The sequence below is a fragment of the Glycine max genome, chromosome 9, assembly GCF_000004515.6.
Source record: "Glycine max cultivar Williams 82 chromosome 9, Glycine_max_v4.0, whole genome shotgun sequence".
Classification (NCBI taxonomy): Eukaryota; Viridiplantae; Streptophyta; class Magnoliopsida; order Fabales; family Fabaceae; genus Glycine; species Glycine max.
Genome location: NC_038245.2, coordinates 20107390 through 20179478, shown reverse-complemented (window position 1 = coordinate 20179478; position 72089 = coordinate 20107390). Strand labels below are relative to the sequence as shown.

The 72089-nt window shown below is 38.3% G+C and overlaps 2 pseudogenes; one reads left to right on the top strand and one right to left on the bottom strand.

The window, feature by feature from the left end:
• LOC100817805 (lysine-specific demethylase JMJ25-like) lies at window positions 36589-38267 on the top strand (annotated as a pseudogene).
• On the bottom strand, window positions 40454-40822 carry LOC102669773 (ribosomal protein L4 pseudogene; annotated as a pseudogene).

The window sequence follows — 72089 nt, the reverse complement described above, 5'->3', positions numbered from 1 at the left end:
TAGTGTGAGGTGAACAAGTCACCGACGCACAGGATTTTGGTTGGCAATCAAAGGGAGAGGACCACTTTAGGTCGTGGTTTCCTTTATTTTCATGTTTACTTGGTGACAATTCTGTATTGTTTAGATGTTGTCTGGTCTAAAGACCTTTCTGCATATTTCTTCTGTTTTCTTTCGATCCTTGATCGGGAATTTTCTTTCCTCTTTTTTTTGCTTTCTCCCACTCTTTGATTGGGAATTTTCTCTTTTTTCTTTCTTCCGATTCTTTGATCAGGAACCTTCTTTTCTTTGTTTTCTTCCGAGGGCAAGATTGACATTCTCACCCTGGGTCTAGGTTTATGGTAAGTTGGGATTTCGGCTCAAAGCTTGTAGAACGGCTGGGCATGACATATGTCAGGGTTTGGCCAGCGGTTTGGGGATAAAGGGGATGTCCCACATTATTTCCATGATACACATGCAACAATGATGATTAGGAAATTTTATGCATAACTGGTCCCACATTATTTCCATGATACTCAAGCATCACATTTTTATGGTCATGTGATACTAGGGCTCAGGATTCATTTTCTTTATTTTAGTCAACCCATTGTTTCCAAAACATGTTCCTTTATCAATTCATGCATTCATCCGAGTCCATTTTGGGCGTTCGGGAAAATTTTCACAGCATTACACACATTTTCTTTCAAAAACTGGTTATGATTAGTGAATTTTTTTTCAAAGAAAAGCTAGAAGTTATCTCTTTTCAAAAGCATGTTGGTTTTTTAGCTAGACAACTTATTATTATTTTTTTTCTTTTTTCTCTCTTTTTCTTTTTCCATGAGGTATTTTGCTACCTAAACATATGTGTATTTTTGTGAGGTATTTTGCTATATACATGCGTGTCCAAGGTATCTTGCTACCTAAACATACATACATACATACATATATATATATATATATATTGTGAGGTATGACTACCTTCCGAGCTTGTGCTTGTTTTATTTAAATTCCTAGGATCATGAGCAACTAGGTGTGTCCTACTATGACTTGAGAAACAAAAGTGATCAAATAACAAGCAGAGATTTAAAAGGTACTAGGTTGCCTCCTAGTAGCACTTCTTTAACGTCTTGAGCTAGACGCGTGATGACTTGTCGGTCACGAACCTAGTACGTTGCTTACCTTTGGCTTTGGACTTGGTCGCCTATTGGTCGGCCATGTGTCATAGGCAACACTCTAACCTTTTTGTGGATGAGCTAAGGTGAACTCTAGAGGTGGTGGCGGTGCGTCTGTTGCCTGCTGCCGGCCATCCCCAGACTGCTGTGGTGTTTCGCCGTGCGCCTGCCTGAGGGCGAAGTACTTCTTGATGAAAGCTCGATTAGTCGGGGGCCTGATGACCTTGCTGGGGGCGACAGGCACTCCGTAGAACTGACAGAGGCCCGTAATTAGAGCTGGCAACTCCAAGACCCTGTTGGACTTCTTCGGGTCCACTGGGTGTCTTGCGGGCGCGATCCCTGCAAACAATAGATGACATCAGAAATCAGTTGAGCGATGTGCATACTTACCTATGTCATGATGGCATGACCTTGCTGGGGGGAACGGGCACCCTGTAGGACTAACAGAGGCCCATAACCAGAGCTGGAAACCCCAAGGCCCTATTGGACTTCACCGGGTCCACTGGGTGTCTTTGTGGGTGCGATCCCTGCAAACAATAGATGATATCGGAAATTAGTTGAACCATATGCATACTTACCTATGTCGAGACGACACAGACCAACTAATACTTCCCAAGGGGGAGATCAGCATTGTGGTCGTTGGACGGAATGTTGCTAAGTAGCAACGTCATCCATATCTGTGTAAGAGTGGTTATGTTGGTGCGCATGATCCGCACTTGTCTCTTTGCAGTGGCACAGGAGAAATCTTGCCCCGGTATGCACAGTAGCTGCACGATAGCCTCCTCCTCTGGTTGTACTTGCATAGTTGGCCCTCCTCCAGGATCAGAGGGTGGCCCAGGAACTGATAAATGGAAATTACTGGCCCCTTAACCGGGAGTTCAAGTCTCGATTAAGCATTTAAAGGCATAGGACCTTAAATTCTCTTAAGGTGTGGATATGGAGCCCACTGAAAGTGAGGACAGGTAGCCCTCTAAAGGCTAGGACGTGTAACCCTCTGAAGTTCAGGATGTGTCGCCCTTTGAAGGTGAGGGCGTGCAGCCCTCTGAAGGCGAGGACGTGTAGTCCTCTGAAGTGGAGGACGTGTAGTCCTTTGAAGTGGAGGACGTGTAGTCCTCTGAAGGCGAGGACATGCATCCCTCTGAAGGCGAGGACGTGTAGCCTTCTAAAGCCGAGCACGTGCAGTGATCTGAAGGCAAGGACGTGTAGTCCTCTGAAGGCAAGGACGTGTAGCCCTCTGAAAGCGAGGACGTGTAGTCCTCTGAAGGCGATGACATGTAGTCCTCTAAAGGTGAGAGCGTGTAGCCCTACGAAGGTGAAGGCGATGACGTGTTGTCCTCTGAAGGCGAGGACGTGTAGTCCTCTGAAGGTGAGGACATGTAGTCCTCTTAAGGCGAGGGCGTGTAGCCCTCTGAAGGTGAGGACGTGTAGTCCTCTGAAGGCGATGACATGTAGTCCTCTAAAGGTGAGAGCGTGTAGCCCTACGAAGGCGAAGGCGATGACGTGTTGTCCTCTAAAGGCGAGGACGTGTAGTCCTCTGAAGGTGAGGACATGTAGTCCTTGGAAGGTGAGGGGGTGTAGCCCTCTGATGGCGAGGACGTGTAGTCCTCTAATTTCGAGGGCATGCAACCCTCTGATGGTGAGGACGTGTAGTCCTCTGAAGGCGAGGACGTCTAGTCCTCTGAAGGCAAGGATGTGTAGCCCTTTGAAGGCGAGGACGTGTAGTCCTCTAAAGGTGAGGGCGTGTAGCCCTCTGAAGGTGAGGACGTGTAGCCCTCTAAAGGTGAGGACGTGTAGTCCTCTAAAGATGAGGACATGTAGTCCTCTGAAGATGAGGATGTTTGGTCCTCTGAAGGTGAGGACGTGCAGTCCTCTGAAGGCGAGGGCGTCCAGCCCTCTGAAGGTAAGGATGTGTAGTCCTCTGAAGGCGAGGACATGTAGTACTCTAAAGGTGAGGGCGTGTAGCCCTACGAAGGCGAAGGCGAGGACGTGTTGTCCTCTGAAGGCGAGGACGTGTATTCCTCTGAAGGTGAGGACATGTAGTCCTCGGTAGGTGAGGGTGTGTAGCCCTCTGATGGCGAGGACGTGTAGTCCTCTGAAGGTAAGGGCGTGCAGCCCTCTGATGGCGAGGACGTGTAGTCCACTGAAGGTGAAGGCTTGAAGCCCTCTTATGGCAAGGACGTGTACTCCTCTAAAGGTGAAGGCGTGAAGCCCTCTGAAGGTGATAGGTACTAGTACCCAAGGGTTCACCCTTATGAGAAAGCAAGAGATTGACTCATCGAGAGGGTCGGTCATCCCAAATCCTCACGATTGGATATTAGATGTAGGAAATCTATGCAGTTAACATGATATTTAGGGATGCAGATGCATCCAACCTTTGTCTTGAAATGCGGTAAATGCAAACTTCATATGAAACAATGCAATGTAATGGAATGTTGTACAATTTTCATGACATTCTTTCCATATTTTGTGATTTTGATTTTGATTTAATTTTTTTTAAAACACAGATTGACTGTCCTTTTGAAAGAAGTGATAATTCATGCAACCTCATCCTATCTTTTTGCAAATCTCTCCGGGAACTCCCTCAGCGTGTATGTTCTGTTTGACTTAGTCACTTGACCATTTTGGAGTGACGACAATGGAGTCGTTTGATGTTTAACCAATCCATTGAAATTCTCGAGTTTGTCTCCCCCCCCCCTTTTGTTTAAAAACATCGACGGGTGAGAACTTTTGATCTGCCCCTAGGTTTGCTCAAGGCTCATGCACGGTGCCCTTCATTGCCCCAGTGTAAGGCTTTGAGGTATCAATTGTTATCTTTCGTCATGACCTTGTAGTTGGGAACCTATTGGATGAGAACTTCTAATCTGCCCCTAGGTTCACTTGAGGCTCATGCTCGATGCCCCTCACTGCCCCAATATAAGGCTTTGAGGTATCAATCGTTGTCTTTCGTCATGACCTTGTAGCAGGGAACCTATTGGGTGAGGACTTCTAATCTACCCCTAGGTTCACTTAAGCTTTATGCATGGTGCCTTTCATTGCCCCAGTGTAGGGCTTTGAGGTATCAATCGTTGTCTTGTTTTCACAACCTTGTAGCAAGGAAGAATGAAAGAAGCGATTGATTCTCAAAAAGGACTTTCAAGGACAAGAAATAGTTGAAGGATTTTTTCAGTTGATGGATTAAGTCAAATGACTCCTATTCTTGATAACTCACTTCTCTAGGAATGATAAAATGAGGTCACATGAATGTCTACATTTTTACTTGAAAACACAGTCAATCAAATGCTTTTTTTTCTTTTATTTTGAAACTTATTGTTTTGAACTTTACTCGTCATTTTACGGCACCCCCACCAACGTGCAAGACGAGTAATCTCTGATTAAGCGGTCTAGGAAATCAACACTCAGGAGCGTAGGTCACTTGAGCAAGCAGACCAATGGCTTGCACTCACATTCCGGTGGAAGTTGAATAAGCAAAAGATGTGTTTGTGAGAGGATGAGGGACAAAGATGCCAAATTTATCCATTTTATTTAGCATTGTAATTGTGGTTTACAATAATGGCATAAACTTGAAGATCTTGATGAGTCATTAGAGACATCTAATAACAACTTTCAAAATTGTCCCATGCGTGGTGTCGTTTGTCAATGTTAGGATTCACAAGTGATTCTCCTCAAATTTCAGCCAGCCCGCATCAATTAGACTTTGCACCTTACGCTTCAAGGCCCTACAATGCTCAATAGAATGCCCCGGGGCTCCTCCATGATAAGCACATGTTGTGTTCGAGTCGTATCCTCGGAAAAATGGAGGTTGATGAACCTTGCCTGGGGTTATGGCTACCATTGAATTATCAAGTAGATATGGGAGCAAGTCAGCATAGGACACCAGAATTGGGGTGAATTCTACAGGCTTTTTCGCTGCAAAATTCATTTCTGGTTGATGTTTTGGTTTGGGCTAAAGGTGGTGTTCGTGTTGGTGGTGTGGTAGGTGGATTTTGTGGTTGATTTAGGTATGACTTATATGGATAACTGGGTGGTAGGTAAGGAGAAGGGTTGTTATTGGCTAAGTAATGACATTGTTGGGTTGGTGGGAAACTTGGCCGTATAGGAATGGCAGTCACAACATGGGTTTCTCCCTCATCCTCACCCTCTTCATTTGCCCCAGTTTTCTGATTCGTTCAAGCAGGATGATTAAATTTGCCTCTTTTCAGATCCGCTTCGACCCTTTCCCTAGCGAAGACCAAATCCGCAAAGCTTGAAGGTGTGTATCCCACCATTTTTCATAGTAAAACACTGGTAATGTGTCTATTATTATTGTGATAATCTCTTTCCCCCTCATTGGAGGTGCCACTTGAGCTGCTAGGTCTCTCCATCTTTGGGCGTATTCTTTGAAAGATTTGTGCCACTAGAGCTGCCATGTCTCTCCATCTTTGGGCGTATTCTTTGAAAGATTCGTGCCCCTTTTTGCACATGTTCTATAGTTGCATCCTATCCGGAACCATATCAAAATTGTACTGATACTGCCTAACGAAGGCAACCATTAGGTCCTTCCAAGAATGGACTCGGGAAGGCTCCAAGTTAGTGTACCAAGTAGCAGCTACTCCAGTAAGACTTTCTTGGAAGAAATGTATCAACAGTTCCTCATCTTTTGCGAATGCCCCCATCTTTCGACAACACATCTTTAGATGGTTCTTAGGGCAAGTAGTCCCCTTGTACTTGTCAAAGTCTGGCACCTTGAACTTTGGAATGACCATGTTTGGGTACTAGGAACAACTCTTCTAGATTAGCAAAGGCATAATCTTTGCCTCCTTCAATGGCCTTGAGCCTTTCCTCCAGATGATCCAACTTTTCCCTTTCCTTCCATAATAGGAGGGATTTTACCTACTGTGAAATGCAAAGGTTGTGGTTGGGGGCGAAACTGAGGGATTTTACCTGCTGTGAAATGCAAGGGTATACCACCAACTGCTTGCCTTTCAGTGGGATATCCGAGGCAAGGCTTGAAGTCGGCTAGATTGTGGTGGGGAATTTCCTGTGTCTCCCCCACGGTTTGAGAGACATGTACATGATGAGGTTGTCAGCTCTTAATGAGTATGGGAGCGGAGTTATTGACATCCTCATTGGGAGTGTATGCCACATTGGGTGGTGTATAGTTGGGAGGCAAGCCATATGGTGGGAAGGCATGCTTGTTTTGAATTTGCGCATAATGGGGGTCGCCCGTACTTCCCAAATCTTTGCCTACCCTAGCTGAGGTTGGATGATTCATTTGGTTGAGGCCAGATGGGGGCATCCGGTTCACCTTAGCAACAGCGCTGGTAGCGGCAACTGCAACTGCATTGGCTTCCATTATCTTCTTCATGCTCATCATGGCCTCCATCATTGTGGCCATTTGCTCTTTCATGGCCTCCATGTCGGCCTTCCTCTACTCTTGCACTTCCTTTACTTCACTCATTACTCTAGCTCTAGCATGAGTTCAGTAAGGGTGCCGTAAAGTGTGTTCTTTTCTTTTTGATAACAATGATTAAGTTCGTTTTTTTTCAAGGAAAGAATGCAATGAGCAATGCAACCAATCAAAAGCATGGATGTATGCGAATGATGCACAGTTGAAGTATTGCAAATTTTTACGCAGGATATAGGGTTGGATCAATTTAGACTTTCAACATGGTACATGACATCTTTGTCAAGGCGAAACTAGAAGTAACAAGGACATCAACAATCCTAAATGTGTTTGGCAGTAGACGAAGCAGCGATGTAACCCGATCCATCTTTTGCCCCAATTTTTGCAAGATGGTTACTTCCATTCTTGACCTTGACTTGATGAACCTTTTTCGTAAAAGCATGAGCTTGGTTCAACCCCATAATCTAAGGGATGGCCATTTTGACTACCAATACTTCGACAACATTTCATAGAGATGAAAGACTCAGGAATACGTACGCTATGCATGGAAAATGTAATGATGAGATTGAAATGCGCGAAGAAACATCATTTCCTAGTTAACCATGCATTAGGTACCATGCTCAATCATTTTGTTTTGTTGTTGTTTTTGTTTTTTTTGTTTTTTAGAAATGGGTTTATGATCCCAACATGGTTGGCTCATGGTACCTAACACATGCAACTAAGAATGTAGTGTGAATTTTCACGCTTTTTTTTTTTTTGCAGAGGAAAATGCAAGGATGATGCATGAGCGAACATGAAAACAAAAGGTATGCAGTTTGTAGAACAAAAAGTATGTTGAACGCATATGCATGATGATGCAATGACTCATGCAAAATGTGATGTTGGAATATGATAACGGACAAATGCAGGAACGATATGTTCATTATGATGCCATGAAGAGATGCTTATGCGATGCATGATATGAATGCATGCTAGAGATATAATGCAGGAGTGATTTGATTCGCACTGATCTTTGGAGTAAAAACGCGGGATAAACTCATTTTATTCAGAAAGTTTATAACTAGTCAAGATCTGAGTGACAGTATAAACTTCCTAGCGGTTTCTAATTATATTGGCCATTAAGTCTATCATATGCTGACAATAGCTGAGAAGTCCGTGGATCTCCTCGGGGGCGAAGTAGGTGTCCGCCATTGCTTTGGCCTTGGCTAGCAATCGGGGAAGCTCTTGACTCCCGTTTAAGGTAAGAGCAAATCAGTCCATCCACATTGTTGCCTCTTGATGTAACGAGTCGATCACCCTTCCTCTAGCCTCCTTTTCCGCATACACTTGGGCATACTCGCCCTCCACTTTATGCTCGTGGGTTGTGGCTAGATTTAGTTCTTCTTGGTACTTGTTGACGATGGCTAACATGCTGGTCTTTGTCTCGCATAAACGCTGAGACAAGTTTCTTTTGGACCTTGAGCAAGAAGCTAACTCCTCTTTTAAGACCATGCCATGGGCTCGTGATTGGTCTCTCTCTTCCCTTCGAAGCTTGAGCTCACTGTTGCTGCCCCACAAAGCTCCACGGAATTTGTCTCGGCCATGCTCTTCCTTGCGAGCCCTCTTGGTTTCTTGTTCAAGGGCTCTTGCGGTTGCTGCATTTTCTTCTTGTAACCTGACACACTCTTTCCGGACGTCTGTAGCGACCAACTTGAATTTTTCTTTGGCAAGTCTTACTTTTCCTAGTTCGGTTTTCAGAGCCCGAACTTCTTCATCCTCTTCCGGAGCTTCGAAGTTCTCTTCGTCGATAATTTTCAACTTGGAGAGCCAATCTAACCCTCGTGTACGAACTTTCAGCCATTCATGATAACCACCGATGATGCCATTACGAATGCCCCTAAGTTCTTTATCTTTCCTTAACGGGCTTTCCCACGCCTTATGGACTCTTCGTATAATCTTGAAACTTTGCGTGCCGAAATCTCTCACAAGGAAAGGAGAGTGGCTCTCTTCCACCGGTGCTCCCCTCATGGGGTACCCTAACTGTCTTATAGCAAGTGCGGGATTGTAGTTAATACAACCCCTCATCCCTATCAACGGGATGTTTCGGTAGTCCCCACATGAGAAGAGGACTCCCTCCTTTCCTTCCTTCCATCGAGGAAACAAGCTGATTGTTATACCTCCTATCCCAGCCAAGTGTTGGTCCCAATCTACTCTTCTCTTTTCGACACACGAGCGATGGCTTCGGAGCGGACATGGATGCCTTATGTCTTGTTGGAATAGGCGCGAAACCAACCATACACAAAGAGCGGGTAAACAACAGATGATCCGTGCGCTACTCTTCTCGTACCTTCGGTCAAATGTGTCAAATAAGTCTGCCAAGATAGCTACCACCGGGCTTTCTTTGCCATGGTGATATTCAAGGAAAACATCAATTGCGGCTAGGTCCACCAAACCATCCATGTTTGGAAGGAGGACAACCCCAAAGATTAGCAATGCTAATATGTCCATAAACGGGACCCACTCCTCTTGATTCGCCATATCCCTTGCCTTGCCTTCTAAGTACTTCCGTGGTAGGCCCACTACGCCATTTTGAGTTTGCTTTACACGATCCAACTCTCTTGCCGAATCCCTGACCATAACTGCAATCTTGGTCAAGGAGGGAAGAAACCCGGAGAAAAGATATGGTTTCCTTCCCCCAAAAGGACATCCTAGAATCTCCTCAAATTCTTCAACAGTCGGTACTAATTGGAAGTCTCCAAACGTGAAGCATCTCAAAGGCTGGTCATAGTATTGGGTGAGTGATACAACGAATTCCGTGGATATCTCTGCTATGGTCAAATCTAAGATCTTTCCGTAAACCTTGCGGAAGGCTTGCATTTGGAGAGGTCCCATCAACCGCCCCAACTCCTTAATGCTGGTGGTATCTAGGCCCTTAATCTTGACTTGACAAGACCTTTTTCCGATTTAATTTGTTCCCATGTTTTACTAAAGTGAAACAAAACCCAATGCGAATCAAAACTCCAACATCTATCATGGGTGGAATGGATGAATGCATGAAGAAATGCATATGACACAGATGTAATTTATGAATACGGGAGCCCAGGAAATTGTCTCCTTCTTAGATACAACGTCTTGGGGGAGCACGGCGCCTGACATATGTATTTAAGAAGGTGACACGAACCTTCCGTTGGTTTGCTAAAGAGAGGGGATCAAGACGAAACCCGTGCATGATAAGGCACAACATGGGAATGTACATAGTACGACACTATCCACAAACAAATATAATCAAAGGGGTACACGACATTTGACTACATGCATGGCAGTGTGAAAATGGCACGCAGCGTGCTTGCTCCGGGCCCCTATTTTAGGGACCTATATGGGAGGGAGCTAAAAGGGCTTTTAGTGATAATTCCCAAGGTGGTCATATCTCTCTTGATGGTCTCTAGAGGTATCATCCCCTTTGAAGAACATATTGCAGCAGTAGGGACTACTAGCAACAACATGTTGTCAAAGAGAAAAACTCTAGATGAGGGTTCACTGTAATCAAGCAAGTCGGAGACCTAGTGTCATACCCTAATTTCGTCCGGGGATTATTATTTGATGATATACAACCTTTGATTGGCCACTTCGAGATACTTGGCACCCTTTGTTGCACGATATGTGAAGTCTCGAGACGTGCCGAAAATCAAAAGGAAGCAGGCTTACGTGATCCGTGAAAATTCCGTAAGGTGACGGAAATCAAAAGGAGGTGTTTTTTCGCAATCCGTGAGTTTTTGTAACTTCTTCAAAAGCTAAAAAAGAGTAAATACATAATCCGTAAGGATTCGTAACCTTGCGGAAGGAAAATAAGTATCGTTACGAAATTCGTAAAGTTTCGTAACGTTACGGAAAAAGGGATACCAAAAAAGGTAAATGAAGTGCATTTAGTAAAAAGGGGGGTACAAATAGCAATCAGGCCCACTTGGGCCTTCCAATTTCTTCCTCCAAAAGGCTGTTGCTTCTTGAGGAAGCAACCTTGCTCGGCTGGGCGAGCTGGGTGGCAAGCTCCTCCCCTATTTTGCTATAAATAGGGGGAGGAATGAAGGGAGAAGGGGTTCAGCCTTCTTGGCACTTCGTATTCTCTTAAATTTGCTAAGGAAAATTGTTTCCGTGAAGAAAATCCAAGCCGAGGCGCTTCCGTAACGTTTCCGTGAGTAATTACGCGAAGATTTTCAACCGTTCTTCGACATTCATCGTTCGTTCTTCGTTTTCTTCAGTCTTCAACTGGTAAGTACCCCAAACCGAGCTTTTCAATTCATTCTATGTACCCGTGGTGGTCCACATTTTGTTTCATGTATTTTTATTCTCGTTTTCATTCGCTTTCTATACCCCCTTTTGACGTGCTTCAGTCATTTATTTAAGTCATTTCTCGCCTAATCAAAAAATAAAATAAATTTCCACCGATCATTTGAATTGTATCATCCGTTCATTTCTGTTAAAATGAATTCCGACGTTCGGTCGTGCCGTAACCACGTTGGAAATCAAAAAAAGAGGTAAAATAATAATATAATAATAAAAAATATCTTTTAGTAAAATGAAGCAAAAAAATCAATCGGACGTTTTCTCTTTGGGATTTCTCATTCTTAATTGAATTGACTAATAACTAAAGCGAAACTAAGGCTAAAATCAATTCGCCATGTCAAGCTCGTCCACCAAAAAAATCACAAAAAATAGGGTTTGAAAGTTTATCATTTCAGTTTCTTACCAAGTAAAAAAGGATCATTTTTAAGGTCCAACGCCTGAAAAATGATCACAAATTCAAGTAAAAAGAATCGCTTGATTCACTCTTAAGGAAGAACTACGTAGGTCTGATTTCCTCTTTGATGGAGGGTATGTAAGAGCAAGAGCCCCGCTTTTGTCGACCTCAAAAAATAAAAAGAAATAAAGTTAAGGTAACACAATTTCCACAATTCTAAAAAATAGGTTGTTGTCCTTCGAGACAAACGTAAGAGGTGCTAATACCTTCCTCAAACGTAAATACAACTCCCGAACTTAGAATTTTCATTTTGACCGGTTTCCTTCGGTTTTCCTGACGTTTTCCACAAATAAACGTTGGTGGCGACTCCGCGCATCTTTTCCTCCTTTGGAAAGTGCACCCGTGAGCCTCGCCTCACTCGCCTGCAAAAGGGCACGTTGCGACAATTGGCGACTCCATTGGGGACTATTTTTGTGAGTTAGGCCTATTTTAAGGAATTGTAGAATTTTGAAATCTTGTGTGTGCATTTATTGAACTGTGTAAAATGTAATAACTGCTGTCTTTTCCACATTTTTACACTGCATTCTAAGCACCCACGGGTTTGAGTAAAAAAGGGGCCCTATACCCGGGTTCATGGGAATCTAAGAAGTGGAGGTGAATCTATAATCATGCTAGGTCTCCGACTTGCTTGATAATTGTGAAACCTCGTCTAGAGCTTTCTCTCTTTATAATGTGTTGTCGCTGGTATTCCATACTGCCACAATATTATTATCTTGAGTGATGATACCTCTAGAAAACAGTCGTGTGAGCTATGAATCGTTAGGAGTAGTTATTAGAGACCCCTAGATATTATCCCATAGGTCCTCAAATAGGGGCACGGAGCAAACACGCTGCGTGCCATTTTAAACACTGCCATGCATGTAGTCCTAAATGTCATGTACGCCTTTGTTTGTAATTATTTGTGGATATTGTCATACTATGTGCATCCCCGTGTTGTGCTTTTGCACGTCTGCGTCATGTCGTCACGCACGCGTTGTATGTTGATCTCGTCTTTTGTCGTGGGAAGTCGGAAGATCCATATCGTCTTTTTAACTGCACACATGGGGCACTGCGCCCCCAAATGCGCAAGTAAGGAGAGATGATTGTCCGGGCTCTCGTGTTCGTAAATGCATTCATATCATGCATCTCTTCGGCATCATAATGAACATATCGTTCCTGCATTTGTCCATTATCACATTCAAGCCTCACATTTTGCATAAGTCATTGCATCATCATGCATATGCGTTCAACATACTTTTTGTTCTACATGTTTGCTCATACATGATCCTTGTGCTTTCCTCTATAAAACAAAAACAAAAAAAGGGAAGCATGAAAATTCATGATGCATTCTTAGTTGCATGTGTTAGGTACCATGAGCCAACCATGTTGGGATCATAAACCCATTTTTAAAATTAAAAAAAAAACACAAATAACAAAACAAAATGATTGAGCATGATACCTAATGTGTGGTTAGCTAAAGGATGTCTCTTCGGGCATCTCAATCTCATAATTACATTTTTCATACATAGCATGCTTATTCCCAAATCTTTCATCGCTATGAAATGTTGTTGAAGTATTGGCGATCAAAATTGCCATTCCCTGGGTTATGGGGTTGAACCAAGCTCATGCTTTTATGAAAAAGTTCATCAAGTCAAGTTGAAGCATGGAAGTAACCATCTTGCAAAAAATTGGGGCAAAAGATGGATCGGGTTACATCGCTGCTTCGTCTATTGCCAAACACATTTAGGACTGTTAATGTCCTTGTTACTTCTAGTTTCACCTTGATGAAGATGTCATGGACCATGTTGAAAATCTAAATTGATTCAACCCCATATCCTGCGTAAAAATTTGCAATACTTCAACTATGCATCATTCGCATACATCCATGCTTTTCATTGGTTGCATTGTTCATTGCATTCTTCCCTAAAAAAAAAGAGAACTTAATCATTGTTATAAAAAAGAAAAGAACCCGCTTTACGACGCCCTTACCAAACCTGTGCTAGAGCTAGAGTAATGGGTAAAGTAGAGGAGGTGCAAAAGAAGGTGAAGGCTGACATGGAGGCCATGAAGGAGAAAATGGCCACAATGATGGAGGCCATGATGAGCATGAAGAAGATAATGGAAGTCAATGCGGTTACAATTGCCGCTACCAGCACTGTTGCTAAGGTGAACCCGACGTCCCCATTCGACATCAACCAAATGAATCATCCAACCTCAGATATGGTAGGCAAAGATTTGGGAAGTACGGACGGCCCCCATGATGTGCAAATTCAAAAACAAGCACGCTTTCCCACCATATGGCTTGCCTCTCAGCTATACGCCACCCAATGTGGCGTACACTCCCAATGAGAATGTCAATAACGCCACTCCTATACTCGTTGAGAGCTAACAACCTCAATCTGATCATGCACATGTCTCCTGACCCATGAGGAAGGCACATAAATGCCCCGCCACAATCTAGCCGACTTCGAGCCTTGCCTCGGATATGCTACTGAAGGGCAAGCAGTTGGTGATATACCCCTACGAAACACATTGGAGGGCCCTCAGGATCACCCACAAACTACACCTCTTGCATTCCACGACAAGTAAAAACCCTCATGCTATGGCAGAAATGGGAAAGTTGGATCATCTAGAGGAAAGGCTCAGGGCCATTGAAGGAGGTGAAGATTATGCCTTTGCTAACCTAGAAGAGTTGTTCCTAGTACCCAATATCATCACCCCTCCCAAGTTTAAGGCGCTGGACTTTGACGAGTACAAGGGGACTACTTGCCCCAAGAACCATCTAAAGATGTATTGTCGGAGGATGGGGGCATACGCAAAAGATGAGAAATTGCTGATACATTCCTTCCAAGAAAGTCTTACTGGGGTAGCTGTTACCTGGTACACTAACTTGGAACCTTCCCGAGTCCATTCTTGGAAGGACCTAGTGGTTGCCTTCGTTAGGCAGTGTCAGTATAATGTCTTCGGATAGGATGCAACTACAGAACATGTGCAAAAAGGGGGCACGGATCTTTCAAAAGAATACGCCCAAAGGTGGAGAGACCTGGCAGCCCAAGTGGTACCCCCAATGATGGAAATGGAGACGATAATCGTGATGGTAGACACATTATCAGTATTCTACTATGAAAAGATGGTGGGCTACACACCTTCAAAGCTTTGCGGATTCGGTCTTTGCCAGTGAAAGGATCGATGTGGGTCTGAAAAGAGGCAAATTTAGTCATCCTGCTTTGACGAATGAGAAAACTGGGGCAAATGAAGAGGGTGAGGATGAAGGAGAAGCCCATGCTGTGACTGCCATTCCTATACAACCAAGTTTCCCACCAACCCAGCAATGTCATTACTCAACCAATAACAACCCTTATCCTTACCCACCACCCAGTCATCCACAAAGGTCATCCCTAAAATCAACCACAAAGCCTACCTACCGCACTTCCAATGACAAACACCACCTTTAGCATAAACCAAAGCACCAACCAAGAAATGAATTTTGCAGTGAAAAAGCCTGTAGAATTAACCCCAATTCCAGTGTCCTATGCTAACTTGCTCTCATATCTACTTGATAATTCAATGGTAGCCACCCCAGCCAAGGTTCATCAACCTCCATTTCTTCGAGAATACGATTCGAACGCAACGTGTGCTTGTCACAGAGAAGCCCCGGGGCGTTCCATTGAGCATTGTAGGGCTCTGAAGCGTAAGGTGCAAGGTCTAATTGATGTGGGCTGGCTGAAATTTGAGGAGAATCGCGTGTAAATCCTGACATTGACAAGAGATTCCACACATGGGGCAATTTTGAAAGCTGTTGTTAGATGTGTCTGATGACTCATCAGGATTTTCAACTTTCACCGGAATTGGGTGCAAGCCATTGGTCTATTTGCTCAAGCGACCTGTGCTCCTGAGTTTGGACTTCCAAGACCATTCAATCAGAGATTACTCGTCTTGCACATTGGTGGGGGTGCCGTAAAACAACGAGTAAAGTTCAAAACAAATAAGTTTCAAAATAAAAGTAAAAAAAGGAGTTCAAAAAGAAAAGCAAAAAAAAAACATTTGATTGACTGTGTTTTCAAGACGTTCATGTGACCTCATTTTATCATTCCGGAAAGTTTGTCTTTTAGATAGAAGTGAGTTATCAAGAATAAGATGTTGGACAAATGGCCTCAGTTACCTTAAGAAAAAAAAAAGGGTTGAATTAAGATACAAAGGCTATTCCCCAATTAAACTTTCACTCTCTCTTTTTGGATTAACAATGCACCCTTAACATGAATTACTCAAAAGACAATTCAAAATAAACTTCTTTAAAGCAAAAGATAAATAGCAATAAAAAAAAAGTTTAAGGGAAGAGAGGAATGCAAACTTGATATATATTGGTTCGGCCACTTCCCGTGCCTACGTCCAGTCCTCAAGCAACCCACTTGAGATTTTCCACTCTCTTTGTAAAAATTCCTTCTACAAAGTCTGAACCACACAGGGACAACCCTTCCCTTGTGTTCAGGAATCCTCTACAACAAGAGACCCACGGTCTCTTAATCCCTTTTCAGAAATAAGAAGAAGAAAAGAAGAGATCTCTCTTAAAAGAGATAGATTGTACAATGAAGATCAATCAAAATTCCTTATTGAATATGCAAGTGGTTGACCAAGGAATCTTTTTGAGAAGATAAGATAATTCAGTTCAGAAAAACTCTTAATCTTTTGAAAGGATAAAACTTTTTGGGCAGTGAAAACTCCCTTTAAATTCGTGTTTCCAAGTCACCTTTGATGGCCATTCATAAACCATTTGAATAGATGTGACTCTTGGAAATTATTTTCTGAAAAATCCCCTCTGGTAATCGGTTACAAGACTTGTGTAATCGATTAAGGCTTTAAAATTTGAATTAAAACGTTCAATAAATTGTTGGTAATCAATTACCATCCATGCGTAATCAATTACACATTATAAATTTTGAATTCAAATTTCTAGTGACTGTGATAAACATTTTCAGCTGCTGGTAATCGATTACCAGAGAGAAAATCTCAATTTGAAATGATAGAATTCTTTGGTTAAACCTTTTGTTTTTTCAATTTAGAAACTTCTTCCTAAAGATTCTAGAGATCAACTTGATCATATATCTTGATTTTCTTGGATTCTTGTCTTGAATAAAACTTAGAAGCACTTGATCCTTTAGCATCATCAGGACATCAAAACATCTTGCTTCTATGTAGGAGTCATTTGACTTAATCCATCAACTGAAAAATCCTTCAACTATTTCTCGTCCTTGGAAAATTCTTTTTGCAAGAATCAACTGCTTCTTTCATTCTTCCTCACTACGAGGTTGTGAAAACAAGACAACAATTGGTACCTCTAAGCCCTACACTGGGGCAACGAAAGGCACCATGCAAAAACCTCAAGCGAACCTAGGGGCAGATTAGAAGTTTTCGCCCAATAGGTTCCCAGCTACAAGGTCATGACGAAAGATAACAATTGGTACCCCAAAGCCTTACACTGGGGCAATGAGGGGCATCGTGCATGAGCCTCAAGTGAACATAGGGGCAGATCAAAAGTTCTCACCCATCGATGTTTTCAATAGATTGATTAAACGTCAAACGGCTCCATTGTCGTCACTCCAAAATGGACAAGTGACTAAATCAAACAGAACATACACTCTGAGGGAGTTCTCGGAGAGATTTGCAAAAGATAGGATAAGGTTGCATGAATTATCACCTTTTTCAAAAGGACAGTCAATCTGTGTTTTCCAAAAAAAAAATTAAATCAAAATCAAAATCACAAAATAGGGAAAGAATGTCATGAACATTGTACAACTTTCCATTGCATTGCATTTTTTTCAGCATTACCAAATTTCACGACAAAGGTTGCATGCGTCTGCATCCCTAAAAATCATGTTAACTGCATAGATTTCCTACATCTCGTGTCCAATCTTGTTGGATGACCGGCCCTCTCGATGAGTCGATCTCTTGCTTTCTCATAAAGGTGGACCCTTGGGTACTAGTACCTATCACCTTTAGAGGGCTATATGTCCTCGCCATCAGAGGACTGCACGCCCTCGCCTTTAGAGGGCTACGCGTCCTCATTTTCAGTGTGCTCCATATCCACACCTTAAGAGAATATAAGGTCCTTTGCCCTTAGATGCTTAACCGAGACTTGCGCTCCCGGTTAAGGGGCCAGTAGTTTCCTTTTATCGGTTCCTGGACCACCCCTTGATATTGGAGGGCAACCAACTATGCGAGCACATCCAGAGAGGGAGACTATCACGCATCTACTATGCATACCGGGGCAAGATTTCACCCGTGCCGCTGCAAAAAGACGAGTGTGGATCATGCGCACCAGCATGACCAATCTTACGTGGATATGGATGACGTTGCTATTTAGCAACATTCTGCCCAGCGACCACAATGCCAATCTCCGCTTGCAGATGTATTGGTTGGTCTGTGCCGTCATGACATAGGTAAGTATGCACATGGCTCAATTGATTTCTGATGTCATCTATTGTTTGCAGGGATCACGCCCACAAGACGCCCAGTGGACCCGAAGAAGTCCAACAGGGCCCTGGGGTTTCCAGCTCTGGTTACGGGCCTCTATAGTCCTACAGGGTGCCCGTTCCCCCGGCAAGGTCACGTCATCATGGCATAGGTAAGCATGCACATCGCTCAACTAATTTCTGATTTCATCTATTGTTTGCAGGGATCGCGCCTGCAAGACACCCAGTGGACTCGAAGAAGTCCAACAGGGTCTTGGAGTTGTCAAGCTCTAATTACGGGTCTCTGTCAGTTCTACGGAGTGCTTGTCACCTCTGGCAAGGGCATCAGGCCCCCTACTAATCGAGCTTTCATCAAGAAGTACTGCGTCCCCAGGCAGGCGCAGGGCGAAACACCACAACAGCCTGGGGATGGCCGGCAGCGGGCAACAGACGCACCGCCATCACCTCTAGAGTTCACCTCAGCTCATCCACAAAAAGGTTAGAGCGTTGTTTACGACCCATGGCCGACCAATAGGTGACCAAGTCCAAAGCCAAAGGTAAGCAAAGTACTAGGTCCGTGACCGACAAGCCATCACGCGTCCAACTCAAGACGTTAAAGAAGCGCTACTAGGAGGCAACCTAGTACCTTTTAAATCTCTGCTTGTTATTTGATCACTTTTGTTTCTCAAGTCATAGTAGGACACACCTAGTTGCTCATGATCCTAGGAATTTAAATAAAACAAGCACAAGCTCGGAAGGTAGTCATACCTCACAAAATATATATATGTATGTTTAGGTAGAGAAAATACCTAAGATATGCATGTATGTAAACAAAAATACTTCACAAAATATATATATGTATGTTTAGATATGCATGTATGTAGCAAAAAGATATCTCACAAAGTATATATATGTATGTTTAGGTAACAAGATACCTTGGATATGCATGTATATAGCAAAAATATCTCACGAAACATATATATGTATGTTTAGGTAGCAAGATGCCTTGGACACGCATGTATATAGCAAAATGTCTCACAAAAATATACATATGTTTAGGTAGCAAATACCTCATGGAAAACAAACAAGAAAAAGAAATAAACAAATGATAAAAAAAAAGAAAAAAAAGAAAAATAAGTTGTCTAGCTGAAAAACCAACATGCTTTTAAAAAGAGATGACTTCCAACTTTTTCTTTGAAAAAATTCACTGATCATGACTAGTTTTTGAAAAAATGTGTATACACCTTAAGGGTGAATGCTGTGAAAATTTTCCCGGACGCCCAAAATGGACTCGGATGAATGCACAAATTGATAAAAGAACATATTTTTGGAAACGTTGGGTTGACTAAAAATAGAGGAAATGAATCCTGAGCCCTAGCATCACATGACCATAAAAATTTGACACTTGAGCGTCCACGTAGATGCCAGCATGACCAGTTTTGCATAAAATTTCCTAATCATCATTGTTGCATGTATATCATGGAAATAATGTGGGACGTCCCCTTTATCCCCGAACCGCTGGCCAAACCCTGACATATATCGTGACCAACCATTCTACAAACCTTGAGCCAAAATCCCAACTTATCATGAACCTTGACCCAGGGTGAGAATGTCAATCCTTGCCCTCGGAAGAAAACACAAAGAGAAGGAAAATTCCCAATCCAAGAAAGGGAGAAGACACAAGAAAAGAAAGAAAATTCCCAATCAAAGAGTGGGAGTAAGCAAAAAAGAAAGAAAAATTATCAATCAAGAATCGGAAGAAAACAGAAGAAACATGTAGAAAGGTCTTTAGACCAGACAATATCTGAACAATATAGAATTGTCACCAAATAAACAAAAAAGAGAGAGAAAGGAAACCACGACCTAAAGTGGTCCTCTCCCTTTGATTACCAACCAAAATCTTGTGCACTAGCGACTTTCTCGCCCCACACTAAACAAAAAAAGAAAAGGAAAAGGCCCAAAAACACTCAAAGCCAAATTTCCCACCAAAAGAACCCATTCCCAAGGAAAGTCCTATTGATCCATGATCACACATGTAATCTTTGATTTGATAGGAAATGATTTGCAAAATCAAGTCATGAAATATCTATGGTTCGGAATTAGGATAAAACACTTACCTGTGTGAGATTGATACACTTTGAGTGATTTTCTTCTATTTTTGTTGAACCCAGTGCTTCCTCTAAATGGTCATTTAGAAACGAAATGCTAATATCCAAAATCTCATTTACGGTTATGAGAAAATTTCATCAGCATACTCTCCTTCCCCGATAGACACATCATTTTTCATCCAAAAAAAAAACATTTGATGCTCTGATCAGTTGGAAGTTTTTGGTCTCTTTACTAAAGCATGTTCGCATTTTAGTGAAGAAAACACTGAGACTATTTTTAGTCTCATAGTTATCAAGAACTACGTAGGTCTGAGTTCCTCATCACAAATTGAGGATACGTAGGAGCAAAAGCCCTGCTTTTGTCGACCACCCCACTTTTTGTTACCGTGACCCAAGAGTCCGGGGGCATGCGGAGCCACATGACCGTGGGATCCCCAAATTCGTATGTTCCATCATTTATCATTTGTATGCTATCTTTTGTTTTAACTAAGGGACTAACGTTTCTTTCGTTTTGATTGACTTTTGTTTTGTGCATACATGTCGTTTGAACTATTACGTTAGTATTTACTTCGTTGTTGTCAATAGTGTTTTTTGAAATTTCGGAGTCGTGTGGAGTTTTCCATTTAGGAACGTCGTCCTAAAAATAAAATGAACCAAAATCATGATAAAAAAGGAAAGAAGTGTTGTGAATAAAATGTCTACATATATAAAGGAAAAGAAAAAAATGTTTTTATATATATACATGTATGTAAAAGGAAAATGTGTATAGAAGGTTTTTGTGTGTGTAAGTGATGCGTGGAGAGAAATTCTTGTGTGTGTGAGCAACGAATGTATATAAAGAAACTTTTGTATGAACGATAGGTGTGTGTTGGGAAAAACGAAAAAAAAATTTTGAACGTAAATAGGGTTTTGTATATAGACCGGGTGATGTAAAGAGAGAGAGTTCCAATGCGTATACAGAAAAAATTTGTCATGTATAAGAGTGTAGATATACAAAGAAAAATTTCTTCATAGAGGACCATAGGTGTATAATTTTGTGAATATATAAAAATGAAACAAAAAGGAAAACGAAAGAAAGACCGCGAAGGTCGACATGTTATAGTTAAGAAGTATAAATCATTCGTAAAGAGCAAACGTATCTTCTGGAAACAAGGGACTGACGCTAAGAGTTTATTTTCTGGAATAACCGAGATAAGAATGGATGAATTCATTGAACTGATGAAAGAACATAACTTAGAAACGTTGGGTCTGTTTGTGTAAATTCCCAACCGTAGTATCATAATGCCATAAACAGGATGCTTGAGTGCCCACCTAGCTGTTGCCATGACTAATTTTGCACATTGTTTTCAAATCATCATTGTCACGCGTGCCTTATGGAATAATATGGAAGTTTGGCCCGAAATCGACACCTTGACACCCAAATTTGTTTCGCCCCAGATATCAAGATTGGGTTCCCACGATAAAAGACCCCATTGAAACACAACCTTAGACCTTTTAGAACCTTGGCCTATAAAAAAGAATCCTCATTCCTTCCCCGAAGCAAAGGACAGCGGAATCTCCTCAAGGGAGAGCGAATAGAATGCTAAAATCCGATTTCCCAAAGAAAGGGATGGGGAAGGAGAAGTGAAAAGAAAGAAAAGGAAGAAATGAAAAAAAAATGAAAATAAAGAAAAGAAAAAAAGAAAGAAAAGGAAAGATTCCCGATCAAGGATCGAAAGGAAGTAAAAAGGGAAAAGAAGCAATTCTCGATCAATGAAAGAAAGAGAACGGAAGATCTTCAGACCAGATAAATTTTCGGCAAGGTAAGTGACTGCCGGCAAAGGAAAACCCATTTTTGGTGTCTCTTCCTTTCAGATTACCATTCAAGTTCATTCTCAACTGGCGATATCCCACCCCGCATGAACAAAGAGGAAAAGACCGAAACACCCAGCTTCCTCTCCAAAAACACTACCCTCGAGAAAATCCTATTGGTCCGTGATCGTACGTTTGATCTTTGATTCAATAGGAAGTCATGTGCAAAATAGAGTCAAGATTGCAGTTATGGTTTGGAAATAGGATAAAACACTTGCCTGTGTGAGTTTCATACACTATGAGTGATTTATTTTCAGCTTAGCCCGATGTTTCCCCTGCATGTTCATTTAAAAGCTAAAAGTTGATATCCTGCCCTTCATTCTCGGTTACAAGGAAGATTACCCGTGGCACAAGTATATTGTTTCTATATGATATGGTGCACTCGTGAATGATATATTTTTCTTTGCAAAAAGCATGTTTGCCTTTTAGGTGGCAAAACCCGATGGACCGTTCGGTCCTGCCAACAAACTTTTTTTTGGAGCCCCATGAATGTTATTGCCTAGCGTTGTTCATGCATCCTCCACCTTCGAGTCTGGAGCCCTGCGAAGTTATTGCGTAGCGCTGTTCGCCAATTCTCCATTCTCCACTTTTTTTTTTCGGAGCCCCATGAATGTTATTGCCTAGCTCTGTTCATGTGTCCTCCACCTTCGAGTCTAGAGCCCCGCGAAGTTATTGCGTAGCGCTGTTCGCCAATTCTCCATTCTCCACTTTTTTTTCGAAGCCCCATGAATGTTATTGCCTAGCGTTGTTCATGCATTCTCCACCTTCGAGTCTGGAGCCCCGCGAAGTTATTACGTAGCACTGTTCGCCAATTCTCCATTCTCCACTTTTTTATCGGAGCCCCATGAATGTTATTGCCTAGCGCTGTTCATGCATCCTCCACCTTCGAGTCTGGAGCCCCGCGAAGTTATTGCGTAGCGCTGTTCGCCAATTCTCCATTCTCCACTTTTTTTTCGGAGCCCCATGAATGTTATTGCCAAGCGCTGTTCATGCATCGTCCACCTTTGAGTCTGGAGCCCCGCGAAGTTATTGCGTAGCGCTGTTCGCCAATTCTCCATTCTCCACTTTTTTTTTTCGGAGCCCCATGAATGTTATTGCCTAGCGCTGTTCATGCATCCTCCACCTTCGAGTCTGGAGCCCCGCGAAGTTATTGCGTAGCGCTGTTCGCCAATTCTCCATTCTCCACTTTATTCAGAGACCCATGAGTGTTATTGCCTAGCGCTGTTCATGCATTATCCACCTTCGAGTCTGGAGCCCCGCGAAGTTATTGCGTAGCGCTGTTCGCCAATTCTCCATTCTCCACTTTTTTTTTTCGGAGCCCCATGAATGTTATTGCCTAGCGTTGTTCATGTGTCCTCCACCTTCGAGTCTGGAGCCCCGCGAAGTTATTGCGTAGCGTTGTTCGCCAATTCTCCATTCTCCACTTTTTTTTCGGAGCCCCATGAATGTTATTGCGTAGCGCTGTTCATGCATTCTCCACTCTTTTTTTTCGGAGCCCCATGAATGTTATTGCCTAGCGCTGTTCATGCATTCTCCACCTTCGAGTCTGGAGCCCCGCGAAGTTATTGCGTAGCGCTGTTCGCCAATTCTCCTTTCTCCAATTTTTTTTCGGAGCCCCATGAATGTTATTTCCTAGCACTGTTCATGTGTCCTCCACCTTCGAGTTTGGATCCCCGCGAAGTTATTGCGTAGCGCTGTTCGCCAATTCTCCATTCTCCACTTTTTATTCAGATACCCATGAATTCATTGCCTAGCGCTGTTCATGTGTCCTCCGTTATGAAGCGCGGAGCCTCTGGTGATTGGGAAATATGTTTTTCTGTTATTTTCCGGATCGGTTCCTTCGCCAAACATGTGTATATGTGTATATGTATATTATATTCGTTGTTCTTGTTGTTGTTTGTATTTTGTGTTGTGTTGTGCAGAAAAAAAGAAGGAGTAGAGATAAGAGTCATCATCACGGAAAGGGCAGGACGGACGAAATCAGTGTCTTATCTTTGCTTTCCTCTTATCTCCGATGAGAGGTAAGTAAAGAGGGGCAACTGTCATACCCTAATTTCGTCCGGGGATTATTATTTGATGATATACAACCTTTGATTGGCCGCTTCGAGATACTTGGCACCCTTTGTTGCACGATATGTGAAGTCCCGAGACGTGCCGAAAATCAAAAGGAAGTAGGCTCACGCGATTCGTGAAAATTCCGTAAGGTGACGGAAATCGAAAGGAGGTGTTTTTTCGCAATCCGTGAGTTTTCGTAACTTCTTCAAAAGCTCAAAAGAGTAAATACATAATCCGTAAGGATTTGTAACGTTGCGGAAGGAAAATAAGTATCGTTACAAAATTCGTAAAGTTTCGTAACGTTACGGAAAAAGGATTACCAAAAAAGGTAAAAGGGGGGTGCATTTAGTAAAAAAAAGGGGGTACAAATAGCAATCAGGCCCACTTGGGCCTTCCAGTTTCTTCCTCCAGAAGGCTGTTGCTTCTAGAGGAAGCAACCTTGCTCTCCTGGGCGAGCTGGGTGGCAAGCTCCTCCCCTATTTCGCTATAAATAGGGGGAGGAATGAAGGGAGAAGGGGTTCAGCCTTCTTGGCACTTCGTATTCTCTTAAATTTGCTGAGGAAAATTGTTTCCGTGAAGAAAATCCAAGCCGAGGCGCTTCCGTAACGTTTCCGTAACGTTTCCGTGAGTAATTACACGAAGATTTTCAACCGTTCTTCGACATTCATCGTTCGTTCTTCGTTTTCTTCAGTCTTCAACTGGTAAGTACCCCAAACCGAGCTTTTCAATTCATTCTATGTACCCGTGGTGGTCCACATTTTGTTTCATGTATTTTTATTCTCGTTTTCATTCACTTTCTATACCCCCTTTTGATGTGCTTCAGTCATTTATTTAAGTCATTTCTCGCCTAATCAAAAAATAAAATAAATTTCCACCAATCCTTTGAATTGTATCATCCGTTCATTTCTGTTAAAATGAATTCCGACGTTCGGTCGTGCCGTAACCACGTTGGAAATCAAAAAAAGAGGTAAAATAATAATATAATAATAAAAAATATCTTTTAGTAAAATGAAGCAAAAAAATCAATCGGACGTTTTCTCTTTGGGATTTCTCATTCTTAATTGAATTGACTAATAACTAAAGCGAAACTAAGGCTAAAATCAATTCGCCAAGTCAAGCTCGTCCACCAAAAAAATCACAAAAGATAGGGTTTGAAAGTTTATCATTTCAGTTTCTTACCAAGTAAAAAAGGATCATTTTTAAGGTCCAGCGCCTGAAAAATGATCACAAATTCAAGTAAAAAGAATCGCTTGATTCACTCTTAAGGAAGAACTACGTAGGTCTGATTTCCTCTTTGATGGAGGGTACGTAGGAGCAAGAGCCCCGCTTTTGTCGACCTCAAAAAATAAAAAGAAATAAAAGTTAAAGATAACACAATTTCACAATTCTAAAAAATAGGTTGTTGTCCTTTGAGACAAACGTAAGAGGTGCTAATACCTTCCTCAAACGTAAATACAACTCCCGAACTTAGAATTTTCATTTTGACCGGTTTCCTTCGGTTTTCCCGACGTTTTCCACAAATAAACGTTGGTGGCGACTCCGCGCATCTTTTCCTCCTTTGGAAAGCGCACCCATGAGCCTCGCCTCGCTCGCCTGCAAAAGGGCACGTTGCGACACCTAGCATGATCACAGATTCCGCTCCACTCCTTATGTTCCCACGAACCCGGGTATAGGGCCCTTTTTCAACTCACCGTGTGTGCAAATAGTGTTGGTGTTTGTGTGCACCAAATGAATAAATATTTACCTCATGCATACATTTTAAAACACACTAAAAGCATCAAAAGAGTTTATATACACAAGAACATAAGAAAAAAAAGACAAAGAACAAGAACAAAGGGGAAGTCATAGTAAAGAAAAAACACTGATTGATTGGCTTAACTCTCTAACAATAGTCCCCGGTGGAGTCGCCAATTATCGCAACCTACCCTTCGGCGGGAGGGTGACGCGAGACTCACGGGTGCGTCTTCTAAGAAAGGAAAATGCGCGGAGTCGCCACCAATGTTTATTCGAGGAAAACGTCGGAAAAACCGAAAAAGGCATGGTCTACGAACTTTAAGTGTGAAAGGTTCGGGAGTTGTATTTACGCACGGGGAAAGTATTAGCACCCCACGCGTCCGTCCCAAGGGACGACAACCTTTAATCAAGTGTGCAAACATGACTTCAATTTGTTTTATTTTCCCCTTTACATTTTTTGTCTTTTTATTCCTTTTGTATTTTTTTTATCTTTTTGTGGTCGACAAGGGTGTTTCCCTTGCTCTTACATATTCCTCAATTGTGATAAGGAAATCAGACCTATGTAGTTCTTTGAGAACTGAACGTTGGTTAAGTTGTTTTTATCTTTTTTTGCAAGATATATTTTAACTGAATAAAAGGTCATTTCAGGTGTTGGACCATTAAATGATCTTTTGATTTTGAAAGGAGAGAAACGTTAAGGCGTTGGACCATTAACGATCTCTTGGTGTGGTCGACAAAAGCGGGGCTTTTGTTCCTACGTATCCTCATTGCGATGCGGAAATCAGACCTACGTAGTTCTTGCAAAAAGCGGTAAAGTTACATGTTGATTTTATGCTTTTAGAAATCCACGTTTAACCAATAAAAGCATAAAAGACCATTTCAAGGCGTTGGACCTTAAAAATGGCTTTTTAGGTGATGACAAAAGTTTGATTTATGAATTGATTTTAGCCTTAGTTTCACTTTGGTTATTAGTCAATTCGATTAAGAAAGAAAATCCCAAAGAAAAACGTCCGATTGATTTTTTTGATTATTTTACTAAAAGATATTTTTTGATTATTATATTATTATTTTGCCTCTTTTCGGTTTTAAACGTGATTACGGCATGACCGAACGGTCGAATTTCATTTTAACAGAAATTAAAAGATGTTATAATTCAAATGATCGGTGGAAATTTATTTTATTTTTTGATTAGGCGAGAAAATGACTTAAATAAATGACTAAAGCACGTCAAAAGGGGGTACGGAAAATAAATGAAATAAAAATAAAAGCATGCGAAACAAGTGGGGACCACTAAGGGTACATATAATGAATTGAAAAGTTCGATTTCGGGAACTTACCGGTTGAAGACCGAAGAACGACAAAGAATGAACGAAGAACGATGAAGAACGGTGAAAAATCTTCGTGAAATCGCCCACGAAAACGTTTCGGAAGCGTTACGGAAGCGCCTCGGCTTGGATTTTCCTCACGGAAACAATTTTTCTCACTAATTTTAAGTGATAATCAGATATCAGGAGGGTTGAACCTTTTTGTTCTGCCCTCCTTCCCCTATTTATAGGGAAAAAGAGGGAGGAGCTTGCCACCCAGCTCGCCCAGGCGAGCTAGGTTGCTTCCTCTAGAAGGCACCGCTTTCTGGTGGAACTTCCTAGAAGGCCCAAGTGGGCCTGTTGCTATTTGTACCCCCCTATTTACTAAATACACCCCCTGCCTTTTTTGCTGATTCTTTTTCCATAATGTTACGGAACTTTACAAATTACGTAACGTTACTTGTTTTCTTTCCGTAATGTCACGAAACCTTACGGATTAGGTAATCATCCCTTTTTTGGCTTCCGGAATGTTACGGAACTTTCACGGATTGTGCAACAATGCTTCCTTTTGAATTTCGGCATGTCACGAAACTTCACGGATTGTGCAACAATGCTTTCTTTTGACTTCCGGCATGTCACGGAACTTCACGGATTGCCTAACGGTGGGTGCCAAGTACCTCGTAGTGGTCAAACGAGATCGCATCCCAACAAACGGATGGTCCCTGGACGAAATTAGGGTATGACAGCGGGCCTTCACAAAAATGACATTGGGCTTAGCGACACAGGAGTGCCGCTTAGCGGAAATTGCTACGGTCCAGTGTTTTCAAAATTGGCTTAGCTGGCGAGGAGCCCGCTAAGCCTAAGGTTAGCCGCATGGATTTGAGCTTAGCCAATAATAAGTTGTGCTTAGCGGCAGTATACTAAGCAAAAATTTCACTAAGTTATGGGAGCTTAGCGAGTGAAGCTCGCTTAGCTCAGCGGATGCCACAACCAATTGCGCTTGGCTCAGGAATGCTTAACTTAGCGCGCGACTATCACAAAAAAAAATGGTTAAGTTACCTGGGCTTAGCGATTCAGCCTCGCTTAGCCACAGGTAGTTCAGCAAGAGGATGAATGTTCATCCTTAAAGGATGAACTCGTTAGCGCAGTCAGTGCGCTTATATACAATGAGTATTGATGAACTCGGTTAGCGTCGAATGCTCGCTTAGCGAGTTCATTGCATTTTCCAGAAAACACAGCTTGTTTTCTCGCACTTTTCAAGCCTCTAAAAGCCATATTAGACATGCAATGTGTGTGCCATACTCAATTCAGTATACAAGCTTACATAACCCTAATCTTAAACTAATTCTAACAAAACATAAAAAACCTAAAAATCTAAAGCTACAGTTAAAGTCTTCTACACTAAAGTTAAGACAAGAAAAAGAGAAAAAGGATCAAGAAACTTACTTGGACGGTGTATGATTGATGCTTCAAAGTCGAAAAATGCACAAAGAGAGTACAAATGCAAAATGTGCAAATTTTTAAGAGAGAGAATGCAGAGGCGAGGTTTCTGTAATCTGGCAAATGTGAGTGTAACTGCTGTTACACTCACTTAAGCAGTTTCGATACTTTCGCTTAGCGGACCGTTGCGCTAAGCGAGCAAGAGAGATGTTTGGTTTCTAAACTAGGCTCGCTTAGTGAACATGCGCTTAGCCGACATTTCAAATTCATTGTTTTTGTACAGAAACTCGGCTTAGCATGAGAGTAAGTCCGCTTAGCGAGGTCTGCAGATTAGAAAAGTTGTAACTCTTGCTAAGTCTGGCTCTGGCCAGCTTAGCTAAAATGATGCATCTTAAGTACAGAGAAGCATGCGCTTAGCTGAAAGGTTCTCGCTTAGCGCTCATATTGCCGCAATGAATCTCGCTTAGCTGCCATGACTGGCGCTTAGCTTTATCGACCTCAGTTATGGCCGTAACGAATTGCGCTTGGCGACAATAGGTCCTGCTTAGCCACTGATAAGCTATCGCTTAGCAATCAGGCTGAAGCTTAGCTGAATTTAGATCGAATCAAAGTTAGTTTAGCTTAACCTTGGCCAGCTTAGCGGACCAAATCAGCCTCAGATGCAAGGGTTGGGCGCTAAGCGCTCAAGACTCATGGCTTAGCGCATGAATAGAGATACGCTTAGCGCGAGGCTTGCGCTTAGCGAAAGGAATATTTTTTAAAAAGATTTTCTGAGTTATTTTTCAGTCTTTTTCCAAGAAATTGAAACCCTTATGTTACGCATTCAAAGATTGGCTGATATACTCCTATGTACAAATTACATAGCAAGTTCCGAATGATTTAAATGCATAAAAAAAACAAACAAACACAACAAAGATTAAAACTGGGTTGCCTCCTAGGAAGCGCTTTTTTAACGTCATTAGCTTGACGCTTTTACCTCTCTGGGCAATCTCATGTTTTGGTTCTCACCTTCAAAACCTCTTAACCTTCTCCCATTACCTACAAGCAAACATTGTGTTCTGGAGCAAGCTGGTCTTCCACAAACAAGTCGAAATCAATTGTCTGGTCTTCAAAACCTAACTCCAGCTTTCTCTTCCCCATGTCAACTATGCAGCTTGCAGTCAACATGAACGACCTTCCCAAGATTACAGGGATGTCAATATTTTCAGAGATATCCATGACCACAAAGTCTGCTGGGAAGATAAAATGCTTTACCCTGACCAACACGTCTTCAATCACTCCATAGGTCCTGGTAATGGAGCGGTCAGCTAATTGCAAAGTCATTCGAGTGGGCATAATCTCCAACTCTCCCAGTCTTCTGCACATGGAGAGTGGCATCAAATTAATGCTGGCTCCCAGATCAATCATAGCCTTTCCCACATTGACTTCTCCTATTGAACAAGGAATGGTTACACTCCCAGGATCTTTGTGCTTAGGTGGAAGGATCTTTTGGATTACAGCACTACAATTTCCTTCCACTATGATGTTTTCCTGATGAATGTACCTGTGCTTCCTTGTCAACATATCTTTCAAAAATTTAGAGTAGAGTGGCATCTACTACAGAGCTTCGCCAAAGGGCATGGTTATTTCTAGTTTCCTGAAAATATCCAAAAATCTTGCCAAATGACGATCTTTTTCTTTCTTGGATGGCACCACAGGATATAGTACTTCCACAACCTTTCCACTTCTATTCTTCTCTGCAACCTTATTTTTTTCATTTTCATTTTTCTCATTTTCTCTTTCTTTTTCTTTTTCTTGGTCCTCCATCTCTTTATTCTGGACCATTATTTTTTTCCCTTTTTCTTGATTTTCTTTACCCTTCACATCATTTTTCTTAACCTCAGCACCTTCCTTTTCACCCCTTTGCTCCTTGTCTACCACATTTTCTTCATCCTCAGCTTCCACAAACCTTTTACTCCTGGTCATCACTGTCTTGCATTCCTCCTTAGGATTATTTTTCGTATTTGCTCCAAAGTTGTTTGATGACTTGTCAGCTATCTGCTTGGCCAGTTGTTCCATCTGTACTTCAAGGTTCTTTAGTGCTGACTCAGTACTCTTATGATTCAACATCGTTACCTACATAAACTGAGTCAAGGTCTCCTCCAACTTAGTTGTCCTCTGAAAGATGTTAGGCCCTTGTTGAATTGGCTTGTTTGAGGATCCACCTTGGTCTTTATTGAACTGGTTGCCAGGGTGTGTCCTCCATTGTCCTTGCTGATTATAAGGACCTTGCTGGAAGCCTGAAAATCCTCCTTGAGTGTACCCTTGCCTCTGTTGATTCCCCATGAAATGAATTTCTTGAGTGTTATTGTCAGTAGGAATGCATTGGCCTGTCTCATGAGCTTCACCACACATGGTACGACCTGTGATCTACAAAACAGAAGAATGTGTAGGTTGTCCAACCGACAGTTTAGTTGGTAGCTTACCAAGTGTTTCCGTTAGGATTTCAAGTTACTTAGATAGCAACTTGTTCTGTTCCAACAAAGCATCGTGTGATGTTAGCTCTAATAGGCTCTTCTTTGTGGGTTGATGGGTTTTGTCGCTCAGAATGGCATGATCACTGGCCGACATGTTCTCTATGAGCTCAATAGCTTCTTCTGGGGTTTTCAGCTTTATTTTTCCCCCAGCAGAAGCATCTAGTAATTGCTTGGTTTGTGGTCTCAACCCATCTATGAACATATTCAGTTGGATTGGCTCGGAGAATCCATGAGTGGGAGTTCTTCTCAGTAAGTCTCTGAATCTCTCCAATGCCTCACTCAAGGATTCATCAGGGAACTGATGAAATGAAGATATTGTTGTCTTCCCTTCAGCAGTCTTAGATTCTAGAAAGTACTCACCACTTCTTCCTAGGTTTTAAGACTGTTGCCTTTGAATGAGTGGAGCCACCTCTTGGCCTCTCCTGCCAGTGAAAATGGAAAAGGATGAGTCTGATAGCTTCATCTGGTACACCGACAATCTTAACAGTATTGCAAATCTCAATAAATGTTGCCAAGTGTGCATAGGGATCTTCATTAGGTAATCCTTGAAATAAATTCCCTTGTATCAGATGGATCAAAGAATGTGGGTAGGTAATGTTGTGCACTTGCACTTCCGGACGTGCAATGCTAGTGAAAAATTGTGGTATAGAGCCATTTGAATAGTCCTCAAGGGTAGTCCTCTGATCATGCTCATCTGCCATGGTAGCAGTTTCAGAATGTTGATTAGCGGATTCCCTTGATGATGGTGAATCAGGTGATAATGAATCAGAAAAATGAGTCTACTCCTCAAGAATAGATGCAACTGTTCTATCTTGCAACAACTTCCTTCTCCTCTCAGCCCTGTTCCTTCTTAGTGTAGCTTCTATTTCTAAGTCCAAAGGAACTAGAGTACCTGTAGGAGATCTATGCATAAACAGTACTAACAGAGTCGTGGTTACCCAGTTCAATTAGAGAAGATAAATATAAATTAAAGAACAAATATTCACAGAAATAATCAAAGAATAACAAATAAAGAATAGACACCTAAAAATGAGCTAACATCCCAAATAAAAAGAAGTTCCTCGGCAACGGCGCCAAAAACTTGTTCGCGGCCGGCAAGTGCACCAGATCGCACAAGTAGTATAAAACGGTAAGAACCGAGTATCGAACTCTTGGGGAACTTGTGTTATCTGGCAAGCTATTTCGATAAATAGGCATCTAGTATGAAAATATAATTGTAGTTATGGACAGGTATTTAAACTATCTAGGAAAAAAGAAAGAAAATCACGCAAGAGAAATACTGTGTAAAAACAAGTAGAGAAAGTGTTGGTCTTCCTCATAGGTTCCTGATGCTAAAAAGGATGTTCTCTATTTAACAATGCTCATGCGTTCCTATGTTGTCTCCTGGACTGCTAGACCCCGATTCCTCATGATAGCCTAGCCTAGTCCAGATCAAGCCTCGTCCGCAAATCCCTCTTGTAAGACTAAACTCAACCAAGACCGCATTAAGACACACATACACAACTAAGTTCTTGTACCCCGATCCCTCGTGATAGCACAACAACTTAGTCCCGTACTACCAAGGACTTTAGAATCAAACCAGTTCCCACTGTTGAATGACCCTAATAAAGCATGCATCTACGTGATCAAGGTAAAACCATACTGGAATGAAAAGCAGATAGCACAGAGAACACACAAAACATCATTACATAGATAGAAATATATTTACATTAGGTACCTACAGGGAAGATCCAACAGAGGATTTAGCTTTCCATAGTCCGGAAACCTCCTTTACAACAAACAGAAGATCAAAATGAAAGACAGCAAAAACACAAGTGGTGAGGATGTCTCCTTCACCTCTAGGATCTCACAATCACTCACAATCTCATCTCATGTTCTCAGAACGGCTTCCGCTTTGAACTCGCATCTCTGCAGATCTTCACACAGCAAAATCTCTCAGAACTCTTTGGAACTTGGACCGTTCTCTCTCTAGAACTTCCTAAACATGCAAAAGCTTCAAGCCAGGGCCAGAATCTCATGCATGTAGAGGCTTCTTCAAGAAAAACTCCAAACTCTATTTGCAAATCTGATTTCAGGCTTAAATAAGTGGCCTTGTTCGTGCTCGTGCGCTTAGCGCACGTATGGACCGCTTAGCGCATGTTAGTGATTTTTGGCTCAGCGCGCTTATCTCGCTTAGCGGATGAGCTAAAGCGATGCGCTTGATGACCTGGAGCGGTGCACTCAGCAAACCTGACAGGTTATCTTCTTCTGGATTCTTTCTCACGCTTAGCCACTGAGTGTCAGACTTAGCGAATGCTCGCTAAGCCAATATGTTGGCTTAGCGAGAAGGTGAAAACAACACTTTTGCCAATTTTCCTAATTAACCTGAAATTGAGAGAAATTGATTATTAAACATAGAAAACGAAAGTATAAATTATCTATTACCTATATTTAACAAAAAGTTCTTATAATATTACAAAACAACCATAACTTGGGAAAGTTTGATACAAAATACACATTTATACACAAAAGTTAGTCGTATTCATCGAATAACACTTCTCATAGCTATTCGACTATCATGGTCATAGTTGATAGGCTTTCTAAATTTGGCCATTTTATTGCTTTAAAAGCTGAGTTTAATAGCAAGTTGGTGGCAAATGCATTTATCAATAATGTGGCAGAGATACATGGATTTCCTAAGTCTACTGTGTCTGATCGTGATAGAGTGTTCATTAATTCTTTTTGGTGGCAGTTGTTTAAAGCTCAAGGAACCACTTTAGCTATGAGTTCATCTTACCATCCTCAAAGTGATGGCCAGATAGAAATCCTTAATAAGACTCTTGAAATGTACTTAAGGTGCTTTGTGTTTGATAATCCTAAGTTATGGTACCCTATGCTAGCTTGGGCACAATATTGGTACAACTCATCTTATCATCACAACTTGGGTATGAGTCCATTTAAAGCTTTATTTGGCAGAGAACCACCTATAGTTGTTCCTTATCAAGTCCATCCTAAGGATCCTGTATCTCTACAGGAAACCCTTGTTAACAGAGACAACCTTTTACAGAAGCTCAAGGGGAACTTGGCTAGAGCACATAATTACATGAAAATGCAAGCGAACAAGAAGAGACGAGACTTTCAGTTGGAGGTGGGAGATTTGGTTTTGGTGAAATTACAACCATATAGGCAACACTCTATTGCTCTTAGAAAAAATCAGAAGCAGGGAATGCATTTTTTTGGACCCTTTGAAGTAGTGGAACATGTGGGACAGGTTGCTTATAAGTTGAAATTACCTGAGGCTGCATGCATATATTCAGTTTTTCACATTTCATTACTTAAGAAGTTTCAAGGAAGTCAGTCACAACAGTACTTACCAATGCCACTTTCAACAACAGAATTTGGCCCAATCATTCAACCTGAACATGTTTTGGATATAAGAGTTATTAAGAGGAATGGTATTGAAATTTAGCAGATCCTAATTCAATGGGAGTCATTTGATGCTAGTGAGGCTTCGTGGGAGGATTTCACAGCTATTAAACAATCTTATCCTCGATTCAACCTTAAGGACAAGGTTGATTTCAAAGGGAAGGGTATTGTAACGAGTAATTTAGTGGGTGACACGTGTGCTGGGAATTCTATTAGGAATGATGGACTCGTGGAAGGCGATCCACAAAACTTGGCCACGAGAAGAAGCACAAGGGCCCGTAAGGAGAACGTGCATTTAAAGGATTATGATCATTAAGGAAAGGCATGTTGTTGGTATGATTCTCTCTCTTCTACACCCATCTTCTTCCTGAGCTCATCTCTTTCTCCGACCCCCTCTACTAATTCTGATTATTCATTGTCTCCTTGAACCATGTGACTCGAGTGGCTATCAGTGACATTGCTACATAATTCTAGCTTCTATTTTCTTTCTATTTCTGTCTCAATATCATAAAACAATCCCAACACACAAATGCTACATTGTTCTATTCCTTAGTTCATATAATACATATTATATCGTATTGCTTGTTATAGGAAGCAATTGAGAAGGCAAAGCTAGATTTGCATTTGGAGATCTAGAGCATCTTCTTGTGGCTAGTCTGGTCTGGTCTAGTTGTGATGCGTTTTACAATGAAATTTAATCAATTAGTCGATCTAGCTTCTAGTTTCTTATTGGTAAATTGTAAGAAAGGTGATATCAAATTCCATTTCTCAAAAGGATATGTTTAATTGCAAATGGTACATATCCTAGTTGAAATTAAAGTGGCATATGAATTATATGACCATGGTTTGGATTGAACTGCACCAATATATGAAAAGGTGGGTGTTGATGGACATACAAGAATATTTCATTTCATACTACATGAATTCACACTATCCAACATTTTCCTTTTTCAATATACTTCAGGCCCAGAGAGAGAGAAACAAACATACATTCATTTTTCATTCCATGAACATGAATTGTGTAGACTAAGATTTGCGCAAAGCTGCAAATATATGAAAAAAGGTCTAAATTATTTTTCTTTAACAACAGAAAAACGTTAACTTTATGTTATGATTCCCATGAACAGTAATGTTGCTCACTGAATCTTTACACAAACAGAAAATCCCTCGCATCAATTCAAATGGTTGACTGATAAAATATTCTGAAAACTATGAAAAAAAGAGATTAATATTGGCACAGTTTTATACTATTGTAACTGCCATCAATATTTAATGAAATACAATAAATTATATCAAAGACTTGACCATATAATATTAATTTGAAAGAAATTAATTAATGACGTTTAAATAGGGGCATTTGAGGGAAGCAATTAAACCCGTTATTTGAAATCATTTTTCTTTTATTGCAATTTGTTTGAAAAAAAAAACTTCCCTTCCCTTTATTACAATTCTAGCACATGTTTTGTAACTCTCGTTAATTAGTACAAGCTAGGTTGCAATGTCACCATGTCATCATGATCAACCTCAGTTGTTTGGTAACCCTTGTTAAGTAACACTGGTTAGTTCAAGGAGGTATTGCCATGATCAATCTCACAACCATCTTTCACGATCACTACCACCAAGAATATTTCCATCACCCCCATATTGAATGAAACAATAATGTAAGTGGAGAGTCTTAATGCCACCAATTAAATTCCTTTTGGAATATAGCTCCAATATAACATTTATTACTTTTTCACACATTACAGAGGAGGATGCCAAAAGAGCTTTTATTATTTTTTCATCAGCGATGCTAAAGGAGTGACGTAACCCTCTGAAGCTTGGTGCCAAAATGTCAGAATGAAGTCACTCATGAAGTAGGTTTCATAAGAGATTGTGTTGGCAGTACCTTGAACCTGATTGTTAATTTTACATTGAAGAATATGTGGGGATTTAAAAATAATAACACTTGTTTAAAGCTTATTGAGAACGTGAATTCAATATCAAAATATTAGCACATTTAATCTTGCTAAAACACCTATAGACTAGAGATTAGAGATTAATTCACATTTCACAATCATTGTTACCAACTCTTGGACTGCTTGTGGATTGATAGAACCAATGTAATGTAAAGGCAGAAAGAACTTGCACTACTAAAAAATTACTTTTTTACGACGCACATTCAAAGACGGTTATACATAATCATCTTAGAATGTCACGCAGTGGCAATTTTGTAGTTAAGAATAATAATTTTTTTTATGACACATATTCTAAGATGGTTTTACGTAACTGCCTTAGAATGTACTAGGTGGAATGATAACGACGACGGGTTTATATGTAAAAACATCGTTGTTTTTGAATAAGGGGACCTAGCTTATAAAAAAACGGCAGGTGTTGTTGGCGTTTTAAAATACAGAAACCCTAGCCTAGTGCTTATCACCATCACTAGGGTAGAAAGGGAGAGGCGCGAAAATGAGCGGAGTGAAGGGGAAGAAGAAGGCAGCGAGCTTCGTGATCGATTGCGCGAAGCTGGTGGAGGATAAGATTATGGACATTGTTTCTCTGGAGAAGTTCCTTCAGGATAGGATTAAGGTTGGTGACAAGGCCGGTGCACTTGGCGATTCCATTACCGTCACCAGGGACAAGAGCAAGATCATCGTCACCTCCGACAGCAACTTCTCTAAACGGTACTCTCTTCGCCATGCTCCTCTTGTATGCTGCCATTTTTTTTTCTCACAAGAGGGGATTTATTATTATTATTATTATTATTATTATTATTATCATCATCATCGATTATAGCATTTCTCAAAATCAGGGTGATTTACTTTTTCCGTATGGTTATTCATTGTTAATTGATGTTATTTTTTCTGTTGGCTGAGATATTTCAGAGAATAGATCTAGGACCCTGTTACTGACACTGAGATCAACATGATAGAAAGATGTTTGAAAACTTAAGCTAAAGCTCTTCTAGTATTTTAGGGTTTTCTACAAAGTTATCTAACATATTCGTGAATATGCTTATGGACTAGCTGCGCTTGGATGTCAGCTACAAGCTTTAGGATTTATTGAAACCCCGTATATCAATCTTGATAACCCTTTGGCCATGGAATTAATGGAAGTCTATGAGTCCATGGGCGACACATTAGCCTTTCAATATGGGGGTTCTGCAGCACACAATAAGGTAATCTCTCTACCTTCTGGAGTTTGGACTTTATGGATTATGAAATGTAATTTGGGATCAGAATTTCTGCACATAATTATTTTATTTAGGATTTGCATGAGTTTATCTTAAGCTTAACATTGAATACAGAATGACATAAGTTAATCTAATTCTGAAAGCTTATTGCTTTTATTAGGATGTCTCGAAATCCAATAAAAATATGCCTTTTATTTGATTCCCAATCTTCTACGGTAGGGTTTAATTTGTTGTAAGTTTGGTTAATTCTATGGATGCAGTTATTACATCACATGATTCTTGTTTAACTAGGTCCCTATACTTTTAAAATTCATAACTGAGATTAGGATATGCCTTTCAAGTTTAGCATGTGTAATTTCTTTTCTTCTTAGTCAATTTTTTGCTTTTTCTGGGACTAAGATTCGGATACGCGAGATACCTGTTCTTGATAAGTTACAGTATCTCCACGTGCTGCTGTCCTCGGTGCTTCCGGTGATAAAGCAGATCCGCCGTGAACAGTGTTTTCAAGTAGAACTTGAAAAGAAGTTGCGTGGTATTTGGGTTTGCTGGTAGTTTTGTGGTTGTGTATGTTGGTTTTCTTTTTGTGTGGTGAATAAGTAGTTGATGTTGTAAAAATGGTTTCTCTCTCAGGTGCTGAAATAGATCTTCTGAGGATAAAATTGAACACAGATGAGCAGATGTGCTGGTACATTTGTAACAAATTTTGTTGAATGGTTGGTTTTAGTGGGTGGTGAAGTATCATGCACCTGTTCCTTATTCGTAGATAGTATAAGGTTCATTATTTATTTTTATTTGTTTCTTGCAGTAATTTCTGTAGGATACCTATTACTGATTATCATTGATGTTGCCCAAGTTGCTCATATGATTTGTGCCTTAATTGCTGTCGAGATCTTCAAGAAGCAACTGCAGATCACAATAAAGAACCTCAAACAGAGCAAGCAAAAACTTTTGATCGAAATATATTAAGTAAATTTCTGCATTGGAGATCCAATGACAACGGAAGTATTCCATGTCCCCCTAAGGAGTATGGTGGCTGTGGTTATTCTACATTAAATTTAAGTCCAATTTTCAAGATGAATCGGGTTGCAAAGTTGGTCAAAAATGTAGAGGAAATGGTTAGTGGCTGTAGAATTAGTAATGCTGATGGTCCACCGGAAACTGGGCTAAATGATCTCAGACTTTGCCAATATTTTCATAGAGAAGCCAGTGATGATAATTATCTTTATTGTCCAGCATCTGACGATATCAAAACTGATGGGATTGGCAGTTTTAGAAAGCATTGGAAAACTAGTGAGCCCATTATTGTTAAGCAAGTATTTGATGGGTTATCCATTTTAAGCTGGGATCCAATGGTCATATGGAGAGGGATTCTAGAGACAACATATGAGAAAGAAAAAGATGAAAACGGGATGGTTAAGGCCATAGATTGCTTAGATGGGTCTAAGGTACAAATATATATTTACCTCTTCTCTTTTTGGTGATTGAATTTGTATTGGTTTTATCTATTGCACTGTTTTTGGTTCATCATTTATGCTAAATTACTCTGCATTATGGCTGCATTTTGTTATTTTAATATTGACATGTTGATATTGAGCTTGCTCATTTCATGAAAGGATACTTCGAAGGGCATATTCTTGAAAATGGTTGGCCGCAGTTATTGAAATTGAAAGATTGGCCTACACCTAGCGCTTCTGAAGAATTTCTACTATACCAAAGACCCGAGTTTATCAGCAAACTACCTTTACTTCAGTATATTCACTCCAAGTGGGGCCTTTTCAATGTTGTAGCTAAATTGCCTCATTACTCCTTGCGGAATGACGTAGGACCCAAGATATATATATCTTATGGGATTAGTGATGAACTTCGTAGAGGTGATTCAGTGACAAATCTCCACTTCAATATGCGTGACATGGTATATTACTTTAGCCTCATTAACCTGTGAAATGATAAATGGTCATGTTTTTGTCTTTTATAGTTTGAACAGATACAAGTTATTATTTACAACCACTTTATGGTTATCTGGGTTCCTAGATAGACTACAACTTCATTATAATCTTTGTTCAAATTTCAAGTGTCTTAACTATATCAATTTGATGCTTCATTGTTAATTTATGTTTAGTTATGTATTTATCATCATCTTCCCATATTAATATATGCAGGTTGATATTTGTACCTAATTAATTGTCCATAGTAAGTGCTTAACGACAATTTATTAAGTGCTATGCATATTCAAATGTCAGATGTTTACCCAAACTCTACTACATACTGTGCATTTGTGTTTAATATTTTAAAGTTCTCTCCCTTTCTTCTCCCTGATATCTTGTCTAGAGTGAAATAATGGAATTTTGATTTTATTTGAAGAAAATGAAAGAAGGGGGCTATGAGTAAAGTGACATATGATTAATTTATTGAGTTTCAACAGGTGTACCTTTTGGTTCATACAAATGAAGTAAAGCTGAAGAACTGGCAGATAACTAAAATTGAAATGATGCAAAAAGATAAAGCTAATAAGGAATCGGAGGCAAAAGAATCAGGGATCCTCAAATATCTTTAAGGGGGAGTTCACCTTATTCCTTACTTGGTACAAAAAAATTAGAATGGAGATATTTTTCTAACACAATACAAATGCTTCTTGTTTAATTATATGGATGCAGTTATAGCATCACATGATTCTTGTTTAACTAGGTCCCTATACTTTTAAAATTCATAACTGAGATCAGGAATATTTTCTATAAATTGACGGAACTGTATTCGAGATACTGAATTACAAATGATGTATTTGTTAAGGACCTAATTGTAAATTTTTATAGTATAGGAATGCATTTAAAAATTCCGAAATAGGTCAAGCATCTATGGATTAATTTGTTATAAACAGACCATCAGAATTTTCCCAAAGCTTTACGAGTATGTTTGGATAGAGAAATTTAATAGGGTAATTCAATTTTTTAAAGAATTTTAATTACTTTTCAATTAAATAAGATGTTTGGATAAAAATTTGAAAAGAAATTGAAATTTGAGTATTTGGATCAGGGATTTTAATTAACTTAAATATTAGCATTTCAAATTCTTTGATTTTATGAAAGAATTTGAAATTCTTGTGTTGTGCTTCTCCAGAAAACTTCCTTCATTCTCTCAGTATTCTCTCTCTTGTAACAGTTTCATCGCCGCGATGAACTCCTTCGTCTTTGGCTTCTCGGCGAACTCCGCCACAAAGTCCTCCACCACGACGGCACTGGCGGCAGCGCTGGCAACAGCGGTGGAGATGGCGAGGCGCTTCTCCTTGCGGTTGATCTTGATGGACCAGTCGCAGGGCTTCGGGCCGAAGGTGACGCCTCCGCCGGGGCGGAGGGGAGTGCGGTTGGAGCCGCGGTAGGCGCGGCCGGTTTTTTTTTGCGGGAAGGGCTTCCGGCCGCCGCCTCGGACCTCGCTGCGGGTGAGGGTGGAGGCGGTGCCGCGGTGCTTGTTCTGGAGGTCGGTGCCGCGGCACTTGTTTGAGGACATTTTCTTGTTATGCCGGGGAGAATTATTGTGTGTGTGGAATTGATGTGAAGAGAAGAAGATGCAGGATGATGTGAAGGAAAGAGAGGTTGCTGTCGTTGGTGTGGAGAGAGAGAGGGAAAGTGAAGCCATTGTTGTTTCAAGTTCTCTCAGAGAGTTTTGCTCTTTTTTTTAGGTCTTTTCTTTTCTTTTCCTGTAAATTAAATAAAAATAATAATATGATTACTGTGTAGGAAAAAATTATTCATTAAAAATAACAACATCCAAAGGATTTGATGGAAGCCAAGTAGCCTCCGTCCTTTGTTTGAATTACATCAAAGGGTGAGTGAAGTCATTAATAAAATGAAGGAATTTTAAAAATGAGAAATCTAATTTTTTATCCAAACATAAAATTTTAGAAATGAAGTAATTTAAATTGAAACATTTAAAATTCTCAGAATTTTAAATTCTTTAGAATTTTAAATTTCCTCATCCAAACACACTCTAAAGGAAATCTAAATTTGCCTCTTGTCCTATTTTCCTTGCAATGGAATTTTGTCGGATTGCTGCTCACTCCTTGAGTATTTTGCAATTGGTATCACTATTTAGATATTTTCTAAGAGAAGAGGTCAATGGAAGGCAGCAGCCCAATCCCTGAAATTTATTCGAACACTACAGTGTTATTATAACAGCACATATTTAGATGGTGATAAGCAAAAAGCAATTAACTTGTAAGTCAAATAAGCCAATTTTTTAGTTGTATTTACAACTGTTTTCATATGTAATATGGTTTAAAGCAAACACAAGTTATGTATATATGTGATTGTATTATAATGATTTAGTAATTGTAGTGTTTGATTTTGTTTGGATCAGACTCTTGGGGCATTTTCAACCCCAACAAGGAAATTCAGCACTATGGGAGGTAGATTCGGATCAGCATTACACTATCAAGAAACATGGTTTGTATGTAGTAGATGACAACGTTAGGTAAGGAGGGGATTATTGAGTTGCACCAGTTTTAGTCCTTTTCATTAAATATTTAATTTTCAAGAATTTAATTGGTGTATATGAACTTTTGATATTTTGTCAAAAAAATATGAAGATATTGTTCATCAAACAGAATTTAGATGGTCAAAATTAAGAGGGATAAATGGTGAAGATACTGTTCATCAAACAGAATTTAGATGGTGAAATTTTTTAAAACAATATCTATACATAACTAGCTAGATTCTATACACCGATCAGTGAGATACTCTACACATGTGTAAAATCTTAAAACAACAATTATTTTTAACCGATGAATGATTTCGTGATCTGATATCATGTTTCTAGCAAGTAATAAGTAATTCATTTAATCTCATGAATTCATTATTCAAAGTTATCAATTTAGGTATGGAACTCTGATCACGGAATTCCAGTTGCTATATCTGCCTTTTGTTTTTTAAATTAATTTTATTGCCTGCATAAATTGATTACCGGTTTTAAGGCATGAGCAGATTGGGCAGTGCAGCGGTGGTGGCACCCCTTGTTGTTGAGGTATATTACACTTTTTTTCCACTTCAATACCATGATCATTTCCACAGCTAGCTATAGCAAAAGAAAAAACGATAACGATGCTAAAATTATGTGTTTTTTAAAATTTATGTTACTTGAAATTTTAATCAATTGAACTAATGAATACTCTAACTTTTACATGTAATCACTTATATTGTCTTTCAATTTAAAGTTAAATAGAGAGAAAATAAATAAATAAAAAAAAGTAAGAATGAGAGAAAGAAAACAAAAATAGTATAAAATATGTTTCTATGAATAAAACTCAGAAAAAGAAGTTGGGGAAATCTTCTCTTATCTATTAAAATTAAATTAAACTCAATTCAACGAAATTTATTTTTTATAATATTTTTTAAAAGTGGAACTTAAAAATTGTTTAATTTTAAGCAAAAAAATAATAATAATGCAAGTCCAAAAAAATCATCTCTTTTATTTTCTCTTATTTTTTACTTATTTAAGTTTTTTAATTTTTTTTACCTATTCTATTCTATTAGGACATTTGGTTGTAGGTGAAATTCTGAAATATTCTCACAAATTTTAGCCTATTGGATTTGCATGAAATTAATTTTGGATCCAAAACTTAATCATAACTTTTCATTCTTTTCTAGAGTATATTGCACAAGAATGGAACCTTTATTCCCCACAAATTCAACGTGCTTGCCATTGAACTACACTCATTGGGTAGTTAGTATATTTTTTCATCCCGCACAACTAAACAATCTTAAATATCGTTGCCTTTGTCCCTTAAATAAATGTTGGCACAAGTAAGGCCCACGACAACTCAACAAGTGTGAAGGAAGTTCATGGGGAGCTGACACTACCACATTTGTTGTTTTTACTACCTGGGAGAAAATACCTTATCTGAAAATATTATGATTCATCAAATTTTATAAAAATGTTATAATTAATTTGGATTTTAACATATTATATGGTAAGAGGATTTTATGAATTTATTAGATTTAAAGGATTTTAATATTTATAGAAAATGTAATAAAGACCTTGGGAATGTATACAAGGTATGGTGTTTGTAGAAGAAAGCTTCATGATGATGAATCAAGTTGATTCAAGTAGTTTTGATGATGACAAAGATGATGACAAAAAGCACAAAGAATGATTTCAAGATTCAGTCAACAAGTTCAAGATCAAGATAAATTTCAAGTTTCATGAGAGGAAATCAAGAAGATTCGAGAATCAAGAGAAGTTTGATTTCAAGATTCAAAAGAAGATTAATTCAAGATTCAAGAGAAGAAATCAAGAAGACTTCACAAGGGAAGTATTGAAAAGATTTTTCAAAAAACAAACATAGCACAGTTTTGTTTTTCAAAAGATTTTTTCTCAAAATTTTCTAAGTTACCAGATTTTTTACTCTCTGATAATCGATTACCAGTTTCCTGTAATCGATTACCAGTGGCAAAGTTTGATTTCAAAAGTTTTTAACTGAATTTGTAACGTTCCAATTATTTTTTAAATGGTGTAATCAATTACAATATATTGGTAATCGATTACCAGTGTATCTGAACGTTGAAATTCAAATTCAATTGTGAAGAGTCACATCTTTTCATAAAATGCTTTGTGTAATCGATTGCATGGTTTTGGTAATCGATTACCAGTGACAAGTTTTGAATAAAAATTAAGAGATGTAACTCTTCCAATGGTTTTCAAGTTTTTCTCAAGGTTATAACTCTTCCAATGGTTTTTCTTGACCAGAGATGAATAGTTTTATAAAAGCAAGACCTTGACTTGCATTTCAATAACTTTTTCATATATTCTTTTACAACCTTTGAATCTCTTTGAACATCTTCTTGAACTTCTTCTTCTTCTTCCTTTGTCAAAAGCTTTCTGAGTTTTCTGGTTTCCAAACTTTGCTCTTTCACAGAAAACAAAAGTGTGCTATTCATCTTTTTCATTCTCTTCTCCCTTTGCCAAAAAGAATTCGCCAAGGACTAACCACCTGAATTCTTTTTGTGTCTCCCTTCTCCCTTTTCCAAAAGAATGAAGGACTAACTGCCTAAATTCTTTTGTGCCTCCCTTCTCCCTTTTCAAAGAATTCAAAATGACACAGTCTGAGAATTTTTTTATTCTTCCCTTTCCATTAAACAAAAGATTTCAAAGGACTAACCGTCTGAGAACTTTGTCTTAACACATTGGAGGGTACATCCTTTGTGGTACAAGTAGAGGGTACATCTACTTGGGTTGTTGTAACTGAGAACAAGAGAGGGTACATCTCTTGTGGATCAGTTCAAGTGGAGGGTAAATCCACTTGGTTGTTCAAAGAGAACAAGGGAGGGTACATCCCTTGTGGATCTTTGCTTGTAAAGGATTTTACAAGGTTGAAAGAAATCTCAAGGACCGCAGGTCGCTTGGGGACTGGATGTAGGCACGGGTTGTTGCCGAACCAGTATAAAACTCTTGTGTTTGTCTTCTTCTTCCCTACACTCTTTAATTTCCGCTATGCACTTTAATTATCATTTTTACTTTTGGTTAAGTTTCTATTTTTGTTCTTTACTTTCTTAACCTTGTAGTAAAAGCCTAATTGATTCTAGTAATATTAAGAACGATAAGTTTTTTTTTAATTAGTAAAGGTTCACCAATAATTAATTCAACCCCCCCTTCTTAATTATTCCGAGGTCACTTGATCCAACCGTGTTTAGCATGATTGGTTGAATAGGATTAGTACTTTAATTTTTTTTGTTGGAAACCTGAAAGTTTTCTTTATTCTCCGTATATCAGGCTTTAGGGATGCCTCAAGAAGCTATTGCATGTTATCAACATGCTCTTTAGACGCGGCCAATTGCAAAGACTTTGAATATTAATGAAGATCTAAAACTCTTTTTATAATCAGTAGTTGTATAACCATTGCATAATTGATATTTGCATAGTTGGTGCACTATCTATCTAGTTCTAAAATCACTATCAATGACATGTCACGAATGGGCATTGATATATTGTAGCATAATTGGTTTATATATCTTGCTGTTTTTGGTATGCACAACAGGAAGAATGTTAAGGTATTTAATGTGATTTCATTAAACCTATTTATCTTGCAAATTTTATTTCTTCTGTTCTCATTGTATTATTATCAATCTATTTGTGTAGGTGTTTTGCTATGCCTTGAGTGTTGATGATGGTACTGAATGGAGGCAACATATTCAGTCTGAAGCATAGCACTTTGTGGATGTATCTGCCATGTCATTGGATGCAATAGCAAAAATGATTAATGAGGATAAGATTCATATCCTTGTCAACCTAAATGGTTATACAAAGGTAGGGGGTAATTCTGTTATGTTCTTTCTAGTATTTAAGCTTCATAATTAATTGAATTTTGTTATATCAAAGTTGGTTTTATACTTCTATTTTACTTGTTTACTATAGTCTTGTGAGTAACTCCCCCCCCCCCTGTTGTTTGAAATCGTAATTGTATCATGGCCTGATAAATTTTATGCTTGGATTTTATCTCATTATTTTTTAGGGTGATTAATGGCATGACCCTTGTTAGTTCTTTTTTTCTTTTTTAATAATGTCTTATCATCTTTTGATTAATGGATTTTGATATTTATGCTTAGGTTCTGAGACAGCTTGCACCTAACTTGTCAAAATAACAGGGGAAAAAAATTTAAGACCAAAAAAAAGAAAATCTAAGACGGTTATGCCAATAACCGTCTTAGTATGTGTAACATACTAAGACGGTTATGGTACACATACTAAGACGGTTATTGGCATAACCTTCTTAAAATCCTATATATACTAAGACGGTCGTACCAGAAAATCGTCTTAGTTTGTATGATATGCTAAGACGGTTATTGAAGTAACCATCTTAGAATATCACACATACTAAGATAGTTTTCTTATACAACCGTCTTAGTATCTATAACCATCTTAGTATGTCATACAAACTAAGACGATTTTTAATCAAAAACCGTCTTAGTTGGTATGACATTCTAAAACAGTTACATATCATAATCGTATTAGATTGATTGATATATTAAAACGATTAGGGAACCGTCATCATAGATAATAACTCATTTACGATGCTTGTTTCAATGACGGTTCAAAATCGTCATAAAAAATCCTAATAAACCGACTTAAAAGAATGCTTTTCTAGTAGTGTTGACTAGAAACATATGTGATGAACTCTATGTTCATATTTGCAAAAATGTTACTGTTTTTTTTAAATAATGTTTTTATAACAATTCTAAAAAGCTATTCGAGATAATGTATTTTTGTACTAGTGATAAAAATTTACTATTTTTTTGCCAATTTTTATTTTTTTTGTAAAACTTCATTGAAAAAATTTTCAAGGATAGAGATTGCATGGATTACTACAACCCTATTACCAATATAAAGTGTCATCACTTAGAGGATTGAACAATAAAGGAAAGAACAAATTAATTACATTAACACCTTAGATTTTTTTAATTACACATAATACCCCGTTATTGAACAAACTCCCTTATTGGGAATGTTAGTATAATGTTTCTTAAATAATTATGAGAAGTTAGTGTAATATAAAAGTGAGTGTCAATTTAATATTTCAAATAGTAATGGAAGTTAGTGTAGATATAAAAAAAGGATATTGTCATTATTTCAAAAGAAAACTCAAGACATGCCGTTTAATTTAACATGTATTTACGTAGCATTTAGTTTAACAAAGAAAAATTATGAAGATGAAATATGTGACTTAAAAGCATCATTTCTTTAAGAAATAAATCTCATGGCCAACGGTAACTTTTTAAGCATTCATATAGAGCTAGACAAATGGGTTTGGGCCCGTGGGCCACTCATGAAACATGTAACCCGCACGGTATACAGGTCTTAATATTTTGAGCCCATTTAAATTATGGGCTTTTTAGCTCATCCCGCTTAACCCACGAGTTAAACAAGTTTTACCACTGAACTTCGCGTGCCATTGCGGACTTTTATATTTTAATATAAAATTAAAATACTAATAAATAAGGGGTGTAAAAAAAGTATAAAATTGAAGTATTTTCTATATGGTTTAATGATTGGTGAATGATGATATAATATTTTGATTTGGTATAGAATTATACATTTAGTAAACATGATGTAAAAAAATTCTTTTTTTATGTAGCTTAAGATGCAAATTATATGCCATCATTCGGGGCAAATAAATTTTTTTATTGGACAATTTATAGTTAATTTTTAAAATTATTTAAAATGGTAAAATTTTACATTTTAAAATTTAATTTTCTATTTCTTTTTAATATTTTGTCAAATGCGGGCAGACTCATAAAGCCTGCGGACTTTGCTGGGGGTATGGGCTCGAAAAAATGTACCTATTAAGAACGCAGGCTTCGTGTGTTATGAATTTTGCGGCATGGGTTCACGAGACGGACTTACCCACATGTGGCTCTATATACATGCATAGTAATTTATGAGTGGATCTTCTACCGTGAAAAAAAAAACATAGTGTTACAATGTCACCATAAATTTCTTAGAACTTATGTTATAATAAAAATTAAAGTTAATTACATGACCCCCTTGAGGTTTCAAAATCACACTTGATACCCCTATCCTTTTTACTCCTACAATAAATCCCCTAATTTTATACATTGCATTACACTTGGGCCCCATAACTTCAACGTTGATAGGTCATCTAATCTACATGCGCTCTTTAATGAATTTTTATTGAGCAAAAATACCCTCATATATCTTCGTCCTTTAAACTTTGCAACTACTAACGTGAGAAAAAAAGAGATGCACGATTGGACGTAGCAAGGGAATGCACGGGATCTTAAAGAGGACTTCATTTGTGAAAAAAATAGTTGTGTTTCAGTTTTTAATTCAAATTAATTTACATATTGAAATGTTATAAGCATGTTTGTGTTCATATAATTGTGTTCTCTATCTCCCCATTCTTTGTATTTTGCATTTTGGAATTATTGGTGTAGGTGGATGTTGGGTTTGGTGTTAGAATGCAGTCTTGTGTTTATGTAGCCTTATGTTATACATAAGCAGTAAAAAAATAGAGATTTTATAGTGGTTTGTCCCAAATCTTGGGCTACATCTAGTTTTCCTTCAAAACTTGAAAGTTTTTGCTAATCAATTCTTTGATTACAACCAAGTATTCTCTATGTCACTTGTGGATACGAGTACACTTTAAGCCACTCCTGACATTACTTTTAATCTCTCCCTGAGATTAAGACCCATGTACTTTTTGTCAGTGTCGCCTTGTGTTCAAGCTGACTTTTAGTGTACAAATCAAATATAATGTTAACAACATAAGACAAAAGGAATTAAGAATATCAAGTCAAGACAATTTAAATCTTCCCTTTTGTGCGTTTTGGCACGAGTTGCTTACTGAATCTATGGACACTACTTTCTGATGATTGCTTTTTGTACTTACGGAAAGAGTAATTGTTTCATTTCCTTTGTACAATGAGCGAAGTGTCAAAGCACTTTTCTTTTGAGGATTGGATGTTGAGGTAGTATCCCCCAATGACTAATACATTGACTATCATCCAAAACCTTTATTTTCATACTTTTTGCTTGTATCTCATAGAGATAGATGAACCTGTAACTTAAAAATGAAAGGTTAATATATAAAATTTATACTTTTTTAACATCAAAATCTTAGGAATTTAATTATTTGATACAGTCCAATGTGACTTGGACACAACCAGACTTAACAAATTCCATAGAAATTAATTAACCATACTTTTGTGGATATAAATGCAAGTACAAATACTTTACTACACAGCTCATTTAAACCGATGTCTATTATACATATAATTGCACATATGAAAATAAATTCTGAAAAAGGTTAACCATGACATCCTTAATCTCAAGAACTTACTCCAGCTACCAATCCCCCTCCTTCAATGCAATCAATCAATTCTTCCACTAATGTTATTCAAAGAAGAATGAAAGAACCTAGAGTTTTCATCACCCTCATAAATCCATCCCACCCTATATTTTTAGGCCATTTCTTCAAATTTCTCCATAATTCTTTAGAAATAATCAACCTCCTCCCTTCTACATCTACAACCCTCTCACACAACCTTGTCTTCACCACCTCTAGCTCCTCCACTTTGGAATTCATATTAGCACCCAAACCATCAAACACCTCCACATGCCAACCCCAAAGTTTTGTTTTTAGAAGTTTTAGGTTCTCATTAAACAAATATTTTTCAATCGTCTCCAAATCCTCATCTTGACATCACCAAATTTGCCAACAATTTTCTTTTCTCTTATTCAAAGAGCAAGATGAGTATATATTGACTAGATCACAATTGTTGCCATTGAGATTCCATGCCACGCACAACCCAACAAAACCTTCACCAATATAAGAATACCTCAAAGAAAACAAAAATTCCTCCACAAAAATAAAATCCCCTTGACCGCCCCTCTAAAGCTTTGGCATGCCAATCAAAAATAGAACCTCGGACTTTGTCTCCCTAAAGAAGCAAAGCAAATGTCAATGTCTTTTTTACATATTAGGGATTGGATGCTAGCATGTTTGCAGCAATCTCTAATGCCCCTAACATTAAGGGACATAATCTTCATATATATTTGACCTTGCTCCCCCCATCTTTGGACCATATGATTGCAGTAAGCTCCATATCTTGGATATGCTAAACATAAAAACCATTAAGGAGACTCCCTTCTAGACCAAGAACCCTAGCCAATTCTCATAACCTCCAAGCTATCTCATAATTATATAACTGTAGGATTTTGCTACTACCCTCCAAACTTATAGCTTTCGCTACCAACCTTTCTCCCACCATAATAGGCTGTCTAGAATTTGAACAACCATGTGTTTCATGCACCAACCTTTCTCCCACCATAAAATTTGGTGGGTATAAAAGCAAGCATAGTTACTATACTACACACCGTGTCACCTCACTTAGACCCACAAGTATTATATATAGTTACATATATGAGGATAAATGAACTTATTACATGAGTAGGGTTTTTGTATTTACACTTCTTAAAGAATATAGATATGTAAACATAAAGCTAACATTTGCTTATATTTTAAAAAATATGATGTTCTTAAATTTTGTACATTTGATTTTAAAATGTAAGCTTCTTAACCAATAGTTGGCTTAATGAGATTCCATTTTTAAAGAGAAATAAGTTAAAAATGACTAATCATAGAAGTAAGTCGACCTTATATATATGGTCACAAAATTTAGGATCGTGTATAGATCACAAAACCAGTATTGTGTTAGACGACAAATAAGTGAGAAGCACAAACCATTACTATTTGTCTATAAATGTTCCTCCATATTTCTTTCAGTGCAATCACTTAAATTAAAATGATAACATTTATTTATTATAATATACAAAAAATTAGTTACTCTCCTGATTAAGAGTATATAGGTATTTACTAGATGTAGATAACAACAATAAAGGTACAGTCTTCATGAGAATATTGAGGGAACATAACTTATCATTAACTTCAAATTTGTTCTTTTTTTTTTAAAAAAAAAAACATTATTGACAAGATGATGAATATTTTGTTATTTCATTAGATGACAAATTAAACAAAGACCAACACCATTTTTACTTGTCTATAAATACTCTTTCATTTTCTTGTGGATTGACGGAACATAAGTAATGTAAAGGAAAGAAAGTACTTTACTAGAAGGAAAATGATTGTTGAATATATGTTGGTGCTTGAAATTTGAGTTTCCAAATATAATCATCCTTACTAGAATCATATGTCATTGAATTAGGCCAATAGTATTATTACTTACCTTGTTCTTTAATTTATGATATATTTATCATTAATTATTTTTAGATTAAATTATCCTTAATTAATTGTTATGACAAATAATTAGAAGACAGAAAAATGTATTACTAATGATAGGGGTAGTTTTAAAAAATAAAAATTTAATTATTTTGATACAAATTTAAGACAACTCTACCTCACTGAATGAAACCATAAAATCAACATTATTTCCAGCATGATATCAAGATTTTCCAAGTCGTGTAACCACACACCATTACCACTTATGTGGTCACCCGAGTCATTTGTGCTGGCCAATTAATTAAGGCCTACATTTTTACCTGCACTAATAGAAATTTACTAATTTTAATGAATTGTTTTATAAGAATAACGAACTAATTAAGCTCATGTTAAGTAGAGTTGTTATGAGTTTTCATCTCTCTTTAGGATACTTTTTGAAGCTCAAATGAGAAATCAAAAGAAAACCAAGTTAGCTAAAAAAATTAATAAATTAAAATTATAGGTTAAGTAATTTCTATCGCTTTTATTTATTTAATTTAAATGCATATGACAAAATTTGTAGAACTTTGCAATTGATAAATAAGGCATTTGGAGGATTATCTGATAATTCTTCATCATTTGCTTTTCTTTATTTTCAAATACTTATACAAAAGTCATGTTTATATTTCACCACCTTTTCTTGTCCATATTCCTCTATTTTATGACCCAACTTGGGTACCTTATGTTGTGATGGGTGGCAAATTTTTAATATATTATTTTACTTATAAGTTTTTTAACTAAGTTATATATATTCAAATTTTTAATAAATGTGAGTATATATATATATATATATATATATATATATATATATATATATATATATATATTATATCACAGACTTGACCATAAAGTCATAATGTTAAAGCAATAAGAAAAACAAATAGAGTAGAAGGACATTTATGGGCAAAAATAAATCCACCTTACTTGGCATCTTTATTTTTAATTAGCCTTGTTAGGGACAAAAATAAAAATTACTTTGCTCTTTTTTATAGGCACACGTGGTTGACATGCCTCCAAATGTTTTGATTGATTAATTTATTTTTAAGAAAGATGTCTAACTGATCTGGATCTTTAGGACATTGGTTAAAAAATTGAAAGAAAAAAAATATTTTGTGCAAAGATAAATAAGAAAGTGTAAAAAAATCTTAGATAACATAATTTTACACATCTTAATAATTTTTTTCTTTTAAAAAAATTTATCTTTTAAAATTAGGCAAAGAAAACTTATGAAGAACATTCTAATTAGATAAAAAGCATGCACACTTGCCAATACAAGGCTTGCGAAGACACATTTATCCCCTAATCATACTTAATATACAACTAATGTCAAGTAAAAGCTGAGAAACCTACACACATCCACTGTTTTGTAGCGAAGTTTTGGATGCCCCCACAAACCCATTTGTCTGACATCATACAGCTGATGAATATAAGATACTTCCTGTAACCATGATCAGCATCACAACCTTTTGCTCTAGTAGTGTGAGAGACTAACAGTCCATTACCACCACAATGTTCCATGCACCTGAAAACTCTGTCAAACCCAGTGAAGCAATAAAATATGCATCATTTCAAGCACTTTGAGACTCTTGAAGTGGCGATGACCACAAGAAAGTCACCTCAATGTTGTCATCACCACCATCACGACTGATGTTGCAACCCAGGTCATCTCGAGTTACACTTGACCTCTTGTTCATCATGGAGGAGCTTGTGACAACAATCCGAATTTTGGGTATTGAGTTTCAACCTTGCCTCCCACCACCTGGGCCTGTTCGAATTTTGGCTGTTGTGCTTTGACCTTACCTTCCACCACCTGGGCCGCTGTTGGAACTCGGCGCTCTGTATCCAATGCAGACATGAAGCCACAATCCTCATAATTGGCCTACCCTGTTCCGAGAAGGAAACAATTCAAATGGCAGAGCTAGATTTGAGTTTCGAGTTTTAGGGCATTTCGTGTCTAGGGTTTTCAATGGAGTTTGCTTGAGACTTAATTGAGTTTTTACATTCTGTTTGTTTGTTAATTTATGTTTCACAAGGCCTCGTGAATTTGGTCCAAGCCAATTCAATGTGGCGGTGGGTCGTGGCTGGTCTGGTAGTTGGTCGTAGATTTTCAATAATAATTGTGTCTTTTGAAATGAATTTCAATCGATTAATTATTCTGAGTGTGTGTGTTAAAATCTGTAGTTCTTTAATTTTGTTCTTCTTCACATTCGTAAATTCATTAAATTGTATGAAAAATGATATGTATTCCCTTACCCAAAAACAAGTTTAATCGCAAATGGTACATATCCTAATTGAAATTAAAAATGGTATACGACCAAGGTTTAGAATTTGGATCGCTGATGGACATATCAGAGAACAGCACCATGAGTTATATGATGATGAATTGGATAGAACTAACACATACACATAATTTGTTTCTTTCACATCAGAAAAATGACAACTTTCTGTGTTATAGGAACAGTAATGCATATAATTTACAGCGTTTTTATGTCCAAAAAATAAATCATTAAGGGCATTTGAAACTGTCTATATTTACACAATTATATTTTGTTGAAACTGTCTGTATAAAATGAAATAAAATTAATGATATTAAAGACATTGTCATTTAATATTAATTTCAAAGCAATTAAACTGTTTAGAATAAGGGCATTTGAGTCCAGCAATTAATACCCTTGTTTTGATATAATTTTTTTTATTACAATTTGTTTGAAAAATAACTTCCTTGTCCTTTATCATGGTACACGTGGTTGACATGCATGTAGCTTCATCCAATTCTAACTCATGTTTTGTAACATTGGTTATTGTGTTATGTGCATCCATGTCACACTGATCAACCTCAAAGGTTAATTTGGTAACACTAGTTTAATAACACTAACACTGGTTAATACAATGTGGTATCCAGCATCATATCACCATGATCCCACCTTTAAATTAGAGATTTTCAATAAATTTCAGTCACTCATAAAGAGATGTTGGAAAGCGAGTGTCAGTGAGTGTCTTCCTAGCATTTTTCTTAAAATGATATGTTTTACTACATTAAGTGAATAACCTGATTTAATGGAAAGAGAGTGAATGAGAATGTTGGTAGCATTTTGATTAAAATGATATGTTTTATTACATTATGTGAATTAATTTTAATAAATCTTAAAAAGATGTATCACATTTTTTATTCAATTTACTCATGTTATGAAGTATCATTTAATTTATACTTAAAAAAATATTCACATAGATATTTATATATAATGACATCTCTAAAAACTAGCAAATATACATAATACGTATATATAATCTTTCCAAAGATTTTATATAATTTTATTTTTCATAACTTTTTCTCCCCTTATTTTTTCTTTCTTTCTTTATATGAGCTGAATTGATCTAAGCTTAATTTGATTCCTTTCTAGTCCTGACTATAAGTATTGTATTTGAAATGGATTCAAAAATCCAAGTCATCCATTTATATTTAGAAAAAAACGAAAAACAAATCAATCCATCATATGTCCAAGTAACCAGAATTGATCGAGTCAAAAGACTTTTCAAAATCAATTTTGAAAAAGACATAGAGGCATTATAGATTTTATATTAATCCTCTATAATTTCCTTTAGAATAAAAACACCACCAAGTATTTGTCTTCCCTTGATTATTTTCTATAATAACAGTAGCATACAAGGCCCTTTTTAATTTGATTGCAAGAATAGCCAATATTTTATAGATGCTGTCAATTAGAGATATTGGTCTATAATCTTCTATTTGAATTGGGTTCTCTATTTTATGGGGCAAGCTAAATGAATGACTGAGGTAGATCCTTAGGAATGCTTTTCATTTTAATGAAATTCATTCATCATCTTACAGATGTCTTCAAATTTTTAATGAATGCTATTTTTATGAATAAAACCTCAAATTGATCCCAAAAAATTAACGAATTGGTCAAATTGATTCTTGATAGAAGTAAATAATACTTGTGGTCCTTGAATTTAACATTTTTCCATTAAATCAATTCCTCAATTACTGTATATATTACCAAACATTAACTAAAAGGGTGACATCCCATGTTAAGTGCCTTGTTGGATGTCTACTGGGTTACAACACACTCCATAACTTGTACACCAATAAATTAAAACCACTTCATTTTTCTCTTATAAACATAATTTCTTCTTGTAATTATGATCCATATGGTCCTCTTCATATGCTACATGAAATAGATATCATGTTAACACCTTTTTTTTTTCACAGAAAAAGAGGGATATGTATTAATATAAATCTGAATTTGTGTTGTCAAGAGATGTGCACAAACAATAACCAGAATACCGATTTACATCAAATATAAGTTTATTGGCCCACTTCTAAACAAAGCCAGCAAACCCCAAAAACCCAATGGTTATATGTAATACAAATATAACAACCCAAAACACACACAGAGGATACGACATATAGCAACAACACAATACAAAGTAAGGAAAAAGAAATCTTTTGTACCAAAATCCCAATTTATTTTTTTTGTTTCTTTAAACTTTGTTTCTCTATACATAGGAGTTTGCTATAACTTACACTCATTTTTAGAAGTAGTTAGCAAGCTATAATTACAAAAAAAAAAAAAAAAACTACACCCACACTTATTATTACAAATGATAAATATTTAACTTAATCCATAACTAGAAAATATGAATTTAACATTGTTCACTTAACATCGGTTCTCATAAAAATTGATATTAACATAAATGCAATTGCATTTTTGTAAATAAAGTTTTATTGTTAACATCAATTATAAAATAACCAATGTTGTGAATTTCCCTTAACATCGGTTATTTTAAAACTTATATTATGAGTGCTAAGTTAACATAGACTTTTCATGAAAACTTATATTGATATTGTTTGTTGCTTAACATGAGTTTTTTTAAAACCGATGATGTCAATGTTATATTTTAATATCAACTTCACTCTATCACGTCCTTCATTCCCCTTGCTCCTTTGAAAACTTTTGTTCCCTCTCTCAGTTGCTCAAAACCCTCGAACCAAACCCCTCTATTGCCACAACCTCTTCTTCCAAATCCTATGGCGGCTACCTCTTCTCTCACCCAAAACCTTCCCCTTCTTTCTCGACACTAATTTTCCTCTAACCTCAAGCCTCGTATGGCTCACCTACAACCTATGCTCCACTACAACTTTCAAAACATCAACATGAATTGTTGTCACCATCATTGTTGCCCTTCGTTGCCGTCGTCAAAGTGGCCATTCCCAGGTACCCTATTTGCCATCTTCATTGCATATTTTTTTTTGTCATTTCTTCTCTTGGAGATTCTGTAGTTGCTACCAGAGTCTCGTAGGGTGACCTAGCTCCGCTCAAGGATTTGTACATGACCTCTAACGCTATGTTAGGAAATGGTTTCCTTTTGTTTGGTGCTACTTGTTTGTTCCATTAAATGCCTCAATGAGCCTTTGGTCACAATGTGACACCCTCTACCCCACACATATATGTATTTATAATAAAAGAAATAGGAATGCAAAATTAATTAATAGTTTTAAAACACATTTAATTAAAAACATTTCACTTAATGTGTTACAATGTCATCATATATTTCTTAGAACCATTTTTTATAATAAAAATTAAAGTTAATTACATGACCCCCCTTGAGGTTTGAAAATCACACTTGATACCCCTATCTTTTTTACTCCTACAATTAGTCCCCTAATCTTATAAACTGCATTACACTTCGGCCCCACAACTTCAATGTTGATAGGTCATCTGATCTACACGTGCTCTTTAATGAATTTTTATTTTGCAAAAATACCCCCATGTATCTTCTTCCTTTAAACTTTGCAACTAGTAACGTTAGAAAAAAAGGGATGCACGATTGGACGTAGCAAGGGAATGCACGGGATCTTAAAGAGGACTTCATTTGTGAAAAAATAGTTGCGTTTTATTTTTTAATTCAAATTAATTTACATATTGAAATGTTATAAGCATGTTTGTGTTCATATAATTGTGTTCTCTGTCTCCCTGTTAGTGGTTTGGCATGTGCACCAAATGTCCAAGTAGTAAAAACTCGGAAGTCCGAGTGTCGATTTCCACATGGACTTTGTTTTGTACTTGTATTGTATAATTTTCGATTTTTATAAGAGAAGAGATAAAGAGAGGTAAAAGATAGATAAAGGGAACAGGAATTAACAACAGATAATTGTAAAAATAATAGAGAGCAATGTATTTAATTAGAGATTTCAATAGAATGCAAATGTTAGGACCTAGCATGCCTTGTTTGCCTAGGACGTATGATTTTTGGATTTTTCTTTATCAATTAGGTGGATTTATCCTACCCACATTTATTCAATTACTTGCCCCTGTTGCCTCACGATGACAAGCCTATTTTACCTACCTATCTCCCAAATTCCTTTGCAAAGATTCAATAGATAAAATGCATATCTTTTCCTTTTAGTTCTATTAGAAGTTATCCTCTGTCGAGCATCTAACCCCTAACATAGTGTAAAGATGAGTAATGCATGAAATATAAATAGAAAAAGACAATAGGATAGCAAACACCTGTTGCATTGATAAATATGGAGTACATCATACATCTCTTTGGCTTTTTAGGCCTGTTAGGCCCTAACTAGGGGTTTTGCCTCTCATAGACATGAGGACCTTACACTGAAATGGGGGTATAAGAATTGGTGGAGGAGAAGAGATGGAAGAAGGGAATAGAGAAAATGATGAGAGAGAAGAGAGGATTCCCTAAGGAAGAGTTCTCAGGCTTTGGGTATGTATGAGAGTGCTCTGAGACTCGGTGTGTCCTTTCTGCTTGGCTTGACTCTCTTTTTATAGTTGTTGGAGTGGATTTGGGCCTTCGTACTCGCGCTTAGCACGCACTGCTCGCTCAGCGCATGTACTATTTTCGCACTTAGCGCGCTCTGCTTGCTTTGCACAAGTGCTTGCTTTCGCGCTAAGCGCACCCTGGGGCTGGGCCTGATGCTAAATCTTTTATTTTTTTTCTTCATATTTTCTGCATCTTTTTTTCTTTTAATCCCTCCATTTTTTATATTTGCAAGCCATAATTGAAAAACGTCTATTTCTAATAATTAAGCATGAATAACTGCTAAATAATTATTTTTTATGACATTTTGGCTCTATTTTTATTATCAAAAACAACATTTATTTAGCAGTTATCAAAATCCCCCAAATTAAAAACTTTGCTTGTCCTCATGCAAAACAAAATAAGAGCAGACTCCGAATGCTCCAACTCTATTAATTGCTGCCATTTTTCAAATTTCCCGAGCTGGTCCTTCTTGCATTTGCCATGATCTCGCAATGGAAGCATGAAACAACATTGAGATAGAATTGGTTAGTAGCAGAAATCAATCAAATTGACTTGCCTTACTTTTCCTCACAAGGCTTAGTATTTCTCTCTGCACACAAGTGTCTTAGGTGAGTGTTTAAAATTCTACGACCTGAAATTAGTGTTCCCAATTTTGCACTTCATCTAAGCTAAAGTTATCCTACTTACACTTGGTGGATCACTAAGGACTTTTGTTGGCTTGTAATGGGGCCTGGCTAATCAAGAATTTATGGTTTTTCTGGGATTTCAAAAATTAGGGTTATAAGAGAGCATTTATCCTAGAAAAAATTACACTTATTCTGCCTAGGTTTATTTGTCTTTTAGCCTCAGCACTTATGACACCTATTTATTTTCTGCCATCTTTTTTTTTTTATTTAGAAAAACACCTTTGGGCTTATCATCTTTTTGAGGGTGCCATATTGAGTGTTGTTTTTACCTTCCTAAGATGATCTTTATCCTAGCCCTCCCCCAAATTAGGGGTATATCATGACTAAAACCCCTATGCTTTCTTAGAACCCTAAAACAAGGTCATAGATATCTGAAGAAAAAAAATAGGCTTAGTGTCTTTTTAGAAAAATAATTATCAATTTTGGATCAATTAAGGTGCAAGAGATAATTTATCATCAAAGGTTGGCTTTTTGGCTATGTGGCTAAAAATAAAAAGAAACATGGCCTTGATCATTTCCACCTCATGTAATTAATCTAACAGTCTGAGAATGATGCAAAATTAAGAAATTAAAAATAGATGTTCTCTCACAAATAAGTTCACACAACTCACTGGGACAAGATAAATTTGTTGGCTTACAGTACCATGATTTCTTTCAACCAGGCTAACCTTTTCCCTCTTTGTTGTTGACGTAGCTCCATGTGAAGCTTGTAGGCCTTGGATCTTTTTCATTAATGGAGTCCTTTGCTTCTTGAAGATCAATGACAACGGAATGGAGATGAAAGAAAGATGATTGAAGATGCCACTTCAATGAGAAGATGAGTCAAGAATAAGCTCACCTCCATAGGAAGTCATGGATAAGAGCTTGAAGGAAAAAGAAGATGAGTGAAGGGAGAGGGAGAGAAAGAGCACAAAATTTTGTGCCTCAAATGAGGTATGAACTTTGAAGTGTAATTATCAAATGATCAAAGTTTAAAAAATGCACACACATGGCCTCTATTTATAGCCTAGGTGTCACACAAAATTGGAGGGAAATTTGAATTTCTATTCAAATTTCACTTGAATTTGAAATCGAATTTGTGGAGCCAAAATTTCACTAATTATGATTAGTGAATTTTAGCTATGGTTCAGCCCACTAATCCAAGATCATTCTCCACTAAGTGTGCTTAGGTGTCATGAGGCATGTAAAGCATGAAGGACATGCACAAAGTGTGACTATATGATGTGGCAATGGGATGTAGCAAGCAAATGCTCACCTCCCCCTCTAAAATTTAATTGGATTGGGCTTCTCCCAATTCAATTAAATTTATTTCCCAACACAATCAAATATTCACTTAATGAATGTGAAATTACAAAACTACCCCTAATACAAAAATCTAGTCTAGATGCCCTAAAATACAAGGGCTGAAAAATCCTAGATTTCTAGGGTACCCTACTTATATTATGGAGCCCTAAATACAAGGCCCAAAAATAATGAAACCTTAATCAAATATGTACAAAGATAAGTGGGCTCATACTTAGCCCATGGGCCCAAAATCTATCCTAAGACTCATGAGAACCCTAGGGTCTTCTCTTGTATCTCTGGCCCAATCTTCTTGGAGTCTTCTATCCAATGCCCTTGGAAAATAGGATTGCATCAGTTGTGATTCATACTCCACTACTTGAGCTGACGTTGGCCTTCATGGAACCAACATTTTCACAAAATTGGCATGCAACATTTCAAGTGTTGAGTCCTTTTCAAAAACGCTTTAACAGTGACTTCATAATTATCATGCAATTATTTAAGAGAAAATAATAGAAGATAACATAACTGAATTTAAATAACATTATTTACAGACCAAGTTCAAATAAAACAAACATAAAGTTCTAATAAACTAAAACATCAAGTTCAAATAAAAGCGTAAATAAAACATAGAGTTAGAATCCTGCTTCTCTTCAACCCAAGTCTGGCCATGGGTCCTAGTCAGCAGCTGTCAAGTCTGCAATAATGTCATCCTTAGCTTCGGCTTGAGTAGTCACAATGACCTCAGAAGGCTCACCCCCCCCCCCCCCCCCCCATCAGTAGAGGGATGAACTCCTGGCCAAGAAACCTGCTAGATGAAGGCCTCTGCGGTCGTCAGTGGTGGGTTCATCCTCAGGTGACTAGAAAGTTTGTGAAGATCTTGGACGATGATCTACTGGCCCTGGTAGATGGACTGGAGCATCTAACTATGCAGATCCATCAGGGCTGAAGTGGATGGTTTCTGATGATGTGCGGCAGATGGTGGTGGCTGTAGAACCAAAGCTTCATGATGAATCAAGATTGATTCAAAGATGTTTTGATGATAACAAAGATGATGACAAAGGTGATGACAAAAAACTCAAAGGTCAATCAAAGAATGAGTTCAAGATGTTCAAGATAGAATCAAGAACACTTCAAGACTCAAGAGGAAAGTTGAAGAACACTTCAAGATTCAAGAGGAAAGTTAAATTCAGGAATCAAGAATCAAGAATCAAGATTCAAGACTCAAGATTCAAGAATCAAGAATCAAGAAAGGACTTAATGAAGATAAGTATGAAAAGGTCTTTTCAAAAACTGAGTAGCACATGGATTTTTCTCAAAACATGTTTACCAAAGAGTTTTTACTCTCTGGTAATCGATTACCAGATTATTGTAATCGATTACCAGTAGCAAAATGGATTTGAAGATTTGATTAATAAAGTTTTAAGATGCTTAAGTAGGGAATGGCAGCCCAAGGTAACTGCTATTTCTGAAAGTAAAGACCTCTCTTCCATGTCTCTTGCCACTTTTTTTGGTAAATTGCAGGAACACGAGATGGAACTTCAACGAATTAATCAAAATGAAGAAAATGACAAAAAGAAGAGAAGTATAACCCTTAAAGCCTCATCATCAATGCAAGAAGAAAAAGAAGAAGAAGATTCAGATGATGAAGAATATTTTTCTTTCTTTGTTAAGAAATTTCAGAAATTCATCAAGAAAAGAAGAATTGACAGGCGTCAGAACTTCAATAATGGAAGAAAATCACAAGATGATTCTCAAGTTCTTAGGTGTTACAAATGCAACCAAATTGGTCACATCAAGGTCAATTGTCCTTCAAATGAAGAGTGGCCTGAGAAAAGCGAAAAGAAAAGATTTGATGAAAGAAGAACTAAGAAAGCCTATATTGCATGGGATGACAATGATTCATCCGATGGTTCAGAAAAGGAGATAAATATTTTAACCAAGGATTATGAAACTGATGAGAATATCTCTCAAGGATGAAAAACAAGGAGAAAAAGTATGATCCTCATCTTTGGAGATCTAGACACTTCAATCTTGAAGAAGGTAATATCAAAACCATTCTCTTATTAAAATTTCTCTTAAGTTGAAATTTTTATTCAAACAATTTGATTATGATGACTAACAATTTTTCATTTGCTTGTTTTGATTGTTTGAAATTATGAGTATGTGTACTTGATTGATTTCATCTTATTTGCATGAAATATTCATTCCTATATTTGAATAAAATCAATATTCTTCATACTTATGTTTGATTATTGTGATATAATATTTATCTACATAATTTAATGTTTTTGCATGATATGATATGTGAAATACTTGACTAAGAATTATTCATAAAGTTTTTTTTTATAAATATTTTGATAATCACTCAAAATTTCTTTTCTCCTAGAAAGTTCTTTGGTTTTTGTTTTCTGGCTAAAATAACCTCTGGTAATCGATTACCATAATAGTGTAATCGATTACAAGCAGTTATTTTTGGCAATATTGCTCTCTGGTAATTGATTACCATATTTGTGTAATTGATTACAACGCATCCCTGCACCTATATATTCAAATTTCAAATTCTGAAACCTGCAACTCTTCTCTCTCTCGAAAACCCTCGCTCCCAAATTTTCTTCCAGCCATATCTCACTCAATTCTTGTCCAAATCACTCCCCACAAAGCCCAAACTTCTTCTTTTTCCACTCTCTTTCATTTGAATCGATTGAAATCTTGAAAAATCTCTTCAAATGGTGGAACCATCGAAGAAGCGAAAGGGAACTTTGAGTCGGAGTCAACGGCATTCCGGGTCACAGGAAACGCCAATTCCTTCCTTCATTCCCTCTGGATCATTGTTTTCATCAGAAGAACAGCATATACGGTACACAAATCTCTTTTCCTCTCGTTCCATTATAGACCCAAAATTCATAGATATGGATTTCTTCTCAAATGAGAGTTTTGAATGCTTTCAAGCATTTTAAAACTCCAATCTTATTCCATTCATGTCTCTGAAATTACCTGTTTATTTTGATCTAGTCAAAGCTTTTTATTCTAATTTAGAAATCCATGAAGGTACCCTAATGTCTGAGGTTTAATGGGATTAACATGGTCATTGACCAGTCCCTATTCTATGATTTAACCCAATTGCCAAGCGAAGGTGTACTATTTGAAGGTGCACTAATTGACGATTGGAAGTTTGATTTCTCTGTACATGATGCCAGCCGGTTGGTTTGCACCAACCAAGCGGATATGACCGGAAGGCTACTTACCGGTTCATTGGCTTTTGAAAGCCGCATCCTCCATTACCTAATTGTTCGCATCTTGCTTCCGAGATCTTCAAACCTTGCTCAGGTTTCTGAAGAAGATCTCATTGTTATGTGGGCCTGTCATAAAGGTTTACAAATTGATTGGGCACATCTTGTTAGATATCACATGCATAAGGCATTGCGATTGAATGCTCCATTGCCTTATCCTCATCTTGTTACCCTTTTCCTTCAACACTTCAACATCCCTCTTGATTCTGAACCCTATGTTCCAATCAAGAGATCTTTCCTTATAGGCGCTTCAGTCATAGCATCCTTTGGTTATAAAAAAGAGCATGATGGCTCTTTGGTGAAGAATGGTGCTCGACATGTTGGTGAAGAAGGACATGATAGAGAAGATTCATCTCTCCTTTCAAAGATTATGGACAGGTTTGATGGTCTTCAAACCTTTGTTGGTGAAAGGTTTGACACTTTGGAATTACAAGTGGATATGCGCTTCAATGAAATGGAGTCAAGAATCACAAAGGTTGAAGAAGATGTGTCTTACATTCGTTCAAGCTTTGATCTTCCACCACCGCCGCCACCATCATCTTAGATTTTTATTTTAATATTATTAGTTCTTTGATTTTCAGCCTTGTACTTTGGCTATATTATTATTATATTTGAACAATTTGTTATTTCCTTATTTGCATGGTATGTTTGAGCAAATATTTAGTATGTTATTTGACTATGTGGATTTTATAATTAATCTATTCATGATTGTTGCTTCATGGTTCTTGCTTCATGATTTGGTTGATATTTTTCCATGAATGTTGTATGGATGTTTAGTTATATTTGAATACTTCAAATTTGTTACGCACTTTGGATTTTTGTTGATGCCAAAGGGGGAGAGAAATAGGGATTAAATCAAGAACTCACATGAGTAATCAACTTAATTTTAAGAGAAGCATTAATTCAAAAACAAAGGGGGAGAATGGAAATCTATGAGAGTGATCGACTAGGAAAAAGTGTGTGTGTGTGTGTGTGTGTGTTTCTTGATTTCAGAAGTTGTCATCATCAAAAAGGGCGAGATTGTAGAAGCAAAGCTTCATGATGAATCAAGATTGATTCAAAGATGTTTTGATGATAACAAAGATGATGACAAAGGTGATGACAAAAAGCTCAAAGGTCAATCAAAGAATGAGTTCAAGATGTTCACGATAGAATCAAGAACACTTCAAGACTCAAGAGGAAAGTTGAAGAACACTTCAAGATTCATTAGGAAAGTTAAATTCAAGAATCAAGAATCAAGATTCAAGACTCAAGATTCAAGAATCAAGAGAAGACTTAATTAAGATAAGTATGAAAAGGTCTTTTCAAAAACTGAGTAGCACATGGATTTTTCTCAAAACATGTTTACCAAAGAGTTTTTACTCTCTGGTAATCGATTACCAGTAGCAAAATGGATTTGAAAAAGTTTTCAACTGAATTTACAACGTTCCAATTGATTTCAAAAAGCTGTAATAAATTACAATGTTTTGGTGATCGATTACCAGTGCCTTTGAACGTTGAAATTCAAATTCAAATGTGAAGAGTCACATCCTTTCACATAAAAGCTTTGTGTAATCGATTACACTGATTTGGTAATCGATTACTAGTGATTGTTTCTGAGTAAATCAAAATATGTAACTCTTCAAATGGTTTTTGAAGTTTTCAAATTGGTTTTAAGTTTTTCTAAAAGTCATAACTCTTCTAAATGGTTCTCTTGACCAGACATGAAGAGTCTATAAAAGCAAGGCTTTGTTTTTCATTTTCAATGAATCTTTCTATCAATCCAATTAATCTTATACAATCCTTTATAAGCCTTGAATCTCTTTGAACTTCTTCTTCTTCTTTGTGCCAAAAGCTTTTCAAAGTTTTCTGGTTTTCTAAACCTTGAAAACTTGTGCTATTCATTGTTTTCATCTCTTCTCTCTTTGCCAAAAAGAATTCGCCAAGGACTAACCGCCTGAATTCTTTTTGTGTCTCTCTTCTCCCTTTTCCAAGAGAACGAAGGACTAACCGCCTGAATTCTTTTGTGTCTCTCTTCTCCCTTGTCAATGAATTCGAAATGACCTAGTTTGAGAATTCTTTTGATTCTTCCCTTTCCCTTATACAAAAGTGTTCAAAGGACTAACCGCCTGAGAATTCTTTTGTATCCCCATTCACAAAGTATCAAAGGTTTAACCGTCTGAGATCTTTGTCTTAACACATTGGAGGGTACATCCTTTGTGGTACAAGTAGAGGGTACATCTACTTGGGTTGTTGACTGAGAACAAGAGAGGGTACATCTCTTGTGGATCAGTTCTAATGGAGGGTACATCCACTAGGTTCAAAGAGAACAAGGGAAGGTACATCCCTTGTGGATCTTTGCTTGTAAAAGGATTTTTACAAGGTTGAAAGAAATCTCAAGGATCGGAGGTCGCTTGGGGACTGGATGTAGGCACGGGTTGTTGCCGAACCAGCATAAAAACTCTTGTGTGTTTGTCTCCTTCTTCCCTACTCTTTTACTTTCTGCTCTGCATTTTAATTTCCGCTTTTACTTTTGGTTAAGTTTCTCTTCTACTCCTTATTCTCTTAACAACATAAGTAAAAGCCTTAGAAGAGTAAAGTTTTAATTAGTAAAGGTTTAGGAATAATTAATTGAACCCCCCCTTCTTAATTATTCTGAGGCCACTCGATCCAACAGTGGCTGCGCTGGAGGCGGGGCGTTTGGTGCTATAGCTCTGGTGCGGGCACAACGAGGCCCTGGGAAGGTGATGGATGGATCTGTGGGGTTCTAACAATTCTTCTTAATGTAGGCCAAGTTAATCACAAGGCTTAGTGACTCAAAGGTCAGGGTGTCAAAAATGACCCCCTGAGCGTCACACAGCGTTGTGATCAACGCTGGGAACCCCAATCTAGAAGTGTTGGACTGGGCGATCTGTGTGATTTATCCTGAGATGAAACTGCCCGAGTCCATGTCCATCTTCATCACTAAACCATAAATCAGTCTTTCCCTATCAACATTAAGATAAGAAGTTTGAGAAGTAGGAGCAAGATTAAAGTAAGAGAGTATGCTCTATGTCTGTGCGAGCGTAGTCAAATCCTTCCTCAATAGCTTCCATGGGGCACCATCAGCGTTCAAAAAAATCCTCCGCTAGGTGTGCATAGGGCTATCGTGATGGCCTGATGGCCCGGGTACTATGTAGATACTGGGAGTACGCCGGATATTCCTCTTCGTCAGCAAAGATGATTGGGGTGTCAAGGAAATTGTTGATCGTCTCTGCGTCGAACTTGATAACCTTTTCCTCGCACCCTGCAATATTTTGGAGCTCCGCCCTCTGGCTCATAGATGCTGGAGTAAAAATCCTTGACCAGGGCGACATCAATATACTTCTTCGGGAGTTTGGTGAGTACCTGGTGCTACTGCCTCCTCTGGAGCTCCCCGTAAAATTTATCAAACATACCCGGGGAGAGCTCCACGTTCCACTCCGGTAAAATGTTATGGAGGTGAATGTTGTCTTGATATCTGTGCCAAGCTACCTCTAAAGTGAAGCGAGAAGAATCCCAAGTGGACTCTCCTCCTTGTGCGGGCACTGCTCGGCGTTTCTGGGAGGCCATCTGAAAAAAATATAAGTAAGATTGGGTTTAGTAAAACAAGGGTGTAAATAGAAGGAAGTAAACAAAAAAGAAAAATAAAATGTATGACACTCTCGAAAAAAATGTGCCCATTAAGAACGCGGGCTTCGTGTGTAATTTAGGAGTTACCTGCATGAAGCTCTACATACATGCATAGTAATTTAGGAGTGCATTTTCTACTGTGAAAAACAAAACAAAAAAACATAGAGTTACAATGTCACCTTAAATTTCTTAGAACTATTTTTATAATAAAAATTAAAGATAATTACATGACCCCCCTTGAGGTTTCAAACTCACACTTGATACCCCTATCCTTTTTACTCCTACAATAAATCCCCTAATTTTATACACTGCATTACACTAGGGCCCCACAACTTCAACATTGATAGGTCATCTTATCTACACATGCTCTTTAATGAATTTTTATTGGGCAAAAATACCCTCATATATCTTCTTCCCTTAAACTTTGCAACTAGGAACATTAGAAAAAAAGGGATGCACGATATGACGTAGTAAGGGAATGCACGGGATCTTAAAGAGGACTTCATTTGTGAAAAAATAGTTGTCTTTCAATTTTTAATTCAAATTAATTTACAAATTGAAATGTTATAAGCATGTTTGTGTTCATATAATTGTGTTATCTATCTCCCCATTCTATGTTTTTTTCATTTTGAATTATTGGTGTAGGTGGATGCTGGGTTTGGTGTTAGAATGCAGTCTTGTGTTTATGTAGCCTTATGTTATACATAAGCAGTAAAAAATACAAAGGTTTTATATTAGTTTATCCTAACTCTTGGGATACTTCTAGTTTTCCTTCAAAACTTAAAAGGTTTTGCTAATCAATTCTTTGATTACAACCAAGTATTCTCTATGCCACTTGTGGATACAACAAGTACTCTTTAGGCCACTCCTGGCATTACCTTTAATCTCTCCCTGAGATTAAGACCCAAGTACTTTTTGTCACTTAGTCACTCCTGACTTTCACAAACAATAGATTTTTGATAGAAAGTGTGTTCTAATCACTCAAAGAGGGTTTACACAATAAGCTTAAATACATTGAAACTTGCCAACTTAACAAAGCTAACACTACTAAAAAAAAGGCTTTCTACATCGCTCCATTAACATCGGTGTCGCAACATGCCCTTTTGCGGGCGAGCGAAGGCGAGGCTCACGGGTGCGCTTTCAAAAGGAGGAAAGATGCGCAGAGTCGCCACCAACGTTTATTTGTGGGAAACGTCGGAAAAACCAAAGGAAACCGGTCAAAAATGAAAATTCTAAGTTCGGGAGTTGTATTTACGTTTGAGGAAGGTATTAGCACCTCTCACGTTTGTCTCAAAGGACAACAACCTATTTTTAGAATTGTGGAAATTGTATTACCTTAACTTTTATTTCTTTTTATTTTTTGAGGTCGACAAAAGCGGGGCTTTTGCTCCTACGTACCCTCTATCGAAGAGGAAATCAGACCTACATAGTTCTTTCTTAAGAGTGAATCAAGCGATTCTTTTTACTTGAAAGGTGATCATTTTAAGACGTTGGACCTTAAAAATGATCCATTTACTTGATAAGGAAAACTGAAATGATGAACTTTCAAACCCTTTTTAGTGACCTTTTTTGTGGACGAGCTTGACTAGGCGAGTTGATTTTAGCCTTAGTTTCACTTTAGTTATTAGTCAATTCGATTAAGGATGAGAAATCCCAAAGAGAAAACGTCCGATTGATTTTTTTTTCGCTTCATTTTACTAAAAGATATTTTTATTATTATATTATTATTTTACCTCTTTTTTGATTTCCAACGTGGTTACGACACGACCAAACGGTCAGAATTCATTTTAACCGAAATTAACGAATGATACAATTCAAATGATCGATGGAAATTTATTTTATTTTTAGATTAGGCGAGAAACGACTTAAATAAATGACTGAAGCACGTCAAAAGGGGGTATGGAAAGTAAATGAAAACGAGAATAAAAATACATGAAACAAAATGTGGACCACCACGGGTACATAGAATGAATTGAAAAGCTCGGTTTGAGGTACTTACCCGTTGAAGACTGAAGAAAACGAAGAACGAATGATGAATGTTGAAGAACGGTTGAAAATCTTCGCGTAATTACTCATGGAAACGTTACAGAAGCGCCTCGGCTTAGATTTTCTTCACGGAAACAATTTTCCTCAGCAATTTCGAGAGAATAAGAAGTGACAAGAAGGCTGAACCCCTTTCCTCTTCATTCCTTCCCCTATTTATAGCAAAATAGGGGAGGAGCTTGCCACCCAGCTCGCCCAGGCGAGCAAGGTTGCTTCCTCTAGAAGCAACAGCCTTCTGGAGGAAGAATCTGAAAGGCCCAAGTGGGCCTGATTGCTATTTGTACCCCCCTTTTGACTAAATGCACCCCCTTCTATTTTTTTGTCGATCAGGTCCCTTTCCTAGTAAAACATATCACTAGGGCCTTGGGGGTTAGGGGAACCTTCTTCTCTTCCGACTGCATGCAAATTTGTGGTTCTTTCCTCCCTCCTATGGACACTTCAAGCTGCCCGCAATCCATGAGCCATTGAAGCAATTCTTCCACCGCGGGACAGGTTTCCATGTCATGCGACTCCCCGAGGTGAAACAAAAATTCATCCCTTTCGTCTCCAACACGGGAGACCATGCACGCCGCTTGCAGTGATTGGTAGATGAAGCGTCTAGAAGTAGCCACCTCTCCTAATCTCTTTGCCCGCGATGGCCCATCCTCTTCGACGGTGTTCACGCTAGCCCCTCCATGACTAGCTAGCATGTTGGTTTTAACATTTGGGCCTTCCCCCTGAAACGATAGCCAACCGGCACTAATCAGGTGTTGCACACTATGGTATGCACACTTGGCACCCGGGTCGTACCACTTGGGGTAGGGTGGCTGGAAGACCTTCCCGGGTATGGCCACCACCAAATGATTCTCCAATAATGAAGGCCATAACTCGGAGTATGCCATGGGAATAGGAGAGAAATTATCCTTCGGGTGTGGGCGCTGTGTATTATTATAGCTCGTGCCGGGGGCTGTATTATTGACTGGCCGGGGCATCGCTGGAGCTGTGCGTTGGGCCGGCGTTCTTTCTGTCGCGGGTGGTCCTTTTACTTGAGTCGGGAGGGAATTCCCAGCTCGGATTGAAAATTTCGGGGGGTTAGGCTGGTATGAGCTTTGGATATTTTGGGGTGCTTTCATCCATGTTGGGGCGGTGGTGACCGCGTGAGTATCTCCTTCTTTTCTCCTTGTGCCCACCACTGGGGCTCTTCTGTTGTTATTGGGGGCCGTGTTGGAGGCATATTCGAACTTGCCTTTTCTCAGTCCAGATTCAATTCTTTCTCCGGCGAAGACGAGATCCGCAAAGTTAGCTGGCATGTAGCCTATCAGCTTTTCATAGTAGAACGTGGGTAACGTATCTACCATAATCGTGATCCTCTCTTTCTCCGTCATGGGCGGTACGACTTGGGCTGCGAGATCTCTCCATCTTTGGGCATATTCCTTAATGGACTCATGCTCTCGCTTAGTCATACTCTGAAGCTGGTTTCGATCGGGAGCCATATCCGTATTGTACTGGTACTGCCTAATGAAGGCAGTTGCCAAGTCCTTCCATGATCGGATCTAGGAAGCTTCCAGATTGGTATACCATGCTACAGCTGCCCCGGCCAAGCTGTCTTGAAAGAAATGGACCAACAATTTTTCGTCCGCAGAATACGCCCCCATCTTTCGGCAATACATCCGAAGATGCCCTTTCGGACATGTCGTCCCTTTGTACTTATCAAAGTCCGGTACTTTGAACTTGGGAGGAATGAAGATATTAGGTACGAGACATAGGTCCGCTAGATCCGAGAATGGGTAATTGCCGAGGCCCTCGACTGCTCTCAACCTCTCCTCAAGCGCCTCAATCTTTCCCTTATCTTCCACGAAGGGAACAGATTTTTTTACGGGTGTGGGTGAAGCCGGGATATGGCGGACTATGTTTGGTTGGGGTAGTTCATGGGGGGACGGATCTTTGAGTTGAAGTAGGGGACCGAGATGGGTATCTCCTTCCGCATCGTCTTGCCCGGGATAGTCGTCATAAGGTGGGAGTTGCCCCTCGAAAGTAGGGGCTTGGCTTAAATCTTCCGGGGCGGTACGGGGAGTGAAGTGCGGAGGCAAGCCATAGGGGTAAGCTTGCGGACTATACCTCCGACCAAACACTGCCATGTTTCTGTCTTGGCCCAGATTTAAGGCGGGCTGCAGCACCGGCTCCGCTTCCCTAACTGTACTGGAGGCGGTTGCCATGGCTTTATCCTCTATAGTTTTCTGGAGTTTTAACATGACCTCCGAGATGGAAGCCATTTGATCTTTTAAGGCCGATAGATCGGCCTTCATCTGTTCCTACACGCCCTCTTCATTATCCATCTTTCTGGATCGAGTGTTATAGGGGTGCCTCTGTGCTTTCTTAGTTATGAAAAATTTCCTAAAGAAATAAACAACGGTGAGTATGCCACCAAAACATGAACATGAAAATGAATGATCGGAGCACTTGGATCCACCCCAAGGGTTTTTTTAGATAACGTGATGAGTTCAGAACTTCTCATTTTATAAAAAGAACAAAGCTTTCATCTAGCCAAGATTATACAAAGGTGTTACAAGAGAACCTAACGGTTTCTAATTATATGGGCCATCAAATCTATCGTGTGTTGATAGTAATTGATTAGCCCATGAATCTCCTCGGGGGCCATACACACTTCGGCCATGGCTTTTGCTTTGGCTAATAGACGCGGGAGGTCTTGACTTCCATTCAAGGTCAAGGCGAATCTATCCATCCACATAGTCGCTTCTTGATGCAATGCATCAATCACCCTCCCTCTTGCTTCTTTTTCGGCGTACACTTGTGCAAAATCCTCCACTAGCTTTTGTTCATGGGTCACAGACTGGTTCAGCTCTTCCTTGTATTGCCCTATGATAGCTAGCATGGTTTGCTCCGTGGTTTCCAAGTGTTGGGCCAAACTCCTCTTGGACTTTGCGCAAGCGGCTAACTCTTCTTTTAAGATCATGCCATGCACCCGTGACCGGTCTCTTTCCTCTCTTCGGAGCTTGAGCTCATTGTTGCTACCCCACAATGCTCCTTGGAATTTCTCTCGACCATGTTCCTCCTTGCGGGCCCTTTTGGTTTCTTGTTCAAGGGCTCTTACAGTGGCCATGTTCTCCTCTTGTAACTCGGTGCACTCTTTTCGGATGTGTGTAGCGGCTGATTTGAACTTCTCTTTGGCGAGTCTTGCCTTCCCTAGCACTAATTTTAGAGCTCGGACTTCTTCATCTTCCTCCGGAGCTTCGAAGTTCTCCTCATCGATA